This window comes from Cavia porcellus, unplaced genomic scaffold (assembly GCF_034190915.1).
Source record: "Cavia porcellus strain 051 isolate PalLab524CR breed Dunkin Hartley unplaced genomic scaffold, mCavPor4.1 scaffold_18, whole genome shotgun sequence".
Lineage (NCBI taxonomy): Eukaryota > Metazoa > Chordata > Mammalia > Rodentia > Caviidae > Cavia > Cavia porcellus.
This window is the reverse complement of record NW_026947501.1, coordinates 46,812,026-46,878,723: the sequence shown is the minus strand read 5'-3', so window position 1 is coordinate 46,878,723 and position 66,698 is coordinate 46,812,026. Positions and strand designations below refer to the sequence as shown.

Here is a 66,698-nt window from a genome sequence, read left to right as displayed (position 1 = left end):
CACAGGCCAGTCTTTCAACTAAATAATCAATTAATGTGATGTCTAAAGAAGGAGGACCCATTGCCAGACTTCAGTGTTTCATTAGCCCCGGCAGAGGCTTAAACACTAACTTTCATGCAGCTAAGTCCTATACGGACCGTGGTTCTGCTGCTCTGCTCTGACATACTGACCCTCTCGGGGCTGGCCACACCCACAGCAGGTAAAGGACTCACATGTGGGCATCACCTGCCGCTGGCCTCAGCCAGAGCCCACTCCCCAGCCCCCTGCCTAACAGGAGCCCACTCGGTAACACCCCATTGGTGTCACCCCAGGCTCACTATGAACACAAGGCACATGCCTGCACCCGGGGGCCCTGGGTCATTCAAGGCTGCCAAGCCCAAGCCTGCCTCCTGCTCTACTGACCTCTCCAGACCTGGCCAGTAACAAGATCTCCACCCTCACTTCCTCTTGCCACGGTAGTAGATTAGCCAGCCAGAAAGTGGCCTTTCTGTTAGCGTCTTCTGTTTGATTTTTTATCCCTTGAGCATTTCTTTGCCACAGTTAGTACGGTCTCAGCTAGACAAGCTCATTCTAAGAGTGGCTTTTCAAAGGAAAGGAGAGGCCCCCTTTATTAGCATGGCACTGAACCAGACCTTTTTTGCCTGCTGCACGGGGTGGGGGCAGCAGCTACTGAAGTCACATGCAGCCGTGCCTCGAAGCCCAATGTGGAGGTGGAAGACCAGCGCTCAGATCCGCTCCCCTGAGGATGGAGCAGTACACTGAAGCAGTCAGTGTAAGCTCTGGCTTCCTGGCTTTTCTGGGAACCCCAAATCCAGTGGTGTCTGCATAATTGGAAGGAAGCGGTTTGGGCCCCTGAAGTCACCATTGGATCCAAACAGACCCAGGGGAAGAATTGGTGCTTTTGACAGAGTGGCTTCCACATCCCCAAAGAGACACTTGTACAACTGTCATCATGACTCACGTGCCAGAGGCATCACCCATCGAAGAGCTCATGAAAGGGAGAGGGCTTGTGCCTGGCTATGTGACCCCCTGAGGGTGGGGTCTCCAAGTAGTCAGTGCAAGGCCGCCCCTTATCCCCCCCCCATCCATGTTGGGTACTGTCTTCCCGTGTGTCTCTGAGCCAGGGTGCCTCCTCCTTTGATGGTCACATTCTCAGGAGCGGCCCCTGGCCTTCTGAGACACCTCTCCACCATGAAGGACACAGCCGTGGAGCCAGGTGTCCCACAGGAGAGAGAGGCCCCCCAGCAAGGCTCGGCTATCACACTGCTTCTCATTCTAGTGCTACCTCTTAAGCTGTCACAGAAGCTACGACCACTTTGGATTTTTGTGAAAACTCTGCAGGGGGATTTAAGGTTTGTTCCTTTTTCATTTTCCAGATACTTGATTGTGTTTCCCCTGGGGAAGATTGAACACTCTCCAGGGAGTCGGCCTCCCAGCTTGAGGTCTGCTCTGCAGGTCCGGAGGAGCCGAGATTCCTCCCCTCTCCACCTCACATCTCACCCCTCAAACCTCTGCACTAAGCATGCACCTTTACTCCAGGGGTCAGCAGTTTCCTCGAACACCCCCCCAAGCCCCCCCCCAACCAAATTCCTATCTTGTAATTTCCGAGGTTGCTTCTCTCAGCCAAGGAGGAAAGGATGGAAGGAAGACAGTTTGCCATCACCATGTTTAATAAGAATAAAAGAAGCCAGACAGCAGGACCATCTTGGTGACAGGCTGCAAAAGCCCAACCAGCTCTCTGCTGGGGGAGAGGGAAGCTGGGGCAGCTCCTCAGAGGGGTGAGCAGCCTCCTGCAGGCAGGGCTGCAGAATCCACTCCTCCAGGGAGTGAGAGAGGGGATGATTCCCCCCCAGGGCGCATCCTCATCTTGATGTGTACCCCATGCTTGCCTGTCATTCTAGGGCTGTCTGGCAATAGAAGCCCTCATTTCAGGCCTGCAGGGTGTGGCCTGGAATCCTGTCTGAGCCATAATTGATGGGGATCTTCTGCCTCCCTGCCATCTCCCCAGGCCCTCCCAGCAGCCACCCAGGGCTGAACCCCAACATGGCCCACTGCACACTGGGCCGTGCTGCACACCGGGCCGTAGCCCACATTCCACACCCCCCCCCCCCCCCACACACACACCTCTCTTCTGTGTGCCTGGAAGGCCTCCTGGGGACAGTCAAGTCCAGTTCCTCCTGCTGGCCTAGACCCCAGCCACAGCAGGAGACTTGCTCCCTTTGTGTCCTGCCTCAGCAGGGTACCAGTGAGGCCTGGAAACAGGCAGCCAGCCCATACTTAGGGAACAGGTTGAAGGTGTGGCCCTTGAGGAGTCACTTTCTGTTGGGGAAACAAAAATCAGATGTTAGATGTTACTTGGTGCAGTAAACTAAATTCACACACAACTCGGGAAGTGCTGACTCCAGGAAGCCGAAAGAGGCTAGCTGGGGAGGAACCTTGGCTTAACTTAAATGGGGGCCAGGGGAGAGAGCCCCCTTTGGGGCAAGGCTGCAGGCAGCCAGCCACGTGCATCGCTGGGACCAGAGGGCCCACTGGGACCAGAGGGCTGGTGCGAAGGCCTGCAGCGGGCGAAGAAGAGGAGGCATGAAAGCATAGTGTGCAGGGACATCCCTGGGGCGTTGGGGTTTCTTGGCACTCTGGTTCCTCCTGTGAGTGACCCCCACTGTGGATCACAGCAGGGCGTGACCCTTGCCTGGGTGGGGATGCCACCACCACAGGGCTCCTGTGGAGGTAGGGGACAAGTCAGGTGGCAGCAGATGGCACCGTGGACCAGGGTGCTGGCTTTTGGAAGGCGGATTTGTTTGAAAGCCACTTGGCAAACCCAGGGCCAGACCCTTGATGGGGCTGAAGTATAGATCACCCCTCCTGGGTACTCTATTCATTCGGGGCGCCCAGGACCACCCATGTAGCTCGCATCACAGCTCATCTGTTGCCTAACTGGAGAGGAGGGAACTCCGTGCCTCACAAGGAGAGGCAGAAGCAAAGAGCAGCCTTCCCACCAGGGTCTGTCAGGTGTCCACTGTGTGACATGGAGGCTGCCCTCCCTTGGTGCTTGGGATCCCGGGGAGCAGGCCTGAGAATGCACATTTGCAGCCAGTCCCCACCTCAGCGGACTCTGCTGTGCCAAGACCTGGGTGGGCAGCCACATCTAAGGATCTGGGGTGCAACACCATCGTTACCTGTCTCGAATGCCTGGGAATCCCGAGGTCATTTCATCCAGCCATTGTGAGCGAGATCCACTCTCAGGCAGGCAACAGAAACACTGGGCCAGCATGAGGGCGATTTTAGCTCAGAAAGCCTGCACTTTAATGAAAATTTTGAACTTGAATTTCTGGGTCTCACTGTGTGCAACCTCTAGGATGAGCCTCATACCCCTTTCACAGATTGGGAAGGCTGGGGTTACTCTAACGGCTCTAAATATGCTCAACCTTCAGCTTGCTGGGGAGATCCAGTACCGAACAGTGGGGGTGTGGGCCTGACCCATGTGGGGATGGAGATGTCTTTGAAGGAGAAAACAGCAAGTGGGGACTCTTCCTCCTATCTAAAGAGTGGGCCCTTCCAGACTGCACTCAGCCCCTGAAAGGCATTGCATTAGGAGATTGTGGATAATTCTTTCTTCTTCCCCTGTGTGTGTTTAGATTTATGTATTGTTTCTTTTTCTCTTTTCTTTTTAGCACTGAGGGTTGACTCTAGGACCCTGAGCAACATCTTAGCCCTTTTTCATTTTAACTGCCAGTCTCATTAACTTGCTGTATTGCCCAGCCTGGGTTTGAATGCACCATCCTCCTACCCCATCTAGCCAAGTGCCAGGGGTCCGCCATGACATGTCACTGTGGTTAGAAACTCAAAAGCTTGTCTTGATTTTTACATGGCTTGCATTTTAGACACTCTATAACTTTTGAGACAAGAGACTGTAGCAGTCCCCCCTTCCCTGAGGTTCCAGTGACCTGAGGTCAGCTGTGGTCCAAAAATAGTAAATGCAAGTTCCTACAGTAAACAGTTATCGGGTTTTAGGTTGCATGCCTTCTGAGAAGCAGGAGGACATCTCGCAGGACCCCGCCAGGCCTGGTCTACACCGTGTCCCTGTGTCCCATGAAGGCACTGTGCATGCCTGTCCACGAGCTACAGTGACACCATCTCAGCCAGCAGCGTGGCAGTGGGGTGGGAGGGCGCAGTGTTCACAGAACCCTTCCTTTACCCTATAATGGCCCTGTGTGGAGGGCAGTGCTGCAGGCCATTTGGATTTGCCCACAGGGGCCGCACACACTTGTTTGAAGCAAAGACGAAACCCGGGTTTTTTGAGAAGTCACAGGCATATAGCGCAGTGCAGCCTACCGCCACAGTTGTGCTGTGTGTCGCTGCTAATCTCTTCCTGGGCCTGCTTTACAGATGAAACCGAGGTGGGTGCGAGGGATTGAACGTCTGCGGGAGACCGGATATCCCGCGGTTTCAGCTTCTCTTGGCGCAGCACAGCCCTATGGGCCAGGGCTGCTGCCCGCTGCTTTCCCTGTGAGGCGAGACCTCCAACCTCAGTTCCCTCGTTCAGCCACAAGATGGAGCAGTGTACAACTGAATAAGCAACCAGCCTGGGGAAGCCTCCCATCCTTCCAGCCTTGCTCGGTGGGCTCCTGCACACTAACCTCTGCAGAGCACCAAGCATGTCAGTGATCTTTCCAGACCCATCTATTGCAGATGAGGCTCTCAGTTCTGATCATTTGTGTTTTTCCCATGCTTACATTTGAGCCTATAATTATCTCACTGGTTAAATGGATTCCTTTCAGTGAAAGAGGTAAATTGTCAGAGAATACAGACCATAGGCAGAAACCTTAGTCCCTGCCTGTGAGGGGACCTCTCGGTGGTGGGCATGTGGTGCCCACCATTTCCATCTGGAGCCACCCCACGCCTAGTACTGACAGATGATGACAACCGGACCTGGGAGACTGCTTCACAGCATACCTCTGCAGCAGTGTTTCACACCATGAATAAGCTCTGTGTGTTGGTGCTCCAGGAGAGAGAAAATAGAGGGAATGGCTCAAAACGGGTGAAGACAAGTATTAAGGCCAAGACTGAAGAACAGAATCTAGACTGCAGTGCCCTGGGCCTCAGGGTGAGAGGAATGGAGTCACAGCCTGCGGGCCCGAGTGGCCGCTGATCTCCACACAGGAACCAGAGACCCCCGCAGGAGCCACTCCTGCCACACGCTCCCCTGGCGCTGGGTCAGTCCGAAACGCGTAAAAGTTTAGCCAGACCCTTTTTTCTTTGGTTCCCTCTCTCTCTCATCTGACTTTTGTTTTTTTCTTTCATTCCTTTTTCTGTCTTCCCAAACCACTCAAATAACTTTTTCATCTCTGGAGTTTGCCTATTAAACACCTGTCTCTGATTTTTTTAAGCTTCTATCATTTCTTTGTGGTGATTCAAGTGCTGTCACCTGGCTGTTTGAAACAGCTGCTGCACGACTGGGAACCATAAACCCCTGCCGCAGCAGCACGGGGAGCTACCTCCTGGAGCCAGACCACAGCTTTGCCTGCTATAGCCTCTGCTCTCCTCTACCTGTTTCCCGGCCTCCTGTAGCAGCCAGTCACTCTTATGGTCAGAGAGCAGCTCATCTCATGGGTAGGATCATTTGTCCTGTGCCTTTTTACCACAGCTGTCTTCTCCCACCCAGGGGTCTCCAGGTTCACCTAGTGCAGGTCCTCCTTTTAAGAGCAAATATGCCATGAACTGTGATTCTAGCAGAATTGCTGCACCACAGGAAATCTACCTTATGTGACCTCAGTATTCCCAGAGCACAGAGGGGACACATTCAGTATTGTCCTGTTTGAGGTTGGGGAACAGCTAGTAAGATAGAACACCACTTTGTCATTGCCCTAGCCTGAACTGTAGCATTGAAATTCAAAAGGAGCTTAGCAGGTGGAGGGAGAGATGGCCCTGATCTTAGCCTTAGCCACGCCAATAGGTCAGGGATTCCCTCGAGGAAACTTGGTGTGAAGGCAGATCTCAGAGTTCCCATCAGAGTCTGCAGTGTTCCACTTACAATCCTAGCCACGTTCCTGTGTGACTGTAAGCTTTGTAATTACAGTTTTAATGACCTCATAATATCCTGTCCATGGAGCATGTGTTCCATATTTTACCAAGCTGGTTTCCATACCGTCATCGATTACATTACATTACTTGTAAAAGTAATACTGTAAATAATGTGCCCTAAGCATGTGTGTACCTATGCATCTTCTTTGATTTGTCCTCAGACTGTGTCAATGATGTTCACTAGAAAATAATTCTAGAAAAGTGTAGGCTTTATTGGAAAAGAAAGAAGCAAAGGAAGAAAAGCTTACAAGGCCTCAAGATAAAAGCCTTCCTTCCCTCTGAAGTGTGACCCATGGTATCCAAAGTGGGGGGGGGGGAGCGATCGGGCTCACAGGAAGTCCCGCCCACAGGAGGGGAGAGCCGGTGTGCACAACCCTGATTGGTCATTGTATAAATGAGGGGGCTCCTGATTGGATGACATTTACATGTGCCTGTGGGCGGATGTCCATTGGTCAGGACCTGGCCTGAATATCTTGGTGGGTGAAGCAGGAGAGAGCCCTGCGGTGCCTGAGCTCAGAATCCCCATGTGACCCGCAATCGGCCACTGGCCACTAGGGACTTTCTTGGACACCAGCCACACTTCACTGATACGTGACTTTCCAGATCTCTGCCATTGCCAGTCTACCCATGTCAAGAGCAGCACCGAGCATGAGCTCCACACACGTGTTCCTGCCCTACAGGGTGCACCCTGGGCTCACTTGGGACACCGTCGGCTCTAGGAGGCTGCCCACTGGCCGGCACGTCCCCTTTTCTCCCTGGGCACAGGCCCTGGATGTCCACCCCTGAAACCATCCGAGTCACAATGCAGTCACTGTGACAAACCTGACAACAGAAAGGAAGGCAAGGATGGCCCTGAGCCACGGCTGTGCCACAGGAACTACCACAAAGACTTCCAGACCCTCAGCCTCGCACGGCAGCCACCACCACTCCACTCCACCTTGAGATCCTTCTAACTTGGGATCCTTCTGCATCAGCCTCCCAAATGCTGGGATTACAGGTGTGCACTGCCACACTAGTGTGACTTTAATCCAGACCAGCCTCCTTGGATTAAGAAACACCTAGCAGATAGTAGAGCATGCCGTGGGTATGTCTGAGTGGGTGGAGGAGTGCAGCCTTGGGTCTGCATCTGCTCTCAGCCTCCTCTCAAGCGCAACTCCTACTCTGCTTCTTGGCAGCTGGGAACCAAGCACCTCTGCTCCTCCACTGCTGTCTGTCCTGAGGATCCAGGGAAAGGGAGCCCAATTAAACCTCTCCTGCTCTGGGTCGGGCATGTCTGGTATGGACTCCCGAGGTGAGAAGGCTCCCGGGCTCCCCAGAGACATTCTCCGGCACCCAGAAATGCACTTGCTCTTAGCACGCACCCCATTTACCCCTCTGTCCACCAGGCAGCCCAGGGCCCCTCCTCACACCCACGGCTACAGCTGGAGCTCAGCCACCCCTGAAAACTCTCAGTCTCTCAACTGTGTCCCCTCAGGCCCCTGCTGACCTCTTCCTACTGTCTCCAGCTCTTGCTGGATTACTCCTGGCCTTCCCTGTCCCTTGTGGTCCCCAAGGACAGGCAGTGAGGCCTGGCAAGTGTGGAGGCCCGCAGGACCCTGCTTCTCCAGCTGCTTCCTGTCTCTGCCGAAAGGCTCACATGAAAGGAGAAGGCTGAGGATGTTCCCAGTTATCCCTCTTGGTGGCAGAGTAGTACTCCATGGTGCATAAATACCACTTTGTGTGTCACCTTCTCTGTTGATGGGTTCATAGCCCAAGAAGCAAAACTATACTGTAGTGGCTACAGTAGAGATCGCAACATCAGATAGGGTGAGTTTCAGCCAAAACTCACTTGTGGTTGGAAGGCTTTGGGTGAGTGAGGTGATTCCCAGAAACCTGTTTGCAGTCACTGGCACCACAAGGGGTGAGGAAGACTACACAGGGACTGGGTTTTACAGAATGGCAGAGCCATCTCAATGTAAATTACTCTTTTTATGAACAGCCTCTGTTCCCTGGGCTTTGCCAGACTTTTGGCGGCATCTTTATGCCTCTTCTAATCCCTCCTTCACACTGGGCCGAGCCAGGGGCCTCACTGAGCATTCGCCTTTCCCTTCCACTGACCAGGCTGTGACTTGAGGACACAAAGGCAGGGTTCGGGGCACTCTGAGATGCCGGGTGTTGGGCTTCTCCTGGACGGGCTGAGGACAGCCATCGGCTCCATGGCCCAGCCTGGAGCTGTGTCCCAGGCTGTGCTGGTGGAGAAGGACATGCACCGCGGGTGTTGGGAATGTGCACTCCTTGCTCCCAGATGGGGAACGGCCCTGTGTCTGCCCCAGGATGCACTGCGAGCTGGCTTCCTGCCTCCAACCCGGGTTGCCGGCACTGCATGTAGATGGGGCTTCATGGCCAACATGTGCCTGCCAGCAAAGGCACTGTGTGCGGCCACAGGCCTAGAGCCAGCCGACCTCAGGCCCCATAAACAAGCTTGCTGCTCTGCTCAGTGGCCCACATACCTCCTGTCTCCATCATCCACACTCATTCAGCTGCAGTCAGCGTGGCCTGAGCCAAGGTCCCAGCAGCTTAGTTGGAGGTTTAACTCTGTCTCCTATTTGTCTGACCTTGGGCAGATCATTTGCTTTCCTGGGCCTCACTTTCTTTCCCTGTAAAATGGGCTGAATGCTAAATTAATCAGTGCATGAAAATGCTTAGACCACTGCATGCCACAGGCGAAATGGTAGTCTTTCATGTGGCATTAAACGGAGGGAGAAGCAACCCCACATCCTGGACAGAGGCCCAGGCCAGGCTGTGCACGAAACTTCCCCCTCATCCTCAGCGTGGCCCAGAGACAGTGATGATAACAACATCCCGTGACAGTCCCAGTGGCCCCAGCAGCACGGTGTGGAGGAGCTGGGGCCTCCTCATCTCGGGGCTCACACCAGCTCCGCACTTACAGTTACCCAAGAAGCGCAACTTCCTGGTTTCCGACTGTGGACGTGGTGGGCACAGGGGGAGCAAGGGTCTCCTGAAGACGTGAGTACGCACGGGGTGTGCAGCTCTGGGGTTTCTTTTTTTTTTTTTTTTTTTTACTTTTTTTTTTAATGGATTACATATTGCCATCTTAGAAATAATTGTTCAAGTCACAAGATTAAAGCTTGTAGAGTGGACATTCCAACAATGATACTGCAAACAGTTCTGTTCAATGATCCAATATCACAGAGTTTTATTGGATCATTGAGCAGCTCTGGGGTTTCTACCGAGAGAGGCACAGACACAGCCAAGAGGTGATTTCTGGGAATGCGCCCAATGGTCAGTGGCCACAGGGTCTTGTCGGAGGGAAAGTGGGTCACTTTCGGTGACGCTTCCCTTGACAAAAGTCATTTCAGGCGCCAGGAAGTCCGCATGACATCTTAATAACCGAAATGGAAACATTCTTTTCTTTCTTATGCTGTAAGAACTGTTCTTGATCGCTGCTCATTTGCATTCCCTGCAAAGCAGGAAAAAGTTTCATGAAAGGCGTTTTTAGTTACTGGGTTTATTTTGTGAAGTACAGGGAGATATTCTCGTGAGTACCGATGAATGAGGCTTTTTTTTTTTTTTTTTTTTTTTTTTTTTGTCTCTCTAAGTAAAAATGCCTTTACTCCCATCTGAGAACCAGTAGATCTTCGGCAAGCCCCCTGAGCCTGTCTTTGTGTGAGCCTTATTCACTGGGCCTTATTTCCTGGAGGTGAATGCCTAGAACCTAACCATCCAGCAGCCCACAAGTTTCATGTTTCGTTTACACTCTTTACGGTGTCCGCCTGGATTCCCTGTGAGCCTCACGTCCTCCAGGAGGATTTGGATACTGGTTGGATTACGGGATGTTATACCGAAGGTGCTATGGAAGTGGGCGCCGGAAGGGGGCGTCTCCTCCCTGCCTGCTGCTCCCTCCTGCTTCCTGTGTGCCCTGCGCTTTGCAGCCTTTCCCTGCTGTGTCCCAGTCCCGTGCCATCCTGCTTTGCAGCCAGCCAGCCTCAGATGGAAGCCTCTACAGACTGAGCCCACGTGAACCTCTCCTCTTCTAAGTTGAACCTGTTGGCCACTGGGTCTTAGCAACAAGGAGGATGACTAACACACGTCTCACCAGCATCACTGTCGTCAGGAGCTTTCATTTCAGCCTTTGGAAGGGGACATCCCATTGCAGTTTACATGCAGTTCCCTTAAGGAAAACGGTCTTGAGTATCTCTCCAGATTCTGCGGGGCATCTGCACCTCCTCCTCAGCGAAGACACGCCACGTTTCTTTCCTTGTCTTTCACTCATTCCTAACTGGCTGTTTTTTCCTGCTGTTTGGTGTTGAGAATTCTTTAGATACTGTGAATACTAGCCCTTTGCCACATGTGTAGCATGAAAGTGTCACTATGCAGCTTCTCATATCACCCTCATACCTGGGTCTCTACCAGAATAAAGTTGTTAATTTTGATGAGGTCAGATTGCCATCCTATAGTTTGTCGTTTTGATTCTTACACTTGATAACAACTTGTAGTCAGAGGTCCAGAAAATGTTGGATTGTCTTTCTAGAAGGTTTTGTTTTGTGTTTTTTTTTGAGACAGGGTCTCACCATGCAATTCAGGCTGGCCTTGAGCTCACTTTGCAACCCAGGCCTGTCTCGAACTTGCAATGATCCTCCTGTCTCAGACTCCTGAGTGCTGGGATTAAAGGCATTCCTAAAAGTTTTATAGTTTCACATTTTGTACTCTTTGAAGCCTGCAGTCAATTTTGAATTAGCATTAGTTATAAGGTATTGCATTTTAGTCAGGGTCCATATTTTTGCCTATGTGCCAGTCAGAAACAGCACTGAAAGCCCAACTTTGATTGCTAAGTGCATCATTTATTGAAAAGGATCCAGGCCTCCTGGGAGAACTGGCTGAGCTGCCCAGGCAGGGAACGTGTGAGGTGAACCTCAGCTGTGTCATGCCAGTATCTTCTGAAGATAACCGTATGCCTCACATGTGACCCAGCAATCCTGTGCTGTGTTTTACCCCACACAGATGGGAATCGCGTCCTCCCAAAGACTTGTCCCTATCAGATGTTGCCATAGCTTTGTTCACACCAAGCCTGTACTGTCACAACCCTGATGCCTGAGAGGAGCAGAACCTGGGAATTTAGTGTGTCCTCCAATACGATGCTACTCGCAAATAATGAGTCAATGTGACACACCCAGAAATGTGGGCCAAGCTCAGAAACACATGGAGTGAAGATGAAGAGACACAGAAGAGTACGTGTGATTCCACAGATGCTGGGAAAAGCAGACCAGGGACAGGACAGCCAAGTCACCAAAAGACTTTGCAGGGACCTGAGGAATAGTGGAAGCCATGCGTCTGGATAGTAGTTGTCACGTGGGTGTATCTTTGTCAAAACTCTCTGAACTCCACTGTCAGAATGGGTACATCTTATTTTCTCTAAGTAATATTCCACCCAAATTCACTTTTTAAGAGAAGATTAAAAGGACAGGTCCAATGGACAGCAGCCACCTTGCAGCATGCTAGAGTTTATGTCTGGAGTTAAAAGTCTGGTGCCCAGCTTGGTGCCATTGGGAGATGCTGGACATGTTACAAGGTGGGACTTGTAGGAGATCTTTGGGTCACCGGGGCATGTCACTGACGGGGTCTGTGGGCCGTGCCTTGCTCTTTCTCTCTTGTTTCATGGTTATGGAGTAAGCAGCTTGGGTTTGCTTATGCTCCCTCTATAATTCTAACCCTAGGCCCAGAGCTTCAGTGACTACAGACTATGGACTGAAATCTCCTACACCATGAACCAAAATAGGACTTTTCTCTGTATAAACTCCTTACTTCAGCTGCTTGTTATAGTAACAGAAAACTGACTAACACAAAGGAATTCCTTTGGTCAGACTGGGACATGAGCATCAGAAAGAATAAAGACTATAAAATATTGAGTGAATAATAATAATAGCCTAGTGGACCAGGAGAGAGACAGAAACAGAGCAAGAGAAGCTTGTGCCTACTTAGGAGTCCTTCCGTGGGAAGTAAACATGTAAAGAGAAACAGGAGGTGACTATCTGAGGAGCAGGGTCCCGGAGGGTGAGCACAGGGCCACTGGGGTGTGGGCAGGGTTCTTTCTCTCTATAACCCAGGGGGTGATTCTACCTGTGGCTCACCTCTGCAGTCCTTTGTTAGGCTGCCCGTGTCTGCAGGATGTTGTATTTTGTAATAAAAAGAGCAGCCTCTGTGTTCAGAGAAGACCAGCAGCTTACTTTAAAATCCTATTCCAACCCACTGATGCCACTTGCTCAATCCAAAAACCTATTACACTTGACAAGGGGAGATGTATAAGTCATTAAGAAATAGAACTAATTCTTGCAAAAATGTTATCAAGAAACCCACTTTTCTAAATGCATTTTTAGGGCTTCTTAGAGAAGCCAGACAAGAAATATCAAGTTGTCAGAAGAGAATTAGCTTTATAAGAAATTCTCTCTCCTTATTTTACTAGGTTTTGCTACAAAATGTCTTTTCTAAAAGTGGAAAGCAGAAATGCAATGGAGAATCTTCTTAATATGAATTGACACCCAGCTAACTTGGGATCTTGAATGGGGTGACTTTCTCTGGCTACCTATGAAAATATTAAGTTATCAAAAGCAGCTTGATTTCCATGGGAAAGGGCTGTGATCAGGGCTCCAGAGGCTGCCAGGGTCCACGGTGTGCAGAGGCCGCAGGAGTCGGGATTCACAGTGCGGCCTGGGCGAAGTGAACACTGTGGGCTCGTTTTGCTCCCCACTTCGCTTCTGCAGCATCTGCAACCCCTGTCCTCACCGTGCTAGTAACAGGCCACGTGATACAAATGAAAATCACAGGCAGATTCTGTCTCTCCTGGCTCAGTCTCAGGTGAAAACCTTTTCATCTTCAAAGGGATTTCTTCTTCTTCACATTAACACATTATTCTTCTTTGTCCAGAATATTATGTTGGTCTCTGACAACTCTTATTCATTCTTATGGATGAAAGCAGAAGCTTGGATAATGCAAAATGATACAAATCCAGAAACCTTTCATATTTGGCTTTCAAATGTCGGCTTGTACTTACATTTAATTATGCATGTGTTTAATATTCTGGGGATTCAATTTAGACAAAATAACCAACTCACAGGAAAAATACCTACCTGGAGAAAGCCTGAGGTGCTGTCCTGGGTCCTGAACCCCTCTTCCTCCACAGTCAGCCCCAGGAAACAGGGCAAGCATGTCCGAGGGACAGACTGGCTATCCACACCAAATCCCCACCCCCTCACATCCATCTCCCCGAGGCAGAGAGGATGTGGCTCTCCTGCCCACCCCAACACTGCATTCAAAGTATTAGGTGCAAATATGACATTTGCTGCTGGCAGAATCTTAGCCACCTCCCCATCACTGGTACAAAATAGCCAACACTCGCAGCTTAGAGGAGGAGAGGTTTGTTTGGCATGGTTTTTGGTGGGCTTGTCCCAGGGTCAGCCAGCTTCCTGGTAGAAACCATGTGGCAGAAGAAGAGACACGTGGAGGACAGATGCTCTTCCCAGGGTCAGCCAGGAAGTGGGGGGGCGGGTTGCTGGGGATAGGAGCATACCCTCGGTCACTCACTAGGACCTGCCTCTGCTTCTAGGCTCTGTTTTTGAACCACACAGCTGGCTAAGAACTCATTAACCGGCTCATCTACTGGCCACCTGGTCGCATCCTCAGCAGACTTGGGAGAAATTTAGCCCTACACCATGCCAGGGAGCTTTCCCCTGGAGAAGAAGAATATCCACAGACAGCCTTGCCTGGCTTCCCTCCAGCCACTCCTGAGAGTCAATGGCTGCTGTCCACCTCACCCAGAGGAGTCAGCTGTTTACTAGGAAGCCAGGGTCCTGGAGACCACTTTCGGAAATGTATTCCTGACCCACCATGCACCCTCCAGGCAGGCAACCTGCCCAAAGTGGTCATTAGTGGCTCCTTTCTGAACTCCAGGCACCTCAAGCCCCTTCTTGTGACTGGTCAGCAGTGCACAGCAGGAGCCACCCACCACCCATGCGCCAGACACCAGTGCAGCCCTCTTGCTTCCTCCACCTGTCTTGCTATGGAAAAGGCAGAGTCCATGGTTTTAACCATGGAAAAGAACTGCAGGATGCTGGCATAGCCAGATCTGAAGGTGGAGGGGCAGATTTTCCACAGTGCTCACTGAACCTCGAAGAGGAGGGAGGGGAGAGGAAAAGGAAGGGAGGGCAAGGAAGGGAAGGCTGAGGGGCCTCTTCCAGGCTGTGGATGTGTAAAAGAAAGCTTTTGAAACACAAAAGGAAATAAGACCCTGTCATGGTTTATGTCAGTGACCCCCAAGCCTCATGCAATTATGGACTCAGCCAAATCCAGCATTTTGATTGGTTCATTGTCTTGCACTTGGATTGGTGGTGTGAGTGCTACACCTGCGTAGAGGTGGAGTCAGGCTATGATGTAATGGCGGGAAGGAGGTGTGTGTGTCTTTCTCTTGCCAGTTTCCACCTTGCTGTTTGCAGCTGCCTTGAACTGTGCCCACCCCCCAACCTGCTACCCTGCTTGAAGCCAGCTGAATATGGGCTGAAACCTCCAACCTGTAAGAAGTAAAGCTTTCCTTCCCTAAATTTGGGCATCAGGTATTTTGTTTCAGTGACAAGTAAAAAGTAACTAAGACAGACCATAAGCCTTTTCTTTCTCACTGCAGCCAGCTTTGAAAGGATACTTTTCTGCTGGGGACTTAAAACATCTCATTTGCCATCCAAACCTGAGCAGGTGCCACCTTTTGGAGGCATTTGTGGCCCTCATCTCTGGTGTGATTTCCCCTGATTTGATGCAGGGAGAGCCTGCGTCCTCCACAGGGAAAGAAGCACACAGCTTCATAAGGGGCAAACGTGGCCTGCAGGGTTCTGAAAGATCACTCAGGCTGTGGACAGGACAGCAAGCAGGAAGCCACACAGCAGCCCGTCACAAAGCTCCAGGTGCAGGATGGCAGTGGATGGGACTAAGGAAGCAGCGGTGGGACCAGTGAGGGCACAAATGAAACGTCTGGAGTCACTCTGAAGGTGTTACGGCTTCCTGCCTGTCCTCTCCAGGACTGAGCCAGCGCACCAAGGGAAAGGGCATGAAGGGCAGAGAAGACCAAAGCCTGGATCTGGCTAAGTCTTCTAACATGGGGAATCCCAACTCAGCATGTGGGCTGCATCTCCCAGGCTGGGTGGTCCAGAAGCTGATTCTGAGAGGGACCTCGGCACCTGAGATGCTCACGGGAGACTGTAAGGGCTTCATGTGCTTCGATGGCACTCCAGAGGGGCCCTGAGGTGGTCGTTAGGTCAGAATGAGGCTGACAGGGTGGGAATATGATCATGGCATCCAGTCGATAGGAAATAAATGTGCTGCCAAACATCCTCTAGCACACGGGACAGTCCCCCAAAAGCACTGTATGCCCCAGGTATCACCAGTGCAGACCCTCAATGCCTCCTCCATGCTGTGTGCACTCATTGACAGTTTTCCGACCCGTCCACCCACTCATCAGCAGGACTTTGCCCCAGACCTTTTTGCTCCTGGTACGATGTCTGTCTGAGCTCTTCACCAGTCAATGAGCCATTCCCCACTGCCCGAGTCAGCATAAATTCTAACCTTTTCCGGCATCCCTTGCCATACAGAGGCGGAGAGCAGGCACACCGCCCACAGCATCCACCCGTGGCGAGGTCTTTGTCCACTAGACACTGCTACCTGAGACTCACTAATTTTTAAAAGACATTTTTTTTTTGTTTTGCACAGTTTCAGAGCTGCAAAGCCCAGCATCAAGTTCCAGCATCTGGGGGCGTCATTTTGGTGTGTCACAACATGGCAGAGGGCAGTGACGCTGACACAGTGTCACGGTGGCCCAGGCCTTGCTCCTTCCTGTAAAGTCACCAATCCGGTTGGGCCTCTTCTAGGCCCAGGTACCTCCTAAATACCATTCCAAATCCGTCAGCACCCAGGTGTAAAGGTTTGGTTTCCAGTACATGAGTGTTCTGGGGATATGTTCAAGCCTTAGCCGACATCATGGTCTTGCTACAGGACCGCAGGGTCAGTCACATGGTTCTTCCAAGTGTGGAACTTGTCACAGACCTCACACCCTCTCTTCCTCTCGCTGAGACTTGCAATAGCTGGTGTCCACAAGGTGTCAGCGCCTGCCCTGAGCCCTCACCCATGCAGAGCCTTTTCTTGTTCTGGATGCCACTCTTTGGCAGGAGACAGTCACCTCGCCCAGTGAATAGACGGGAGTGGAGTGGAACGAGCTGCGATGCAGGCTACTTTTAAAAAGGAAAGAGGTCCATCATGTTTTCTGCTCCTGTCCTCAGGAGGGCAGAGCCCTCTCGGCCTGACCACCTCTTGAAGGTCCTGCCTCCTACCCCATTGCACTGGGGGTTAAATTCCAGACATATAAACTTTGGAGACATCTTCAGACCCTAGCACCTGCCTACACAGGATGTGGAAAGGACAAGCTTGGAGGCCAGAAGCCCTCGGAGAGAGGAATGGGAGTGAAAATCCTGGAATGCTCATAGAGTGTAAAATATGTACCTACCACAAGAGACTGTCCACTAACAATTAGAGGTAGAGGGGACAGTGTGAACGACCCAGCAGTGGTCCTGGGGGAGGGGACAGGAGTAGTACAGGCTGAGGAACAGGGCCTGCCCATCTCTGTGAGTGGCTGGGTATTTCCCAAAGCAACTCTAATGTTGGGCCATCGTCTGGGGAGAGCGGGTTGGCGCTGGGCAGCCTGCTGCTTAGCTCTGGTCTCCTTTTCCACAGAGGAGGCAGCGGTTTGTCTTTGAGGGGCTGAACTCATACCCGGGTGTTAGATCTGCCTCCTTTGTCCTCAGTGCCGTGCTGGACTCACAGGTGTTGGGCTTCAGTGATGCCTCTGTGTGGCCGTGATGGCTCTTCCAACACTGAGTCCAAGCACGCTTCCTGGTAATGGTTCATGGAGTATTCTGGTCTCACCCACAGCCCACCATCACTCGCAGCAGTATTAACAGGACAGCATAATAGACTGCTGGAGGCTCCATTCTGACAGCAGATGGGCAACGACACCCTCAAAGTTGTTGGCTGGGCTCAACATATGCCCCAAGCTTATGTCCAGCATCTGGTGCCCTCCCTCCAGAAGCTAGATACTGTGGTTGGTTGACAACTGGCGGTCAACTTGTAACAACAGTTGAACTGAATCAGAGTGGAGCTAGGCTTGGAGAGTCTGCCTGATGGCAGCTGCCAACAGCATAGAAAGGAGACCCAGACAGGAAGAAGCGGGTGCCATTGGCTCTCCTGTTGCCATGGGTTCCCCTGGAGGAGTTTGTCAAGGTCCTTTCCTGATATGAACTTGACTGTTCTCATCAGAGAAGCTCGGGCCCTTATCTCACTGAGAGTGGCTGTGGTTGACTTCGAGGGAGCTCTGGTCCTTACATTGAGCCTCCCTTTCTGGCTCTGGAGGGAAAGATGTGCGCTGTTCAGTCTCCAGGAGAAGCTTTTCATGCTGGCTGCCTGATATGATCTTGGCTATTCTCATGATAGGAGGGGCTCGGGACCTCTTTGTCACTGAGGATGGCTGTGGTACTTTTTGGGAGAGCACTGGTCCTCACTTTAAGCATTGCTTCACAGCTCCTTCGGCCTGCTGGAGCAGATCCTTTAATCCCCTGGGTGACTTTCTAGCTTCCACCAGTAGCCTTTGGGCTGTCCCAGTGAAGATCTTTGTACCGACCTGAGTGAGTCATTGTCATGGGCTCTGGCCTCCAGCTGAACTCATGGGAGGCATGGTCATGGGCTCCAGGTCTTCAGCTGCCCTCATGCAGGACACTGCTGTGGGATCCAGACCCTCAGATGGATTCTTTCGGTCTTCAATGTGTGGGCAGATTTCCTGCATTTTTTGTGTGTTTGAATCTTTGGGTGGCTATTAGAGAATAATTCTATAAACTATGTGTCCTATGTGTAATTGTCCTTGCAAACCCTGCCTACAACAGACACCCAGAGCTGGGACTCAGGGTGGAGGCAGCAGTTTCCTTAAGCTCACTGCACCTAACGAGGCACGGTGGGGAGTTCTGGTTTCTCCTCTGTGACCTTGCAGTCCTAGATCCCCAAAGGCTGTGCTGCCCGGGAATGCAAACTACTGCTAAACTAGGAGTGGGGCTGCCCCTGCTGTGGGTGCATCTCAGGATTCCGAGTCAGAAGACCTAGATCACAAGTCACCAGACTGAGCAGGGAGACCCATGTTCATGCCGAGGAAATGGGTCCTGGCTGCACTGTGGTTACGGGAGTATCCGGGCAGCCTGAGGAACTCTTGGGGAGCATGAACCTTCTCATCCAGTAGCTTCTTACCCAACAGTCCCACCAGGGAAAGCTGCCATCCAACCAAGGACACCTGGGACCGAAACCTGGCTAGAAGATCTGTTTGGGTGAGCACTGCACAAAAAGAAAGTGCTTCTCATGGAGTGTGCCAAGCAGGAGGCCCTGGTTCTGCCTGGCTGCAGAAGAGTGGTAGCGGACAGGTTTCTTTCCTGGTTTCTTTCTCTCCAGCCCTGCTCCATGACACAAAAAGCATGCTTCGGGGTAAAAGGGGAAGATCCATAAGGATGTCTCAGCTGACACCCCGAAGATGATTCAACAGGGGGTGACATTTTGTGTGCCACTTTGGGAAGACCACAGCCCCAGAGTTGTCAGGCAGCCCTCAGGGCCCACCTTGCAGCTCTGTCCTCCCTGCTGTGTCGCCGGGAAGGAAGACCCTTGTGCTCTGCTTTCTGGGTGGGATCGGCCAGTGGGGCACCAGCCTCTGTCCATCTGTCCTCCACAGGATGAGGCAGCCGTCCCCTCCCTTTGCCCCTTTAGCTGTGCTGTGGTTTGAAAGTTACCCTAAAGTCCATGTGCTGGAAACTTAAGCCCCAAATTCACATGTAAGGCGTACAGCAATGAGGTGTTAGGAGGTGACCAGGTCACAAGGGCCCTGTCCTCTTGAATAGGCCAAGCTTGTCACCAATGAATGGGTCACTGCAGGAACACTTTTGATGTGAAAGCGAGCACCCCTGGTCCCCCAGGCACACCTCACCATGATGCCCTCCACCATGTTATGATGAGGCAGCAAGCAGGTCTCCCCAGATGCTAGCCGGACGCTGGCACCATGCTTTTAAGGATGTAATTATTGTCCCCATTTCAATAATGAAGAAGTGGAGGCGCAAGGATCCACAGTCACTTGCTTTTTATAATTCAGCAAGTAAATGGCAGGCCTGAGACTCTTTCTACTCCATTCCCCTACGACCTTTGCAGAGGTGAATGCCACCCGTGGCACCGCTGCATCACCAGGGGACACCCACTGTGAATGCTCAGTCCCTTGATACAGCGTCCCCAAGAGGGGACCAAAGCGGTTTGGAACAGTGAGCTGGTGGAGGTGTCCCGAAGGGTCAGGGCAGCTCCAATCTGCATTTTCCCAAAATTATGCTTTCTGTAGGGAAAGAGGATGGGATGCCACGCTGTCCATCGCATCCTCAGCAGATGCTCAACTTGTTCTCGGGAGCAGATGTGTGTGTTTGTTGCTATCATTACAAAATGTGGCCCCGTGTCCTTATCTATAATGGGCAGCCAGCAGCAGCAGCAGAGCTGGCCGCAGCAGCAACAGCGTAACATTTTAATTGGGAGGCATTTTCTGCGTCTCGATTTTAAATGTCCTGTCTCGGCAAAGGGAAAAGGCTTTCAAGTAAGATGGGCACCATGGCAAAGGAGAGGAGTAGGGAGTGTGTGCATGTCCACCCAAGATGCCAGAGGGGGTGCTCCCAGATTGCCTTCCTCTGCCATTTAAACTGTGTCATCATCTGTAACAGCACACTAGGTACCCATGACCAGAGCACACCTATAACGTGAGTAGAAAAACACAGGTATGGTTTCTGCTCCAAGATAACCCAGCAGGACCTGTGTGGCACCTGATGTGTCTTGAGCCTGGCACTAAGGCCTGTGACAGTGGGGACACAGCGGAGCCCACAGCCATGATCACACAGGACTTTAACATGCGGGACAGACCATTGCTCTGCTGGATCTGACGATATTATCATGCTGGGGAACCCGATGCTGGGGCCCCACGGCGGGACACAAGGAAAGTGGAGAGCAGCCAGGTAAACAAAGACAAAAGCAGCGACAGGGAATCTGCTTCAGTCAGGTTCTTCAGAGAAGCGGAAGAGAGAAGGCTCTGAGGGACGCACGGAGAAGCCGATGCTAGGCTTCGGCTCCATGACCATGGAGGCAGAGAGGCCCAAGTTCTGCTGCCTATGAGCCAGAGACCCAGAGGGCTGAGGTTTCAGCTCTGGTCCAGACTGGAAGGCCCGAAGACCAGGGGAGCCAGCGGTATGTGCCAGAGTCTGCAGAGCCACTGGAAGGCACGAGAAGATGAGGCTGCTGCCCACAAGGACAGAGTGGCCTCAGCCTGCTCCCAGTCTTGGGCTAGTGTGGGCCCTGAGGGAGTGGATGAGGCCTACTGACCCTAGGGACACCTTCTTTGCTCACTTTACTGAGATGGACGCTTACTTTTCCCAGATGTGCACACCCAGGAACAACGGACCACCCCGAGCCTGGTCAAGTTGGCCCTTAAAAGTGACCATCACAGAACTGTCATCAGGTTTCGAGATCTACCGTTTGGAAAAACGCACATGATGGAAACATGAAGGGTACACTGCCCACCCTCAGGGAGCTTCGGATATGGTTTTACTCAGGTATGACGCTTAGCTCTCCCATGAAGTGGATTTCTTATGCCAAGTGACAGAATCTGGACAAGACCAAGAAGCTCTGTTTTAAAGGAAACTGTGGGGAAACCTCAGGGCCTGTTCATCCAACTCCCCACACGAATCCACTTCTCCTGGCACAGAAGTCGCCATGATGTGGCAGGGGCCAGGCCCCTTTCTCCCGCACCCTGAGCCCTCCAAGTGTGCCCAGTGCGTGATGCCATCACGGCTGTCATGTGCGCCTTCGCGTGCACCCTCACCACAAGTCCCCATCAGGGCGGAACTGTGGCCGTCCTTACTTTATAGATGGGGACATGAGGCACAGGACTCTCCCGTTCCCAGAGCTACTGAGCCAGGAAGTGTAGAGGCTGGAAGACAGCATGGGCCGACCTGGTTTGGCTGTCCGCATGAATTTCTCCTGTGACCAGAACCTGCTTGATGGGGAATTCTGTCTCCACCATGTAGCTCAGCTGGGATCCCCGTGATCAGTCACTGCATGGAAACTGCCGACCCTAAACGGCACAAGCAGCCACTGCATGACACTTGCAGAGTTCTTAGGGCAGGAGTTTAGAGTACCAAGGGGTGACCTGTTCCCTCTCCACAGTGCTTGGGGCCTCAGCTTGAAAGATGCCATCAGATGAGCCGAGCAGGCGTGTCCAGTGACACACCTGACACCGCCCTGGCTGAAACACCACCAGCCTGAGACATGACCCCAGCATGCTCCACCTGACTTCCCTGGGCAAAGTTCCGAGGTGTCACCCAAGAGGGGATATTTCCAAAGTAAGAGTCCAAGTAAGCCAGATGGAAGCCTTGCACAGTCCAGCCTGGACCATCAAGGACCCGTGCTTCCCCAGGCTCTGTTGGGAATCTGCAAGGTGCAGTGGGAGGGGCCTCAGGCCAAGCCCTCGGTATCCTCCATGGCCTGGTTTCCACATGTGTGCACACGTTCTTGTTGCTAGGAGTGTGGCGGCTCAAGTTGCAATGCACAGGGCGCCGTGGTTAATAAACCCATGTCCATTATGATGATCTGCAGGTTCTGTAACCGCAAATGTATTTACTGCCTTAATTTAGGTGCCAGCATTAGGCGTCTTTTAAAGTGTTTTCTCTCCATTTGGACGGAAGTTTTAAAATCTCAGCTTATCTGCAGTGTCAATTAGCTTAGAGTTCCTCAGCAGTGGAAGCCCAGACTCTCTCTGTCTCCCCGTTAATCTTCTGTAAGTTGATCTTTGTGGCCATTGACAGCAATCATCACGGCAAGCTGTCGTTTTATATTAGTGTGACCGTCCATTTAGCTGAACCAAACTCTGTATCCGTACGGAGATTAAAGTTCTTTGTCAGTTTAATAGTTTATAGGGTTCTCTCCCCGAGCACTGGCCTGGAGTTCAGATGGTCCACGAAGAACAAAGGGAAGCTAGTAATGCGCTTCTTAGATTTCCTCTTGACGCAATCCTGGGGCTCCTTGGCAAAATCACTCCCAAGGAGAATCACAGGGCCAGGGGATTCCTAAGAGACACCACACTCTCTAAGATGAGCTGTAATGTGCAGTTCCCCATGGGTGGATCTAAAGACTATTTGATCATGTTCTACAAAAACCAGAGCCTTGTTTCCCCCATGCCAGTCCCCCAAGGTCTGATGTGTTCCGAGGCGGGGATTTGGAACCTGAGTGGATTGTGAGGTGCAGTACCCATCGCTGGGTTTCCCCACTGAGAGTTCGTGGCTAACTGCTATGAGGCGGTGGGGCTGCTGTAGGGGCCACTGGGGGCTGTGACACCGAAGGGTCTGCTCTTGTCCCCAGATTTCTCTTCCTCCTTCCTGGCTGCCATGGGCTGAGCAGCAGCTTTCCTCTCCAGGGCCTTCCGCCACAATGCTTCTGCCTTGGAGTCAGCCAACTATGAGTTCAAACCCCCCAAAACCATGAACCATACTAAACCTCCTCTCTTCTAAGCTGTAGGTATCAGGTACTCAGTGATGGGAAAGCTAATGCATATGCCAAAAGACTGCAAATCAACAATACAGGCCATCTTATGAGGAAGGAAAAGAGCAGGTTGAAAGGGTGAGGAAAGTAGAACGGTGCAGCTAAATGGAAAGGGGAAGAAGAGACAGGCTGGCTCTCAGCCAGCCAAGGTCCCAGAAGTCCGGGACCACACTAGCCTCAGGAGCACACGCACACCTCCACCCCTCAGGCCCTGCCCGCCCACCCCAGGCAGGGGCTGCAGGTGAGCAGGTCTGCATCTGGCTACCAGACGGAAACAGTGCCTGGCCGGCCCCCTGGGGGACAGTCTACCCCTGCACATCTGTCCCCAGGGTGCTGGCTGCCTCAGCCCATTTGGGGAAGGTGGGGCCTCTTGGTGGATGCTCAAACTGCTAGTGATGATTCCAGCTGTGTCATCAGTGTGGACAGACTGATGCAGCGTGCATGGCAAGTGACAGCCTGGACATGAGCCGGGTCCAAGGTCTTGGAGGAGAGATGGCCAGAGAAGGCCAGAGGGCAAGTCTTGTTCTGCCCACTGAGGCAAAGCTGGCTGGGCAGGGTGGGCAGAGAATAAAAGCCTCTCCTCAACTCTCAGAGGCCATTTCCTGGAGCCACACTGGCAAGGAGACACACAGGATGGAGAGACCCCACTGATACCTGCCAATGGCACCTGAGACCCCTGCCCTTGCAGCCTTTCCAGAGGAGAAACAGCCAGTTGTCCTGTGTGCATTCTCCTGTCTGCTTATTGAACTCCCTGGCAGCAGAGGCCAGGCCTAAATCCCTGAGGACCGCCCTCTGAGCAGATGTGGGCAGTTATGCCCTGAATAGCTTGCCAGCCTTTCTAGGCCACGCCCTGTCCAGACCATGCTTCCTGCCACCCCCAATAGACAGGCTTGAGCTACAACCCCATTTCTCCACCTTGAGGAAACAGAAGCACAGAGGTGCCACCTAACTGGCTTCTGCCATTGTGGGAGCTCAGGAACACGGTGTCCATGTCCCATGGCACAGTCTGGGCATCTCGTCTTACAAAGCTGTTCTTGTGAGCCAATGCTGAACACCCACTTTCCTCCCTCACCCACAGGAACCCATGCACAGGACAAGGCCCAGCACAGCAATATCCACCCCCCTGCAGCACTGGGCTGCCAAGACACCAGCCCACCATTGCAGAGCCTGACGCTGCTGGGGGTGCGAGCCTAGCTCCTGCTGTGGGCCCCCCCAGGTAACTCCAGCCTGCACCTGGGTTCAGACAGCAGGTGAGAACTGGATAGGAGCCTGGGGACCTGAAGTCAACATTCTGGGACTCCGGTGCTACAAGAGATTCCCCTTCCTGGCCATCGGAGTCCCCACCACCTGACCCCAGTCCTCACATGCCCACCCACAGCTGGTCAGTGAGGGTCCCCTCCAACCAAGCAGCACAGGTGACACTCTGAGCACAGCGCAGGAGTGAGCCACTGTCTGTGAGCGAGTTATCGAGCATCCCAGGGAGTAATCACTGTGAAGTTTTAAAACACCCTCGGGGGCCGGGGAGGTTGCTCAGTGGCACATGCACCTGCCTGGCATGAGTGAGGTCGTGATCAATCCCTGGTATCAAAATAAATAAGTAAATAAATAAAAATGCCTTCAGCCTCTGAAGGTAGGAGAAGGAATAAGAAGGCGAAATGCTGACCATTTTGAAGCTGACCAGCAGAATTTGTGTCAGTATTCTGTTCCTGCTCCTGATTTTTTAAAATCCCATAATAAAAAGGTTTTACAATGAAAATAAACCCAATATACTCATTACCAGTGCAAATGACTGAGCTACAGGGAGGCATATATGCTCCTTGCAGGAAGAGCAGCTGTCACCTCTCACCTGGCCTGTCCCAGCCCAGGGTGCAGGCGAGGGCCAGGGACAGGAGCAGGGAACAGCTGTCCTGCTCCCTGCTGAGGCGACCCCCAGCCTCGCCTCCCAGGCCTGCGCCTTCGCCAGGGCTCAGCTCTGCTCTCCAGGAAGCAGTCTTGCAGTCCAGAGGAGAGGCATCTGGACGCCCGCATTGCCACCAGCAGCTCAGGGACGCGCGCGGGTGGAGGAGCGATCACGAGGAGGAGAGGGGGGCGCAGGCAGCGAGTCGCCCTTGGTCCTTCCGTCCTCGTCCTCTTCCTCTTCCTCTTCCTTTGGGGGGAGCACCCAGGCGGGGGGCGCTGGGTGGGGGCGGGAAGGATGATTGCTAGGCTGCCGCAGCCCAGGCCTCGGCCCGTTGGCCTCCCGTCACCCTCCTCCTTCTCCCCTCGCCCTCCGCCCTAGCTGCCGTCCTCCGGTCCCCGCGTCCCCTCCGCCCTCGCGGTCGCCTCCTCGCGTCCCGCCTCCGCCCAGCCGCCTCCTGCTCATCCCCGCAGCCGGGGAGCCGGGCGCCGGGCGCAGCCGTGGTTCCAAAGCCAAGCGCGGCCCAGCGCAGCGTAAGTGACCGAGCGGGTGTGGGCACGGGGGTCGCGCTGGCGGGGGGCGGATGGGTCTGGTGGGGGTCTGGTGCGGCCGGGCAGGGCGCGGATGTGCGGTTCGGCTCATTTGGGCTCCTCTCGCCGAGTGCAAACCCTGGCTCTCCGGGCAGAGGCCACGCGGGGACGGCGAGGCGGCGGACTGGCAGCGCAGAGACCCCGAGCAGTGCGCACCGCCGCCGCCGCCTCCATCGCGGCTGCCGCCCGGCAGGCCTGCTGCATCCCGCCCGCGCCGCCCAGCCACAGCCCCACGTGGGGCCCAGCGGGCTGGTCAGGAGGTGGGTCGGTCATAGCGGAGACCAGCAAGCTGCGTCTCCGTCACAGCAGAGCCTTAGGGGTTTTCAAACTTCCTGCCCGGACCTTGGCGTGTGGAATCCCAGCCGCAAATTAGAACACAAGAGAAGGGAAGCTCTGAGCGCGCCAGCCCCCAACAGGAGCGAAGCAGGTGTCCTGGGAGGAAATCGCGCCCTGGAGGCGCCCAGGGCTGTGCGGGCAGGGCCAGGCGTGCAGGTCGCGTCACACACGAAGTTCGCCCACACTTGTCCCCTGCCTGGCTTTGCGCAGCCTGAGGTGTGAGCCGGCTGGAGAACCCTGTGGGTCCGGGAGGAAAATTTACAGAAAGTGAGGCGGCCGCCTCTGCCCTTCCCCTACTGATCAGAAAACGCACCTCTGTGTTCACGGGGAGGAACCCAGCTGGACCATCCGAATCCTTTTTAGCACTCTTGGAGTTTTCCACCCTGAAAAGCACTAGAGCAGGCTCCTCGTTGTGCAATCTCAGCACTCTGGGTGGCTGAGGCAGGAGGGTCTAGCAGCACCCTGTCTAAACAAATGAAGCGGGAGAGGGGGATGTAGCTCAGTCTGGAGGCTCTGGGTTCAGTCCTCGGTACTGAGCAAATCAAAACAAAGGAAAAAACAAACGCAGGGCAGTGAGGCAACTCGGTGTGCAGCTTCCCCAGTGTCTTGTCTTGGGGGTGCCAGGAGAAGGGGCTGGGTATACTGAAGAGTGTGAGCCGCAGGCCAGCTACTGTCCCACTGTAAACTCAGACCTGCCCACCCTGTGACATGGGGCCTTCGTGTGTACGTAGTTTTGTAGGGAACAACTTCAAAATAATTTCTGTCCCTAAAAATATTTCAGGGCCTCAAATTTAAGGAAGGCATATTCCATCCACAGCTATTGCGCTTTTAGAGTGAAGACTTAAAGAATCACCGAGCTATGTCTTCAGTCTGGATCTTTGAAGGGTCATTTGTGTGCCAAGGAAGTTTTAAGCCTCGGGCTGTGTTAGTCCATTCTGTGACAGACACCTAAGGCAGGGCAGTTTGTAAACAGTATACATGGGTGTGTTTATCTTTTGGTACTGTGAATTGGCCTCAGGGCCTCTCCAGTGCTGCGAGGCTGAGCTGAGTCCACCCTTGTAAAAAGGCGTCTTGCAGAGCTGGGCCCCTGCCTCAACTCCCAGGTGCCCAGCAGCCAGGACTCCAGGCCACACTACAATGCAGGCTCTGGACCTTGGCTGTGAGGGGTGAATCCGTTCCTGCAGGTGAGCATTTCAAGCTGATGCCCTCTAACACCCACCTCTGAATACCCTGGTGCTGGGGAACAAGTGTGCCCAGGAGTTGGGGGCACAGGAGCACACAGAATGCAGCAGGTGGGCATCAAGCTGGTGGTTTCGTGAGTGGTTTCAGCACTAAGGCTGTTCCTGCATCCTCACCAGAGGCACACTGCGGCTGGAAAATAGCTCACTGGCTTACGTTTGTTTTTGGTGGTGCTGGGAATTGAACCCAGGTCTTGAGCGTGCACTCTATACCCCGGGCTATATCCACACACCTCTGCTTCTTTTCCCCTTGGTTTTTTGGGGGAATTTTTCTCTTGGTTTGTTTTGTTTTTTAGACAGGCTCTTGCTATGCAATTCAGGCTGAACTTGCTACATTGCCCAAAATGGCCTCAATCTCTAGGCAGTCCTCCTGCCTCAGCCTCCTGAGTGCTGAGATTATAGGCACATGCCGCCATACCCAGCTTGTTCTTTCGAGCTATGATTTCTGTATATTAAATGCACAATTCTTTGAGTACAGCTTGATGAAGTTTTCCCTTGGTAAATCCTGGAGCCTTTACTCTCAAGAAGACGGAATAAATTTGTCATTCTAAAACATTTCCTCATGCCCTACCCAATCGGTATGCCACGGGACGTAACCATGTTTGACTTTTGTCAACCCAGTCCTTTAGCATGTGTGGCCGCACCGAAGCTGAGACTGGCATGGTGTGTTCTGGAGCCCGGGAGGCAGGTGCAGAGGGCAGCTCTGCGGTGCTAGGAGCTGGGAGGCCACACAGATGCAGTTTGCTTGGTTGCTGGGGCTAGGGCTTCCTAGAGGATGAGGAGTTTGGAGCCGGCAACTGGGAAACGAGCTCCCATTGGGGTGGGAGGGAAGGAGAGCCTGTTCCCATGCAGAGGGCCGGGAGGGACGGAGAAGATCTGAGGGCCATCTGTGCTGGGGGTGCTGGGGCGACACCGGCCCCTTGATGGAGCCCCCACCTACCCCAAGGCAGAGAGGCCTTCTGGGTGAGCAGCCCCATGGGGCTCAACAAGCCACCCACTGCTGCATGATGCACACGCTGGAGGGGACAGTTGCAGGGACATGGGCACCAGGGGGGAGGCCAGGTAAGGATTGGAGATTTAGATGAGTGCAAGCTGGTGTCAAGTGGACTCGAGGGTGATCCCTGGGTGTCTGAGGGAGACCCTGAAAGAGGCCAGGTGGAGGGTTCCCTGGGAGCTCAGAGCCTACCCCTTGGTGTCTAAAAGCTGCTACGACCCTGACAGTGCAGATGCAGCGTGAGGTACAGCAGGTGAATGCAGTGTGGTGATCAAGTCAGGTGATCCGTGTTTCCGACTCCAGGGCGTTTCTTTGTTGGAGCCTTTGAGCACCTCTGTTCCAGTTCCCACCCACTCTTACAGGGGACAGCAAAGCGTGGTCATGGGCTGTGCTGTAGGACTCAGAGCACAGTCCTGTCTCTCCCTCCCCGCTGCACCCCTCGGGAAGGCGTTTGGTTACAGGGCGAGCATTGCTGTAGAATCCTCTTCACCAGGTGGGGATGGGAACACTGCATGGGCAGGTACATGCTGTCACTTGGGGTGCTGATGAGCTGGACTGCGACCCCAAGGTGAAGCCCAGGTGGAAGCGAAGCTGGAGGCTCAGCGCCGACTCGCCACTCCATAAGATTTGGGTGGAAGAATCACAGCCCAGGCAGAGGCCCGACGGGCTCAGGGACCAAGGAGGAATGGCAGGGGGGACAGGACAGGGTGGCAGGGCTTAGAGATCCAGGGCACAGTCCCCAAGGTCCCGGGCAACAGGGAAGCTGAGGAAGAGGGCTGGGGGTCGACAAGGTGATGCTTCTCAGGAAGGGACGGGACAGCATCGGAGCATCACGCTGGAACTTGTTAAGAACACACATTTGGGTGTCCCACCCACCCCCCTTGCAGGAGGACACCCATGTCTGAGTGGCAGGAGGACTGCTGAGGCGCCTTGGAGTTTGAGAGCGCTCACTGACCAAGCAGTGGCCAGCAACTGGGAAACTTGGGGAGGTATTTTCATAGGAGTGATGGCTCCTTTGAGAAAAACTTTCGAAGTTATCAGGATGTTAAGGTGCTGCTTTATTTCTCATTTAGAAACATCAGATGTTTCATTTGACTGCCGTCAGTGCTTTTCCTTCTCCTCTGTATGCTGGGTGATGGCTAAGTCCTGAAGTTTTGCTCCTACTCACCTTGCAGCCCATCACTCTGCAGACTCTCAGTGTCCTCGGGCGCCTGGTCACTGATGCTGGTCCACTGCCCTCCACTCTGAAACTGAGGAACAGAAATACCTGAGAGCAGGGGTGCTCAGAAGTGAGTCTCACACCGAATGGCAGCCTAGGGAGACCCCAAGATGGCTCCATGAGCTCTTGCACAAAGCTGCAGGACTCTGTTGGGAGTGAATTTCTAATTATTTGAACTTGTTATTCGTGGGAAGGAATTAGAATTGTGCCCTTTGCATCTCAAGTGATCCAGCAACACAAGCACAGTGATTGTGCTTACCATACTTAGGATAGAAAGGTCTCTAACTAACTAGGGCTTTTCCTAATCCTTTTGCTGTCAGCCCTGCAAGTATCTTACTTCAGTCCACAGGAAGAATTAGAGCGTATAGTTTTATTTTGCTATCATCAGGGAAAATCAATGGCAAATGAGGAGAACTTGATAGATTCTACTTTTACTGCTATCTCTGTTTAAAATCAGAGCTCCATTGTTTATAAGAATCAAATCTAGTAGGTGTTTTCTGCATCATTCAGTAACAAGGACAAAGAAAGTTCTCAAATGTTAAGTGGATGGGTAGACAGGTAGGAGGATGGGTGTGTGGATGGATGGCTGGATGAGTAGATGAATAGATGAATGGATTAGTAGGTGAATGGGTGGATATATGGATGATGAATGGGTGGATGAGTGGATGGATGAATGGATTAGTGGGTGGATAGATGGGATAGATAGGTGGATGGATGGATGGATTGGTGGGTGGGTGGATGGATGGGTGAATAGATGAGTGGATACATGGATGGGAGAGTGGGTGGATGGATGGATGGATGACTGAGTGGATGGATGGATGGATGGATGGATGGATGGACTGGAGGTGGGTGGGTGGATGGGTGAATGGATGAGTAAGTGGATAGATGGATGAGAGTGGGTGGATGGATTGATGGATGGATGACTGAGTGGATGGATGGATGGCTGAATGGGTAGACTAGTAGGTGGGTGGATGAGTGGATGGATGGGTGGATAGATAGATGAGCGAGTGGGTGGATGGATTGATGGATGGATGACTGAGTGGATGGATGGATGGCTGAATGGGTAGACCAGTAGGTGGGTGGATGAGTGGATGGATGAGTGGATAGATAGATGAGCGAATGGGTGGATGGATGAATGGATGGATGGATGGATTGGTAGATGGGTAGGTGGATGGGTGGGTGGATAAATGGATTGGTGGGTGAGTGGATGAGTGGATGGATGAGTGAGTGTGTGGATAGATAGGTGTATAGATGGATAGGTGGATGGGTGAATGGATAGGCCATGGGTGGATGAATGGGTGGATAAGTGATTGAATGGATGGTGGGTGATGGATGCACGCATGCATGGGCAAATGTAATGGCTTTAAGTATGACATGAGTCTGTCTCTTTCAAGATAGAAAATCAGTTTTTAAAAACATTGTTTGCTCTAAGGAGCAATGAAATAAGCTGAACTGAGCTGAAGATTTTAAGGTTTGATGATGCTGCCCTTATTTTAGCGAGATTTTGTGTAAATTCTCCACCATCTCTGACCTCCTTATGTTCAAGTGCGGTTACCACCTGCCCCACCTGCTGCCAGGGGTGATGAGGACCCAGCTGTGTAAGGCCTGGAATGAGCTGCTGAAAGAGTGGACTGCAGTAGGGATTTCCAGGCATCTCGTCGTGTGGCTACTGAGGAACCACAGTTTGCGGTTCTTCTGCATCCGCCATTGCACTCCTGGTCTGTTCTGGGGCCACCCTGCTCCTCCGTGGGCTCACAGGACCTCAGCAGGTGTCTGCTTTGGGAGAAAACTGCTGACCACAGTGGGCAGTGCAGTGACCCATGGCTTCACACAGCATCCCCACCTGTAGAATGTGGGAACCAACGTGTCGGACCTGTGGCTTTGATGAAAAACAAGAAACACAAAGCTAAGTTTGCACAAGGGGAAATGTTAGATTGCAGCGCGACTGAGATTCAGCAGTCTATGGGAAGATTATACAAGGGAGCCAGATGACCAGCTCGTGCCACTGCAGCTCGGGCTCACTGTCTGTGACTGTGTAGTCCCAAGTCCCTGGCTGTGGAGAGCGGACCATGGGTGACTGATTCCCCAGCCAAGGGCAAGCCAGGGCTCATAGCTGCTTCTGCTGCCCTGCTGTGGCTGCCAAACCCCTGAGACAGGCCAGCTGATCGCTCCACAGACTCTCCTGTGAACTAGGCATTGCGGTGGCCTCTTTTACTGGTGAGCAGAAAAGAGCTCCCTGTCAACCCCCACTGTGGACTGGTGTGACCTTCAAAGCTAGTGTGTTGCAAGCATGGTCCCCATGTGTGATTAGGATGTAGTGGGACCTTCAAGGAGTGTGGCCTGGTGGGAGGTTGCAAAACTGGCCCCGTCGGCTCACTGGCTTCCTTTCTCCTGGTGTGGTACCCTCTGCTGATGGTACCCACAGGGCCAACCTGATGCCAGCACACAGCCTAGAGCCTTGGCGCCATGAGCCGTATAAAGTGCTTTTCTTTATAATGTTCCTGGCTCAGGGTGGCTGTTCCAGTAACACGGAAGGGGCTAATACAGGAGTCCGGTAGGAGCTTTCAGCAAAACCCAGGTCCCATGTCAGAGGCATTGGCCAGGGGTCCTGCACACATGCGGATTCTTGAGTAGACATGTCACACGTGCTCAAATGGGACCCAAACAGGCAAGTCCCCAACAAACAGCTGCAAACACACAGTCCCCAAAGGGAAGTGTACCCCACCATGTGCGGCTGCTACTGATGTGCACCAGGCCCATATTGTGGGTTTGCCTTGCAGATGTGACCCTGGCCGAGCCCACTCTCTGTGCTGCATTTGTAGGGTACAGCCTTGCATCTGGGACTTACAGGGGTATGGCTTTGCATCCGGGATTTATGGGGATACAGTCTTGTATCTGAGACTTTCAAGGGGTACCACCTTACATCCAGGCCTTTTAGCACAGCATTGAGGGACATTATTTTTAGTCCCTGAAAACTTACCCTAAGCCAATTGTACAAAGAAAATAGATTTATTCAGCCGTCTAACAGGAATGTGTGCAGTGCCCACTAAGTGCAGGGAGTGTCAGGTAAGGAAACTTGCTTCCAAGTATCTCCTTTCTTTGCATCTACTTAATCTTTTACCAAAAAAAGATGAAAATTAAGGTCGGCATATTGATGAGAGCGTATTTTCACTTTCATGCTAATTATTGGCCTCAAATACTCAACTCTGTTTGAAAATCACTTCTTGGCTCTGAGGCCTTTTGTGAGAATGGCTTTCTGATAGCTTACCAGTCTCCAGCAAGTGCTGTGCTTGGGATTCTGTTTGTGAGGTGACGAATTGTGTTTCTGAGGCAGAAGCCTGGGTGGCTGCTTCTTGAATCATGTCACAACACTCCCTGGAGAGGCCAGAAGGCCAGGGATAGGTCTGAGCCTGAGGCCCAAGTGGCCATGGAACTTGCTGGTGGACTGAGCCTGAGTCCCTCTGCCCTGTCCCTCACTCTCCCATCTGTAAATTGAAGGTGAGAATGGACACCTGTCAGGATACTTCAGGGGCCAGCTGGCACTTAAATCAAAGATGCCCAGGCACTGGACACTACTCGAAGTGCCTGTCCTGCATTGTTTCGTGAAATTGGCAGAGCACCCCGTGAGGAAGCGGGTGTCGCCATGAGCCCGCACATCAGATGAGGATGCTCAGCAGGTTTGGCCCCATTGTATGTCCAGCGTAGAGCGGACTCTCCATTTGTTTAGCATCCTCTGGTCTCCTGTTTCTACCCGTGTCTCTGTACCAAACTTCCTCTGGCTTCAATGTCTGTCTCAATCACTTTCCCCATTGCTGGGACAACTTGCTCAACACCCACAACGTAAGGAGAAGGAGGCACAAAAACAAACTCCTGGACTCCTCCCTTCTGTAGCAACCTCTTCCCAGTCTTCCATATTGTCTTGGAAATGCACTAGGCAGAATGTTCTAGAAGGTTCTCTGTAGAACACACACCTCCTTTGCCTTCCTCTGCTGCTAGCACGCAGTGGCAGAAGACCCTGAAGACATCACTGCTCACTATGGCTGAGCGCATGGCCGTTCTGAGCATTTTCACGAGGCCCCGCAGACAGCATCATCGTCTCTGTCTCAGGCGAGGTGGCTGAGCCTCATGACCCCGCCATTCACACAGCTGTAAGTGGCCCTCACACTGCCCCTCACCCCAGCAGCTGACTCACTGCAGCCCCAAAGTGTGCACAGATTATAGACACAGCAGCTCGTGGGGGAAAGTTGCCAAACACTGCTTCAGAAGCACACGGTGGGTGTGGCTCTATCCTTCCCCAAGTCTGAGAAGCCAGAATCTCCTACACCTGGCCGCCGTCAGGGCTCTGTACTCCCTCATGGGCCACAGCCAAGGCACTTGGATTCTCTGTGACAGGAGACACCACAAGGACCTCACGGTGTGTTCTACAGCCAAGATGGACTGAAAATCATTCAGAAAGCTGTGTCACAAATGGCTTTGGTGATCAATTGCATCGTTCTGACCTGAGTAACCAAGGATGGTTTCCTGGGGACTCCAGTGGGGTTGAGGGACATTCTAAGCACAGGAACGCCAAAGGGACCAGGATCAGCTGCACTGTGTTGTGTCAGACAGAGGTGGAAAGTGGACCTTCCCACTGCAGCATCCAATTGCGGTGTGCTCTGGGTGTCTGTGTCTGTGATGCTGCCAATCTCAGACATTCCCATCTAGGACACTGAGCCATTGTCACAATGGTTTGACCCCACTCCGGGAGCTTGGGTTCTACCAAGAAGCCAGCAATGAGCTGTTTAAAGCAGTGGAGGAAGGGAAGGGAGAGTCAGATTTGTGCTCACACACATAAACCAGTGGTGGAACAGAAGAGACTGGAAGAGAAAGGATTTGAGGGCAGAAACCCACTGAAATGAAAGCCAGAGATGATGCATTTCCAAACACAGCAACAGCGGAGGAGGAACTCAGGGAGGGTGGCGGAGGTGGGGTTGTCAGGCATCGTCCCCAGGCTGGAAAGGGAGGCTGCTGTGTCACCCAAAGCAGGGAGAAACATGGTTCAGTGTAAAGAAATTGAGGGCTCTGTTTCCAGGGATCTGGTGGACATGTGACTGCCCTTACCCTTCGGTAAGCTGAGCCTGGAGCCCGAAGCGTCTCTGTAAGACAGCATGAGCAGCTGCTGAGTGGAGAGACAGCAGACCCACGGGCCCTCAGGCTGCTGCGCAGTGGCAGCGGGGTGCGGAGGGCGACTTCCCTGGGTCTCACTTTGTCTGTTGAACGCCCAAGTGTCAGTCTGTTGTTCTTTACTACTCGGAAATATCTGAGGTAAGTGACAGAGGTGATGGCGGCCCAGGGCTTGTGCCTGGCGGCATCCTGCTTGCTGGCCAAGTCCCATGATGGCTCCAGGTGTCACATGGTCAGAGAGAAGGAAGAGTGCGGTTGGATCCTCTGTCTCCCCTCTCTTCTAAGGTCACCAGGGGTCCCTCCAGGGCTCTGCCTTGGTGACCTCATCTAACCCTAACCTCCCTCAGCCCCACCTCTGAGCACCACAGCAGGGTATAAGTCGTAACCTTCTTCACAGCTCAAGATGGACCCAATCTCTGCATATCCCACTGTGGGGGACACACTGGGACCACACCTGCTCAAGATACCCAAAGCCCCACAGCAGGAGGATCCTACCACTGTCCCAGCTGCGACTTCCTCTGCTTGGAGGACTGTGTAGGGAGCTGCAGCACTAACCCTGGAGAGGCTGGCAGAGGGGCTTGCCGTCTGGACATCGGGCAGAGTCACCAGGAGGCACAGCAGAGAAAGCAGACTGGGAAGGGAAAAGGAAGGGCGGCGGGGCGGGGCACGGCTCCACCAACAACTGCAGAATGCACGGGTACCAAGGTGGGTCACACCTGGCCTTAAGATAAGCCTCAGCAAAGTTTAACAGGTCAAAGAGAAAGTCCTAAGGGCATTTAATTAGGGTATGCAGTTGATATAAAATTAATGTATTTAATTGAAAATATGTTACACAAACACGAAAACGTATCATAAGGTGTGGGACACAGCTAAATTAATGCTGGGAGGGAAACGGACAGCATTGAATGCTTGCATCAGGAAGTGTGGAGGCCTCCCTAAAGGCAGAATTAAAGCCCTGCCTCAGGAAACTAAACAAACATGAGCAAAATACGGCCAAAATAAACAAGAGTATGATGATATATTTTGAAAGCTGTAAGTAAGGAAACTGGAAAATAATTGAGAAAATCAATGAAACAAATAGATGATTCTTCAAAAGACACAAACTTCCACACCTGCCCAATATGAAATGGGTAATTCGCACAGTTTTATAATTATCGGGACAATTGAATTCTTAATTTAAAGTCTCTTTTAAAAAATCTCTAGCCGGGATGGCTGCAGTGTAAAATACCAAGATATGACATGTTGATTGTGTATGTATTTATTTACCTCCCTGTGATAGTTACACCCCCAAAACTGATGTAATGGTTACACACCGTGAGCACGAACTAATGAGCAAGAGAACTGGCCCCAGCCCCCTCGGTGATTTCCAGAAGTTAGAGAAGCAGCCCCTCAAAACTGTCTTTTTAAAACCATTATTTCCCCGATCTATACACCAGTCAAGAACAGTACAAGAGAGGAAAGCTGAACATCATGAAAATAGGTGCACATTTCTTTATAAAGTGTTATAGAACAGAACCCAACAGTCTAAAAAGTGTTCCACAGACATCATGACCCACAGAGTGCACGGCTGGCTCCATATCTGGATACCAGGTTACGTGATCCAATACAGCCCTCCTCCCTCCACCCATCTAGCCCTGGATCCCTAAGTGCAAACATGCTCACGTCCCTTATGTAAAAACAGCTCATTGGTTCATGTAAGCTGTGCACATCCTGAATACATTAAATCACCTCCAGACAGCTTATAATACCCAGTGAAATGCTAGTGAGATAGCTGTTACACTGTACTGGTTAGGGAATCACAGCCATACAGATATCTGTATAAGTCTGTACAGACACAATTTTTATAGATATTTTCAATCCAAGGGTGGTAAAAGAGGTGTGGAACCCAAGGACACAGAGGGCCAACTGAATGCCCTGCCTTTGGCTTATCCACGTGGACCAACCCACATTGGAGTGATTTCCACCTCAGCTAGGGGGCACAAGGCTTCCACAGACGGGTGTTCAGATGTCATCCTGCTCTCAGTGCTGTCCTGGCCTTTACCCGCTGGGGCGTTGCCGGGTTATGTGAGAATCCTGAATCTAAGTCTTGGAGGTGCAGCATCTTGATTCCCATAGCAGCTGTAACTGTTCCCATTCTCACCAAAATTGTGCGAGGCTTAGGCTCCCCAACATCCTGGCCAACATTTTGTGTTTTCTGCTGCTCCTCACCCTCGTGGATGGGAAGTGGCATCTCCGTGTGGTGTTGCTTTGTGTTGCCCCGATGACTAACGGTGTTGAGAATTTTTCCATGCACTCGTTGGCTATTTGCACATATTCTTTAAAGAACTGTCTATTCAAACCCCTTGGCCTTTTTGTCTGCTTGGGCTGTTGTGTGAGTTGTAGGAGTTTTTCATGTATGTTGGCTGTTAACCCCTTGTCATACGCATGCTTTGCAGATGTTTGCCGTGATTTGCCTTCTCCATGTCCATGGTGCCCTCTGATGATTTTAACTTTGGCAAAGTGCAGTCGTTTTTCCTTTTGTGACCATTTGGGTGATGATAGTGTGAAAGCTAATGGCCTTTCATCTTAGAGGCCATGCCCCTTCCTGGCTGGGGCACCTTTCAGTCCCCAGCAGAACATAAGGGGCGCAGTGTGGGTAAACTCTACCACTCCTGTCCCTGCAGCTGGGAATCCTGATGGAGGCGACCTCACTGCCCTGGCCATCTGGGGTCTCATGGTGCACTGCGCAACATGGAGGGAGCTGTGTAAGTGGTGGATGAGTGAGTCAAGGGACAGTGGAATAAATGGACCCAGGGAGGAAGAAATTGGCCTCTCAGCAGGGCCGCTGGGCTCAGACCCGGCTGTTTGCAAAGCTCCCTCCTTGTGCTTGTCCTGCGTGGCTGGTTCCCCTTGGATTCTGGCTTTTGTAGCATTGTTTGTGAGATCACAGCACTGTTCTGTAGCTCTCAAGGAGCTGCTGGTTTCCCTGCTTTAATGAAAGGGACATGTCTTTGTGGGAAAGTGTGATATGCGGAACAGTTTCTGCCCCTAACAGAAAGTGGGCTAGACAGGCGACTTGCCGAAGGAAGGAAGGAACTTGGGCCACTACTTCTGAGTGGAAAATTAACCTCATCATCCCTGGTGCTGATCTGGAGCTGGGTTCATCCATCCTGATGTCCTCACTCAGAGGGATACCCCTCCTCAAGACATCCACTCCAGACTTCACATGGATAACGCCCTCATGAGACCGTGAGGCTCTCGGAAGGCAAGATCAATGTGAAACCAGAATGGCAGCATTGGTTTGACAATAGAAGAGCAGAGGATGAACAGTTGTTAGTTATTCTTCCCTAGTTTTTCATTCCCTTTTGGGTTGTTAATGTCACTGTCAGATGAGGGGTCGCAGGCACAAAAGCTTGGACAAAATAAGAGAAAAATATGAATTTAAGAAAATTTTCTCCATTCAGTTACACAAACTAGAAAGGTCATTATAAACCATTATAAACCCTTTAGCAGCAGAAGAGCCCCATGGAACAAGTTTGAAAAGTCAAGACATTCAGGAACAGCAAACCCAGCAAGTCTGGGTGAGAATCTGATGCTTCCTGTTTGGGCTCGCACCAGTCGTGTGACCAGCCAAGAGTCTCCTGGAGTGATGCAGTTGCCTTGCAGATGGAAGCCCACAGCCCTCAGCACTTCCTCCACCCGAGGAGGCACCTGTCCTGGACACAGCAGAGTAGGCCGGAGTTACCTGGCAGCTGGCTAGTGATTTAAACCACAGACCATCGGTAGACCAGGTGACCAGAAAGGTGATCTCTTACTGCCTATTTTTACTTCCTTTTCTCATAAGATGCCATCTCTGTTATGTATTTATCCTCTCCTGCACATTTGTGTGTGCCTTGAGACAGATCAGCTGCATATAATTTGGTTTTGTGATCACAAGAGATCACAGTAACTTGTCGGGCGTAAGGGAATGAACCTGGGCTTGCCCTGGCAGCTCGACCAGCTCACAGTGGGCTTTTCCTTTGTCTTATTTCCAACCCATCCCAGCTTTGGGCCAGTTTTCAGGGCTGTGATGATCCTGTTGGTTAGCATGTGAATTCCTCACATGGCATGAGCTCCAAGGACGGGCTTCCCGGAATCCATCTCCGGCCACATTCTAGAGCCAGAGGAGCGTCACTGATGAGCACCAACTTTTGCCTTGACTAATGCAGTATCATCTCCTCTTTCTTGAGATCCCAGATCAGAAAAAGCATAGAGGAAAGATGTGAGATGCTAGAGGGTCTGACTTCTCCACCCATTCCCACTTTGGAATGAGCAGAGAGGTCATGTGTTGTCTTTGCCCCAGAAGCACAAAAAGAAGCCACAGCCCATGAGGAGCATCAAGCCAGGACAAGAAACCATGAACAGACCACACCAGGGCCCAGTGGTGTGCGGGGACCCAGCATCCTGCTCACTGGAAACACGGGAGGCTCCTCTGTGTTCTCTGTCAGGTCTCTGGTTTGGCTCCCTGAGGAGAACTCTGTCTCCTTGGCTATTTATAGTTTGAGTCCCAAAGAGAAGCCACCTCCTACCCTTGCTGCTTTGAAGTTTACTTCTGCAGAAGGAATGGGCCAGGCCATAGCTCTGTCCATGGGAAGCATGTTGAGGGGGCACCCAGGCCACTTGAGCTTCTGGGAGGAGGTGGTTTGGTCTTCCTCTTGGAAGGGCAGACTCTCAGCAGAGACATAGTCTTCACATTTAAGGGAAGGTAGTAGCCACAACTGGCCTGTGTGGTGGATTGTGTCACTGTAAGGAAACCCTGACATGGGCTACTTATGAAGAGAAGTTTATTTGGAGGTTCAAATCCACAACTGGTGGCCCCGTCTCCTTGGGTCTTTGCTGAGGGTGGCACATTGTGGCAGGAATGTGTCTTCCTGCCTAAGGAGCAGAAGGTACAGAGGTCAGTCCCCACAGCCTCAAGGACACAGCAGTTTCCTGTGCACCATGCTGGGGATGTGCATTGCATGTGAGCCTTTAGGGGACGCTTGTGCAGTGGTGTCTTCTCTTCTTAAATGTCCTCAGCTTGGCAAAGGGGAAAGCAAATGTCAGGATCGCTGGGCATGGACTGTGGAGCCCTAAGCTCTGTGGAGAAGGTGGGGCTTAGAGCTCATGGCCCCAGTGGTACCCCAAGTCATGATTCTACAGTGAGTGGGGGAACATCGGAAGCCAGAAGGTCTCTCCCTCTGTCTGTCTGTCTCTGTCTCTCTCTCTCTCTCTGTCTCTCTCTCTTTCTCTCTCTGTCTCTCTGTCTCTCTCTCTCTCTCTCTCTCTCTCTCTCTCTCTCACACACACACACACACACACACACACAAACATGCACACACACTCTGCCTTTCAAGAGGAATGCTGGGCTTCTGGTCTGTGCTTTTCATTAGGAAGCTGGGAGGGGTTTCAGAGGGGAGGAGGCCAGTAGGGATGTGCGAAGGTGAGCCATGTGTCATTCCTGGGCCTTGCTGGAGAAAGTGGAGGGCATCGTTTCGGAGCTGTGTTGTGGTAGAAACCAGGAACGATCACACAGAAGTAGTGACAGGAAAGATGGAGCAGCAGAAGGAGGGGTCCTGGCTGCTCCATGCGCCCTGCCTTGGGGCGGGCAGAGGCTTGGCTTTAGGATTTCCCACCAGGTTCCGGGAGCAACGGTGGAGAGCCAGGCTCGGAACAGAGTCCAGAGCTCAGATTTGGGCTCCTCACCTCACCATGTGATCTCAGCACCTCTGCATTTCAGGTCCTGGGCATAAAACAGAAAGAATAAAGGACACAGAGGGGATCTGTGGGACCTGTTTGATTTTATTGTCAGGACCACGGGAAGCTGTGTCTTAGGGTCAGAGGTGAGCAGCAGGTGAGCTCTGCATTATGGAGGTCACTTTCCCAGCTGTCCCCAGTCCCGGCTTTGGCTGGCCATTCTGCTGAAAGCCTGTAGGCCTGGGGAGGCGGGAGCAAGCCAGGCCAAGTCCCACCGGGCCCATACACACAGCACCCAGCGGTGCTTAGTGACTCCCCAGGAGTGAAGGAGTCAGAGTTGGAGTTGGAGTCGGGCCAGGAAAGGTAACCTGCTGGGAGGAGGGTGGAGACAGTCTCCTGCCAGAGCTTCTCTGAGGAGGATGAGGACGCAATCCCGAGGCTGAGAGGGGAGGCCTACCACCCAGCCTGCTTCCTGGGTTTGAAGACAGCCACTGTGTGCACTGCAGCATATTCAGGAGCAAAGCCCCAGTGCAAGCAGCCACACAGGCCCTGTCACACAGCAAGTGAAGGATGAACAGCCCATGTCGGGGTGGTTTCTCAGAAGCCCAGAGAAAGTGCTGTGGCTTCTTGCCACCCCTGGGGGTCGCCTTCCAGGTGCTCATGCAGGAGACGACCTAGGACATTGGGAACCCAGCTGGCTCCTTGGCAAAGGGCTGTCAAGGTTTTCATGAATGTAACAAATGACTCTCGGGGTGGGGAAATGATCCTGCCTCTCTCCAAGGAGAAGAAGGCACTGGTGTGTTCAGTGTCCTGCAGGTAATCCATCACTGTCATGGTGCAGGCTCTGTTGATGTGGTGGGCTCCAAAGCCAGGCAGTGCAAAGTCTCAAGTCTCCCCGGGAACTTGGGAAGGAGGCCTGGAGCCCCGAGGGACCCCGGCCGGGCCAAGTCTTCAGCGGCATCAGGAGCACCAGGAGGCAGGGCCTGAGGGAGGTGGCTCAGTCTTGAGCCTGGAGCCTCCCCACGGAAAGGGGTGGAGATCTTTGTCTGCCTCTGGGGACACAAAGAGATCTGGAAGAGGACTTGGTCCTGACTGCAGGCGTCCACCTCCAGAATCATGAAAAATTAACTCCTGCTGTTTAAAAGCTGCCCAATCTGTGTTCTACCCACCCAAACCAGACAGCAGCCATCTGCTCCAGCCACGCAACCTCATCTTAATGCCAGGGAAACTGAGGCTTTGAAGGCTGCCGTAGGTCCAAGAATGAGCTTTTCCCGAGTGCCTTCTGAATGCTGTAGTATGCTAGCTGCTCCCGCAGGTCCCCAGGGAAGCCTGGAGCCTTCTGGAAGCATACATGAGTCCAGCTTCTTTGCCCAACCCACAGGAGCCAGAAAGCACTGAATGCTGTGTCGCACAGGGATGCATGGGAACAACTCTGAGAGTGACAGGAGTCATCAATCACCAGGGACTCACCAGGGCCTTTGGGCAATGATGCGGAGCAGGTGAGGGCTCCAGGTTGGGACAACCACCTGTGTGTGCTGGAGAAGACAGCAAGAACGTGCACCGGCCCTGAATGTCAGCTGGGGACACACAGCCTGCAGCTCACAGACTGGCACATGCTCTCACCTGGCCGGCCCTCCAGAGCAAGGTGGGTGTGGCACCACCCACACCCTGCCTTTGCCCCGCCCGCCCACCCACTGGCAGAGTCTCCAGCCCCTCTTGCTGTCTCCCTGTGGCCCTGCACAGAGAACTGCATGTTGATGTCTCCCTTCTAGGGTGACTGCACTTATGTGTCAGCCAAACTCCAGACCCCAGCCCTGCACGTGATCTACAAAACAGGGAATTTAGAAAGAGTGGAAGTGTTTTTGGCTCCCAGTTGAGGGCCTGGTGAGGTCCTGCACTGGAATGCTGAGTTTGAGGGTGGGCTTTGGGGAGGAACTGCAGGTTGGAAGCAGCCCACAAGGACACTCCTGTCACCCTGAGTGGACGCTGCGGTGAACTCCCATCTCCTACAGGCTTGCATGGCACAGAGACCTTGGACTTGGGCCGGAGGTTGCACTCCTCTGACCGATGGGAAGTCGTTCTCTGTGGTCTACTGCTCCATGCCCCTCACCCTCCCCTTGTGAGCACCAGAGCCTGGACTCCAGGAGGGAGAGGCTCCAGGTGGAGCTGGGCTCTTCTTCAGCATCCAGCCAGTCAATGCAGGAAGTGACGTCTTCTTCACCCTGCACAAGTCCTGTGCCCCGAGATTCCGCCCAGCCTTTCCTGTTTGGCCTGCGTCTCCTTATTGAGAAAATCAACTGGAGGTTGGTTTTATTAACCTTTCCCATTTTGGTTGGCTTAGCTGTTATTGGACCATTTTTATTTCTTCCTAAGTATTCAGATTTAATCACATGTTTTTCTTCTGCGCTGGCTCAAGTGTGCTAATTACATGGTATTTAGTTTTCTCAAGTTTATTATTAGACTTTTCATTGTCCTTCTATTTGCTAGATTGCAGAGAATTTGTATTTTTAGGCTTTTTTTTTTTAACATTCATGGTGTCATTATTTGAGGAAAGCCAAAGAAACATTGACGAGGGAGCTTAACTCAACGTTTCCAACTCCAGGTGTAAAATTCTGTGTGCTGAGAGAGCGGCTTAATTCTGCACCCCTTCACTCAGTGAAGCTGGCTCGGTTTTAGGGCTCCCTCTTTCTGGGAACAGCTTGCAGTCAGCAGTGCTACAGTGCCGAAATACATTGATTGTAGCTCTGACACCTTGGGGGCAGCACTGGCTTCAGACTCTTGCTTTGAATATAAAGTCACTCACGTGGCCAAGGCAGGAGCACAACCTGGGCCCCACTGTGGTCACTTCCCTGCCACCATGGCTCACATCTGTGGGTTCCCCAGCTCAGCAAAAGCCCTGCTGCAGATGGGAAGGGGCACAGCCACCACCATTCCATCTTCCCCGTAGCTCATTTGTCCATGAGCTTAGCCCACAGCTGCCTGTCATCATCCACTCTGGGGACAAAACTGTGGACAGGATGGCTAATGTCTCTACACTTGTGGGGTGTACATGTGGATGGCCACTGTCAGAGAGGCTAGCTCAGAAAGATGGCAGATGCAGGGACTTCCGGTCACTTTTGTTTCCAGTTACCATGTGAAGGGAAGCAGGGATAATGCATGAGTGCTCACTGTAAGAACTGTGATTTTGTTTAACTTTTGATCAGTTTCTCCCTGGTTTTGGTCTGCCCTCTAGGTTGATTTCATTTATGTTAGTTTTTAATTTTATTTGTCCATGTTTGCAAGTGTGATGGTTACTGTCATCCTGGGGAATTGGGACGTGGACTAACATAGGAGTGACTCATTTTCTGTAGGTGGAATATTTCACAATGTTTTTAGAAATAGAGTGGTGCACATCTGTAGAAGACAGTCAAGAAGTTGTCAGACTGGCCAGGCATGGTGGCGCACACCTGTAATCTCAGCACTCAGCAGGCTGAGGCAGGAGGATCGTTGTGAGTTCAAGACCAGCCTGGGCTACAAAGTGAGCTCAAGGCCAGCCTGAACTACACAGCAAGACCCTGTCTCAGAAAGACAAAAAAAGAGAAGAAGAAAAAAGGAAGTTGTCAGAGAGTATCCAGAGAAAACACTGAGCTCTCGGGAGCAGAGGGCTAACGGCCGGCAGAGCCCCGTGGTGTGGGTTCTGAATTCCTCTTCTTGTTGCTCCCAGTGGAAACCTGGCATGCATTTGGAAGTGTGTGGTGGGCGTAGATGCTGATGAATTTTTGATGGTTGGCTGAACATTTGTTTAATCTTTGGTTGAGACTTCTTGCACTTCAAGCAGAATGGAGAAGAGCAGGAAGCTGTGTTCCTGGTGTTCTCCCTGCTATACGCAGACAGTGGATTGACAGGACACATTAGGCACGGAAGCGCCAACCTGGTTTCCTTGGGAACCATCAGGCTGAGGGGAGATGTCGGTCACATTTAGCAGCCTGCTATGTGTCAGGCAATTAGCTCCAGGGTTTGCTGGATGACAGTTCTATTTTGAGCGTTTTTTATCAATTAGAAAGAAGGTGTCTGGCATACAGAGTTGTCTCAGCAGTTTAGGCTGTGACATGGGGTATAAACAACAGGAAGGTGCATTCAAGGGGCCACATAAAGATCACCCCAACTGGGTCCTCTCCCCGGAGCTCACAACGGGCAGACTTGGGGTTGGGCTGCAGCCAGGAGTGAGGCTGGCACTCAGTTGTGTCTGTGGATGTTAGCAGTGTTGGGGAGCAGGACACAGTGCCTTTATGTTCATTGTGCAGGTCTGGGAGAGTCTAGAGCCAGAGCAAGGGCAGGCATTACTGCTGCTGGGTGCCTACCCAGCCAGGGCCGAGCCCACAGTAGCCCCATTGAGGCCTCTGTGTGAGTGCAGCCTGGGGAGGCTGTGTGCATAGTAAAAGCTCCTAACTGAAGCTCTGTGGATGTGGGTGGCCCATGGTCTTGGGAATTCTTGTGCCCTTTTCAAGTTAGGAAAACCGAGATATAAAGATCTGGGCTGGGAAGGACAGGAAATCCACCCTAAGGAGCCGAGCTGGAGAAGGACCAGGATCTTTGTATGTAGCCCAGGATGGCTACTTAGAACTCATGGCAACCCTCCTGCCTCGGCCTCCCACGTGCTGGGATTACAGGTATGCACCACCACACCACTTTGTATCTATGCTAACATGGTCAGGGTTGGCAGTGAGTTTGATGTGGGTGAGAGAGAAAGAGCAGCAAAGGAGCCCAGCGAGGTTCTGGATGAGTTCCTGGAGAGCAAGAGCTGAGACCAAGGAGCCAGGAGCTGTGGGTGGCTGGGTGGGGAGAGACCTCCAGCACAGGTGGGTGTGTGTGGGGGGGACTCACTGGCCATGAACAGCCATGTGCTGCTTACCTGTGGCCCAAGTCAGGGAAACGCGTAAGGGCTCCTTTGGGTGGGAGGCACCGAGCGCCTTGCAGCCCGAGAGGGTCGTGGTTTCTCAGTGCCATCGAGAGATGCAAGGAGCATCAGACGTCCAGCTGGGGTCATAATAACAAGCAGCTACCCAGCAAACCCTGCAGGTGATGGGCACTGCCCACACTGGCAACCAGTAGTGTAGTCAGTGCACACACCTGCATCAGGTGTCTGGGATCACTATTGAGCGCCACAGACCTGCACGGCCTTAGTGGGCACGCGCACACACACATACACCGGCTGCACGGTTGTTGTGTTTACACCAGCACTGCCCCACACATGTGAAGTTACCATGGCCACGATGTCACTATGGGAGAAGGAACACTCCACTCTGTTGTAACTTCACAGGGCCACCCACGCTCCCTGAGACACGGCGATGTGGCACATCAGTGTCAGAGCCCCGGGACACAGCCCACGCTGGTGTCCTTCAGGCTATGGAGAGCACCTGGCACTGACATTGTGGACTTATAGAGGGCCCTGCTAGGCCGAGGCTGGAAACAGGGCCTGAGCACGGAGTCTCTGGCTGAGGTGATGCAGCAGATCAGACTCAGAGACCAAGTGGCAGCAGCCCGAGCAGTGGAAGAGAACCCAGAGCCCTGGGTGAGCACAGGCCAATGAAGAGTGGTGACTGAGTGCTGTGTGGGTCACTTGGGATGAGGAGTGGGCAGGACAGAAGGGTCTGGCCATGCAGGGTAGGGCAGGACAAGATCTCTCCCTGGAGCAGGTAATCAGGGTGCATTGTCTGACGAGACCTTGAAAACTATGATGAACTGACTGAAGGCAAGTCTGCTTCCAATTATCGCCTGTGGTGGCATTTCTGAATGAGCTGGGTGCAAGACCTCCTTAGCTGGTCTGAGACCTCAGCTTTGGCTTGGTTGGTACTGAGATTAAACTGTGTCTCTAAAGGCTTGGAATGTGCACGCGTCTATTTCCTCTAATAAACACAGCATTTTGCTGAGAACTACCAGCTGGTCAGGCCAACAAGCACTGTGCACCCGGCTTCAGAGTCACAAGGATGCTCCCAAGTGCCCCAGCTCGAGTCTCAGTGTCTCCTCCATGGGACTGCATGTTCCCGCACTTGAGCATGAGGAGACTATCAGGAGAGACATAGGGCAGAAGTCTCTTCAGCTTTGACTCTGTGGACAGCGGAAGTCAGCATCTGAATGTCAAGTTTACGGTGCAGGGCAGGCGAGCAGCAGGCTAGGCTCTTCCAGTGGATGTAGGGCTGTCCTAGCTGGGAGATCTGCTGTGGAATGGCTCTGCTGGGAAAGGGAGATTTCTTTTTTGCCAGGGTAAATTTCTTTTGTTATTAACAATCAATTTTTATGAACATTGCATCTAAATATGCACAGATAGCTGCACCACTTGAATGATTACTTCCAAAACAAAGACAGATGCTTTTGTGCACCTGCAGTTAGGTCTTCCTCTGGGCTGTTTATTCCTCTTTTAAATGGGTCATTTTTTTTAAACCTGGGGATGAGGCAAGAAGACAAAGGTAACTCCTGGATATAGCATTGCAGCACGGGGCAGAGGCTGGTGGAGACCTGGAGGGCCCCAGTGGAGGCTTCCTCAGACCTCCGGAAGAGCTGCTGGCTGAGCAGTGGTCTGGGAACAGACTGGCATGGAGAAGTGGAAGATGGAAGGGAAGGAGGAGAGGCAGGGGCGCCTCTCGCCACCAGCCTAGCTGTGCCATGGGCAGCAGCACTGGGAGGCCCAGGGAGAACGTCTGAGACTGTGATGTTGTCTGTCCCCGCTTCCTCCGTGTGGTGAGGGGTCCACTACAGAGATGGAAAAAGTGCTGGACAGTGTCCCCGCCAGGAGCGCGGCTTCAGCACCACGGACAGCTCCCCGCGGCACCGCAGGGAGACCAGGTCAGGGCCACCGGGCCCTTCCAGCGCGCCCAGCCCAGTGTGGAAGCAGTGGCGGGGCTGGAGGGCTGTGCCAGTGACCCGCAGAGTGCGCAGAAGCGCAGCAGCCTGGTGGCCAGGTGATCCAGGTGGCCAGGTGGCCCACCCCAGGAAGAGGGCGGGCATCTTCCCGTGTTTGAGTCCCCGCACACCACATGGCGACTGGAACCCTGGCTTCTCACTGCCGGGGATCACGAGGCCCCCCGAAGTGTCCCACTCCCATGAATGATGACCTCTCCCTCTCTTCATCGTGACTCAAAATAGGAAGTTCTAGGACACTGGACTGCAGGAAATGGACCTCTGAGTTGTCACTGCTGAGGTGCTGCAGGTGCCCTGGGTCTCCAACGTGCCCCCCACTGTCTGGATTAGAAAGGAGTAAGGAGTGATCGGAATACACAGTAGATGCTTAAATTTCAAAACGAATACAGGAAAAGGCATATTTCAATGAAATACCTTTCAAGTACTTACCCTGCTTCAAACATACTCATCCTGTCTTTCTTGTCACTTTCTGAAGCAGCTATGGAAGTTCCTTTCCTTTTGGTTTTGTTTTTGAAATGGGATCTGACTACATATTTCAGGCTGGCCTTGAACTCACTGTGTAGCCCAGGCTGACCTTAAACTCACAGGAACCCTCCTGCCTCAGCCTCCTGAGTATAGGATTATGGGTGTGCACCACCCTGCATGGATGTAGAACCCCTGTCTCATGAGTGTTCTTACAAGATGTGATAAAAAATACGATGAGTACTGCTAGAAGTGCCATCCAACAGTTAGGGAAAAGTGTGACAGTGTGTCCTAATCCACCTTCTGCACCAGATCTCCCAATGTCACAACGACCGTGACAACTCAACATTTTGAATCAATTCAGGACACGGAAGCAGCCAGGACAGCACAACAGAAGACGCCCGGATGGTGGGCAGAGGGTGTCACAGTGAGCGGATTAATTGCAAGGTCTTTTACTACAATATACTTCTAAAATTTAAATATCTGTCACATTTGTCCATGGTACCACCTTCCTCTAACTGGGCCACAGGAACCACCACCCGCCACCATCTCTGGTTCCAGGTCAGCTGACCCACCTCCGACCCCACGTGCCTCCTTGGAGGAAAAGACACTGTGGTCCCACGTGTGGGTCTGGAAATGTCACCTCAGCAGGCTCCTCCAGTGCCATACAGGTGTGGGGCATGGGGTGAGGCTTGACCCCAGATTGGCCGGATGCACTGTGATACAGGACACGTGCCCCCACGCCTACACTTTGCTGCACTGCCCGTATGGGTGACTCTGGGCGCCCTTGAAGCTTCCCTTACTTTTGCAAAGCAGGCTGATGTGTCACCGACCTCAGGAGGACCCCTGGTGGCCACTGTGATGATCTCAAAGCCACACTCCCAGCCCAGGAGCCTGTTGGGGGCCCGGGCAGAGACGGCACCACTGCTAGTGGTTACTTCTTTCTAAATTTGAATTTAAAAATTTGAATTATGTTAAAAATACATATACTATAAAATTTACCATTTACCATATCATTTTTAAGTGTTCCATTCAGCCGAACAAAGTGCATTTTCATGGCTGTGCAGATCTCTAGAATTCTTCCATTTGTGAAACTGCAGGTCCACGCCTTTCCCTGCCTCGGGGAGCTGCCTTTCTGTTCCTCAGTCTGACCAGCGTAGGTCCCAAGCGCTTCTGGGGCCACACTCCAAGTTTATCCATATTGGAAGACACATCAAAATGTTCTTCCTTTGGGCTGGGGATTTAGCTCAGCAGCATAAGTGCTTGCCTTGCAAGCGCATGGTTGTGAGTTCGATTCCCCAGTACAAAAAACTTTTAAAATCTAAAAAAAAAAAAGTTCTTCCTTTAAAAACTAAAGGTTTGATTTATGTGTATAGTGCAGTTTTGATATCCATTTATCCATCACTAGACACTCAGGTTGCTTCCACCTTTTATCAGTCGAGGATACAGCTGCTATGAACATAGATATGCAAGCATCTCTTCAAGCTCTTGCTTTCAGTTCTTTGGGGTATGTATCCAGTTGTAGGGTTGCTGGATAGTACTCTGTGTTAGTCATGTGCCCATCACTGGACCAAACACCTGATACCTACAATTTAGAGGAGGAGAGTTTCATTGGGCTCATGGTTTCCGGAGACTCAGCCCATGGTTAGCTGGCTCCAAGGCAGGAACATCATGGCGGAAGGGTGTGGTGGTGCAAAGCCTCTTAGCTCATGGTGGCCAGGACACAGAGCAGGGAGCAGCACAGGATAGGAGCAGGTATGGACCCCAAGGCTGCACCTCCATGACCTGCCCAGACATGCCAGACGCATGTCTTCCTAATGCCCTGGCCAGTTTACGAGCCAATCAAGTTGACAGTCTAGCTTCACTGGCACATTATGGCAATCTTATTTTTAATTTGCTTCTATTTGTGACTTACTTCTATTTTTGTGTTTTTAACTTTTGGAGAAACCTCCACACGGTTCTCCATCATGACCGCATCATGTCACATTCCCACCGCTGGGCACTGAGATCCCACTGTCCCTGCACCCTCACCAGCATGTATCATTTTCAGGGGGGTGCTGGTTGCCATGGTGGCATCCTCTTGGGCAATGAGGGGACCCCCATAGCTGGGGCCAGCAATAAGGTGGTCAGGGATGGGAGGCACCTTCCCTGCACTCTGTGCCCACTCACCCCTCCTTAGGGAAATGTCTGCTAGGTCCTTTGCCCATCTTTGAATCAGGTTATTTGCTTTCTTCTTGTGTTTTAAGTCCTTTATATTCTCTGATATCGGCCACTGTTCAGGTGCCAGTCTCGAACCGTCCCTCTTGCCCAGTGGGTCGCCTTTCATTTCTTTGACTGTTTCCTTTGCTGTGCGCAAGTCCTAGAGAGCGTGCGGTCCCATTACCTGCGCCTGCTTCCACCTCACTGCCAGGATTCAAGATGGTTGCAGAATCTGCATCCAGCGGCTCCCCACACTGCTCCTGGGGGTTTTCAGCTTCCACTTGTGCTGCAGCCTGGACCCCGCTGCTGCTGACCCTTGCTTGGCCAGGGCTTTCCTAGATCAGATGGGATGCTAGGGAGAGAGGAGTGCACCAAGGCGCGTCTTCCAGCAGCTACCCGGAGCCATCCTGTGCCGGCTGCCTCCTTCCTCTGGGGAGGCCTGGGAGGGCCTGGGGTGCTTGCTCCAGGACGGCGCCTCCATGCCAAGCTCTTAGTAGCCTTCAAGGGTTCTGCAGGGCTGGCGTCCTACCTGCCCATTCAACAGTCCTCTGAGCCACAGCGATGGCTTCCCTGTGGTCCCAGTGCAGGTTTGTCTCGAGTGCTATCTCTGCCTCGGCTTCCCTCCACATCGGGAGTCCAGATGCCCTGAGAAGGCAGGCCGGCTGCCCACTGCCCGGGGCTGGCGGGGCTGCAGTGACCCGATTTGACCATGAGTGAATGGACTTGCCCAGTCGCCTGGTGTCCCCTTGCTTGCGGGGGACAGGAGAACTGTTTTGCCACCCACTACCCCGCTGTCAGGGTGGCTATGCCCACCCGTACCACAAATACCCTGGGGAACTGATATGATCAGTTGCTTCTCACTATGACACCAGGCCTGAGGGCCATCACCCCATGTCTGCATGTCCTCAGGGTCCCCCAAGGCAGAACCAATGGTGTGTGTGTGTGTGTGTGTGTGTGTGTGTGTGTGTGTGTGTGTGTTGGAATATTTTAAGGAACTGACTCCCTAACAGGTGGGATCAATAAGGGCCAGGTTGAAACAGCAGCCACCAGGCCAGGGACCAGGGCAGCTCAGCAGTGCAGCTTCCTGTCCAGCTCAGTCCTCTCCTTCAAAGAGGGCCTCTGACTGCCGGAAGCTGCCTCAACCTCCCCCTGCCCCAGCCCTGCTCTGCGGCCACCTCAACCTCCCCCTGCCCCAGCCCTGCTCTGCGGCCACCGTTCCACTCCTGCCCCCAGGCTGGCATCACGCGAATCGGGAAAGCTTCCTAAAGGAGCCACCAGGACCAGAGTGGCCAACGCGCATCACACGTGACCCAAGTGGTCAGGGTGCAGAGCCCTGTGTGTGACTCAGGGCTGAGGGGTGACAACTCCTCCTTGTACTAAAGCAACGAGGTTCTCAGGCCACATGTGTGGTGACATCGTGGCTGGCACCAAAGTACTCCAGGCACCAAAGTGCCACACCTGAGGGCACCCCACCTGTCACCATGAGCCCTCACAGTGTGGCGCATCCCTGGCCCAAGAAACATTCAGAGCCATTTGGTCCTTCCATACACAGTGACCCAGTGTCTCTGACTTGGTGAGCTCTCTGCTGTGGGCCAGGGACACAGAGGACAGGCACACCTTCTGCCCCCAAGAGAAAGCAGCAGACACTAGTTATGGGACAGCAGCACAGTGTGCATGTGACAGCATCAGTTGACCCATTCCTCCTTGGGATCCAGGATGCTGGGGTGGCGCTTGGTAAGTTTGAGCCACACAGAGAACATCAGAGAGTGAGAGCAGCCTGTGCCAAGGCCCTGTGGCAGCAGGGAGCAAAGTTTGAGCCTAGGCATGGCTAGAGGGACTGAAGATGAGGAGAAACAGGGAAGTACCTGGATGTGAGGGCCAGACACCAAGGTTCAGGGGGGCCTAGGTCCTCTGTAACTGCCTGCATCCCTCTTCCAGGAAGTGTGGAGCCCCCTCAAACTGGAAGCCAGGGTGACCTGAGCTGCCCTGGTCACTGTGCCCAGCAGGGGTCCAGGAGGGCCCAGACAGGAGCAGGAAGGAAGCCAAGGCACACCACGCAGTCAGACTGCAAGGTTTCCACCTATCCTCAGCAGCTGTGCCGAGAGAGGTCCGTGTGCTGGGGAGAAAGGGGCTGTCACACCTGCAGGGTCCCTGGCCTGGGGTGGGGTGGGAGGAGGACAGGACAGCAGGACAGGACAGCAGTGCCAAGGAGGCCTCCCCAGTCCCCGTCAGCCCCCAGACAGCCAGTTGTGCATCTGTCCTGAAGGAGAAATGGCCACTATTCCCAAGTCTGAGAGTCCTGGTCATGCACCCACCATGCCTTGGGAGCTGTGGCCAGCCTCAGAGTCTGGGCCTCAGGATCTGGGCCCTGGCCTCAGCTCCATGTCTGAGCTCTCTTCTAGGCTTCCAACCCCTCCCAGCCCTCTGCGTCCAGAAGGGGCTGCATCATTAGGTGAGAACAGAGGGTCCCCATGTGCAGTAGGCACGGTACAAGCAGCCAGGGTCCCCAGATCTCCCCTGTGCAGCTGGCTTGGCACTGGTGACGGGGTGACCCAGGCACAGTGAGAGCATCTGAACTCTCTGCACAGGAATGAGCTTGTGAGCATGATGCACCCAGCTACTCTGGAGGCTCTTCCTCCGCCTCCAGTAATGATGTAACTGTCGCCTGCCGCTGCCGCTGCCGCTCTGCTTTATAAGCTTTTTAATTTTTAAACTGTTTCACTCTGCTTTACTAATAGCTTAAACTGCAAGCATGTCTTACAGCTGTTCAAAAGGTACTCCTTTATAACCTTACTTTACAAGCTATTTCCTAAGTGCATTGTTTTGTTTTGTTTTGTTTTTTTAACTTTTTGTTAAAAACCAAGACACGCCCCACCTCGGCATCTCGTCCAGAGGGAAAGGCTTCAGGCCTTCAGGACGGTAACCCCTCGGCACTGTCCCCTCCTGCAAGTCCCACCCTTCTTCCATGACCCCTAGGCCTGCCTGAGGCTCTGTACAGGTGACCCCTCAGCAGTGAGAGGAGGACACTAAGGAGACTAGCGAGGCAGGGCGCAGCAAACATGTAAACCGTCACCGTGTGGCTGTCACCACCAGCACTGCGTGGTGTCCACCCTGGGCAGTGATGAGTGGGTGCATGTCATGTGAGTGGGTGCTCCACTCCCACGCACCAGGCTGCGACAGGAAGGTGTGGGTACCAGCACAACCTTCAGGGTCACCACATATAAACCTGCTCCGAGGGCTCCATGGACTCGTGTCCGCGCCTGGAGCAGTCACAGCCATGGAGGCCACAGGGATGGTGCTCAGTGGGGGTGGGGCTGGGCAGGAGGAGACAGTGGCGGCTCAGTGGGTGCAGAGCTCTGGCTGGGAAGGGGGAGGAGCTCAAGGCTGCTCCCGCGGGCATCATGAGTGGGGCTCCCGGGACTACACCGTGCAGAAGGGCGAGGTGGTAGATGTGACAGCTCTTTGCTGCAGCTCTCCATAAAGTAGGGGGGCGGGGCTCTTTGGTGTGCCTGGTCAGTCTGAGGGTCCCATCTCTGAAATGCATGGGACCAAGGGAACCAAGAAGTTGGGAGGATTTGCAGGTTCAAGAGGAGATACCCTGAAGATGAGGCTTGAGCCCATGAATTCCATCATGGTCCACCCAGATACAGTATTTTTAATGATCTTGGGCACTAATCTGAGTCTCATGGTTCACTTGGTGCCTCTGGAGGCTTCAGGATCTGGGTTTCTGGATGTGGGGGCCATGCTGTCACCCACCACAGGTGTGTGCACAGCTAGGGTGCAGGCGTGTCTTCTCCTTACCATTTCCCAAGTACCTCACAGGCCACCACTCCACCCCACCCTGGGCTCTCGGCTCTCTCTGGGGCGGAGTCTTCCCCTTACTCTGCGCTGGAAGCTTTGTCTTTGCAGAGAGGGGTTTGCCCCTCACTGGGAAGTTTTCAGGCTCTAACCTATGTCCCCGGACTCTCCTGTGGCAGCCTTCCTGCCCCACAGCTCCGGGAAGCTGTATGTATTACAGATTCACGTTTAATTCCAAGTCTTCGCCATCCCTGCGAGTCAGCCTTACAGTGATTTAAGAAAACACTGTTCTTACCAGCACTCGGGAAGCTGAGGCAGGAGGATGGTTGCAAGTTCAAGCACAGCCTGGGCTACAAAGTGAGCTCGAGGCTGCCTGTGCTGCATAGTGAGACCCCATCTCAAAAAGATGAAAAGAAATCACCATTCCCTGCCAACTACCCACTGCTCTCACCCACCTTGAGGGAGTGCCCTCCGACTCCTCCCCTTCCAGCACCTGGGCTCAGCTCCCCAGGTCTGTTTATCACTGTGGCGTTGGGGGGGGCCACCCAGGGGGTAGTGACTGTCATCGTTCCACAGGTTCACCACCCCAGCTCCCAGAGGCCGAGTGGCAGCAGAGGGGACAGGGCTCTGTGCTGTGGGCTCTGCGGGAAGGTGAGGCAGCCAGGCTCAGGGTGGTGAGGATGGTAATCCCGACAGGCTCAGCAGCACAGGGGTAGCATGGTGACAGCGCCTGTGGACATGGCCAGGAGTGGGAGTGGGAGCCGGAAGAAGACATGGCCGGCTATGGGCTCTGGTTGGCCGGCCTGCCTGAGAGACATGTGTCAGCAGTATCCCTCCTGCGCTATCCTCAGGTCATCTGCTGTCTCTAGAACTCCATGACCCTGAAGGACACTCTCCCCCAGCTCCTGCCACCCCGCCCAGCATCGAGAGGACAGAAAACAGTTAATGAAGATTCCACCTTCCCCAGCTCACCATCCAGGGCCACCTTTGGCACACAGGCTTTGGGACCACTCCAGGGAGGGAGATACCATCACCTACAGCAAAAATGCCCTTGCTGCACTGGCAGCGAGGCCTGGGAGCAGCCCAGGGCCCCAGGCTGCCAGCTCATCCCACGTGACCCCTGCCAGCCGCATGCTACCTGCTTCATTCACAACTGCATCAAGCTGCTGCCTGCCTGCTGGGCACCACAGGCTCTGTGAGAACCTTAATGAAATGAGACGTAAACACTGCTCAGCCGCTGAGGGGAGCACAGGAACTCCGGGTCTCAGACAGCAGCGTCCTGAGGGTGCCATGCGTGGGTGCGGCATGTGGTGTGTGCAGATGTGTGTGGTGTGTGCTCTGGTATGTGTGCATGTGTGTGTGACACTGGGCTCTGCCCGGGCCTCTGCCCACTAGGTGAGCGCCGTTCCCTGGAGCCAGTCCCTGGCCCGAGACTTCTCTATTCTTGTTTGCTTTTCTCTTCTCTCTTTTATGAAATGTCTTTCGTTTTATCTTTCTACTGTGGCTGCAGAAATCAGAATTCTACACAGCGTTCACAAGCTTGGCCCCGGGGTCTACTACAAACCATACTCTTTGACCCGAGGCCTGTACTGCACTATAATAAACCTTCTGGTAAAAGTCATAGAAAAACAATATTGTTTTACTTTATATTTTGGCAGTTTATTTTTGAGACAGGGTCTTACTACATAGTTCAGGTTGGCCTTGGGGTGACTCTGTACCCAGGCTCGTCTTGAACTCATGGCAGTCCTCTTGCCTCAGTGTCCCGAGCGCTGGAATTACACCCAACCAACTATATTTTGAGAATTTTTATCTCCCAGAAAATGATCTCCCTGCTGTTAACTCCCTAGGTTATTATAGAATAGAGAAGGAGGGGTGGTGGTGGGGGCACAGAGACAGAGGGACAGAGGGACCTAGGGACAGAGAGACAGAGTTAGAAGGACAGAGGGGCAGAGAGAGAGGTACAGAGAGACAGAGGGACAGAGGAGAGGAGCAGAAGTGAGGAAAAGAAGTTTTCTTAGGAAATAAAAACTAAAATACTGTTTTGTTGAGTAGTATCTTCTCCAAACAGTAACGTTCTAAACCAGGGAGCTTTTGGGTTTGTGCTTCTGTGTTACTATGAATCCCCTGGTGCCCAGACCAGGGTTTTTAGCACTAATTCATCTGGGGGAAGACAGGGTGCCTCCATGTCTAGGCGGAGGTGAGCTGGGCAGCTGTGTCCTCCTCCCTGACTTCCTGCCCACTGGGAGCCCTGAGCGTGGCCTCCCTCAGAAGCAGGGTCCTCACAGGTGTGGTGACGGTAAGACAACGACGTGCTGAGCCGGGCAGAACCTGGATCTAAGGCTGTCATCCTGGGACAGGGGCAGGCAGGAGGCCATGGGAAGACAGAGCTGGAGCAGGGAATGAAGCGCTCAGGGGCCAGGAAATGCCCAGATGCTCCAGGGCCTCCAGGAGCTGGGGCCGGGAGGAAGGCCCTTCTCTGTAGCCCAGAGCCGTGCCAGAGCGCCGCCCTGCTGACTGCCGATGGTGCTGGGGCTCTGGCTGCTAGAACTTCGAGGGAGTGCATTCTGTTCTTCACAGCTGGCCAAGTGCGTGTTGGTTTCTTATCGCTTTCAAACAGCTGAATAGTCCAGCATCAGGTGGGCCCTGGTCTGGGTCCTGGTGGCCAAAGGTGATCAATACCAAGTCTGTAAGGGGCACAGAAGCGGAGATGGGGAGGTGGAGGAGGAGGAGGAGGAGGAGGAGGAGGAGGAGGAGGAGGAGGAGGAGGTGCCTCTCAGGCACCACAGAAAGCACATCATTTCATTCCCGTACGGCGTCCTCCAGTGGTGTCTCTTACTGTCTCTGCTTCACACATTGGGACAATGAGCTGCAGGCCTCCCTGTAGTCACACAGCCTGGAAGGACTAAATCCCTCCAACACCTCTCAGAGTGCAGAGCTTCCCAGAGTCCCAAAGCAGCCTCCCAATTTGAACAATATAAAAAGCACCATGATTCTGGGTGTCCACATGATGAGCTCAGTCTGGGTCCCCTGCCCACCTCTTGTTGGGAGGTGTGTTCAGATAGTCAAGAAGGACACAGGAGTCCAGGGCTCCAAGCTTCCTTTCAAGGAGCAAACACTCTTCATCACCATCTTTCCAGCCAAACACAGCAACTCACATTTGAGATGTGAGGGTTGAGTCAACTCTCTGGCCAAAAAGCAAAGGCAATACAGTGGCACCAAGGTAGAGAAAGGCTTTTCTATAAATGGAAACAAAAATCCAGACACAAACCTTTTATCCTTCGCAAAAAATTAACTCAAAATGGTCCACAGACCTAAATTTAAGATACAAAACCATAAACCTCCTAGAAGACAGCGTGGAAAATTTAGGTGACCTTAGGTTTGGTGATGACAGTTCTGCTACAACACCAAACCATGACCCACCAAACAAAGAACTGATTCCTGGAATTGCATTAAAATCAGAAGATCTGCTCTGTGAAGCATACTTTTGAAAAAAGCCACAGATAGAGAAGAAATATTTGCAAAAGACACCTCTGCTAAAGGGCTGTTAGGCAAATACACAACTCTTAAAACTCAACACATAAGAAAACGAATGACCCAATCAAAAGTTGAGCCAACACATGAGAGGAGACACACAGGAAAGCATTTGCAGGATGAGATGACCTTGTACGTAATTACAGAGCTTCAGGTTAAACTGCAGTGAGAGAACAAGACCCATGTGGCAGAGCAGCCAAGGTCCAGAACGCAAAGCCTCTTGGTGCCTCGCTCACCATGGCTGGCCTCCAAATGGTGCAGCCTCTCCAGAGGCAGCTTGGGGCTCCCTTGAAGCTCACTACACTCTTGGTGTGCGGTGCAGCACCGCACTCCTACCCCTGGCAGCTAATGCGTACACTCACACAAAGCCTGCACACAGATCTTGGCAGCTGCTTTACCCCAGTCGCTAGAATTTGGAAGAAACCAAGATGTTTACCTTGGTCTGTTTAGACCACTATAACACAAGGCCCCAGCAGGCAGTGTCCGAATACCAGAAATTTATTTCTTGCAGTTCAGGCTATCGGAGAGGCCAAAGCAAAGTGTCCCTGTCTTTCAGGTTATGCACCCCATCATGACAGCTCTTCCCTCATCACCTAATCACCCCCACCCTGGAGCTCCATCTCCTGTTACTATTTTCTTGCAGTATGGATTTCACCCTATGCATCCGGGTAGAGCGCCAACCCTCAGGCCCCAGCTACATGCATTGGTAGGCGAATGGAGGACACTCGGGGATTTGACGCCTTTCAGCAACATGGAATTGTCAGGCCACGGAATGAATGTGTGTCAGGATGTAAAGAAGCCTCTCAGGGAGGCTGCCTGGCGCTGGGGAAGAGCATGCCTAGGGGAGCAGAAAGATGGGCAGTGCTGAGGGCCCAGGCAGAGGAGAGTGTGCACCGCAGAACGCAGGGACGTCCACGCTGGGGGGGGGGGTGTTTCGGTGGAGCCCTGGTCCAAGGCCCTGGATGCCGAGGCGACCCAGAGGTCAGGAGTCCATGAAGGGCCCAGGACTGGCGGAGTTACCTGGGAATTGGATGGCTGGGGGGGAGTCACTAAGGGGAGAGGGGCATCGCCACACTTTTCTCCCAGTGCTGTAGACTCAAAAGAGCTTGTGACTTGAGTCTCTGGGAAAGTACAGGGTGACCTCAGAGGGACAGGACAGTCCAGGGCCGCAAGTGACCCCTCGGGCGTGCAGGACTCTGGCAGCTCCCTGCTGTAGACAGTGGATTCTCTACATCACCAGCGCAGCCCAGGCATCTTTGCCTCCCACCACCACTGCTGGGCCCAGGGGCACAGGGCTGTACCTCCCCAGTGAGGGACGCTGGGCTCCCACCCTGGCTCGGCCAGCGAGTCCGCTGTGAGGCCTGGGTTGTCTGCACTGTGTTTATGTGGTGCTGGGGACCAGGACCTTCCCACGGAGCTATACCCCAGCCTTTTTATTTTGAGACTGGATCTTATTAAAATTGTTAACTTGCCCAGGCAGGGCTTGAACTTGTGATCCTCCTGCCTCAGCTTCCTAAAACTGGATATACCACTGACACACAGACCATATTCAAAGAAAAGTAGAGGAGATTACCGATACCTAACAGGCAGAGTTCATCATTTGATCTTTGTTTTCCACAGAAACTACTAGGTAAATATTAAAGGAATAAATTATTGTTCAGGGTCTTAGAAACTTAGTTTTAACCCTAGGCTCTTTATAAAAAGTCTTTTAATACAGCATAAAAAGTACCTGGCAGGGTGTAACAGCTCAGGAAGGGCTGGCCCTCCTCGAAAGTCTGGATACCACATCCCGCCAGCTGGAAAACTCTGACCTGGGTTGGCCAGGGCTCTGCAGAGCCCATCATGGAGGAGCTGGCAGAGCACTCAGGTGGGGCTCCAGCTCTGTGACCACCACAAGTGGTGAGACTCCCTGAAAAACGTGCCATGTTGGCGGGAGCTTCTCTTAGTTCCCTTGATCATGGGAGGAGAGACCGAGGCTGAGCATAGGAGCACGTCCCAGGCCACCAGCTTGGAAGCAGAGCAAGGCCACAGCCTGCGTCTGAGTCTCGGCTGTGGGGCTGCCCGGCTTCCTAAGGGCCTGACCTCCATGTGGCACAAGGCCATCCTGGCTCTGTGGTGCATGCTTGGTGCTATATGTTTCACCTAGGCAGCTTCGTTAAGCTTTGTCTCGTTCCCTGCTTGCTGACACCTATAGCCTGGGGGGTCTGGGGATGGACTGGCCTCCGCAGTGTCCTCTGTCTCAGGAAGGTGAGCCCTGCCCTCTCCTCCACGCACTGCAGATGCCAGGGGGAAGGGGGCCAAGGGCTAGTGGGGGCGGGGCCACCACTGGAGCCTTCATGTTCTTAGTCTGTACCAGGACCTCTTTTTGGAAAGTAAATTAAAGCCACTCTTATGCAGTTCAGCCAGTGACGGCTCAGAGACATTAAGGCTCTTTACTAGGTGCTGGAAATTCTGCCAGGTGGGTCATAGTGACCACTGAATAACATTTTAAATGGATTAAAGATCATTTAATTAAAGCTCATGATAGGAAAATGTTGTGATAACTAAATTATGTCTCAGTAAATGTGTTAAAGCATTAAAATATCTTCGAAAATAATTTACCAGGACACAGGAGCTGCATCTAAAAAAGGGTTTTTTTTAGCAGACTTAGGTACATTTTTGATTTGGTTTTCTTTTTCCCAAATTAGGAAAATGGCATAGATAGCAGTTTAACACCGGTTTTTAAGGAAGCAGGGAAGGGGAAGGGGTCCTGCCACAGGGCTGGCCCCAGGGGCGCCTCTCCAGCTGGGCTGGCAGCAACCGCCGAAGGTCCAGGTGCTGGCACTGAGCTTTAGGCGAGACCTCAGACTCAGACTTCTGAGAAGTACTGGAATTGCTGACAGTTTAGTGGCTCTTAGAGGGGCCCTGAGTACATTTGCATAGTGAGATGAACGCGAACCACTAGGGGCCTGGGGTGGAATGTTACGGCTTTCATCTAGAATGCTCTGACAGTCTCACATGTTCAGAGACTGGACTTGTGGAAGGTGATTTGATTGTGATGGCGCCATAGTCCTCAGGGCCAGCATCTAACAGAAGTTGGCTTATTTCCGGCTTCACTCGGCCACACTGCTTAAAACTTGAGGTATTACATAAACGTTTAGTACGTAAATGCAAATTGAAAGGTACCTTCCTCCTGAGCCATGAACACAGCGCGGATTAGGTTTTCCTGGACTGCTTGACAAGAGGTAAGTGACACACGTGTGATTGTCCTCTCGCTGCTGCAGCGTGGCTAAGTCACCCAGGGACAGGTCCAGTCCCCCTGCTAAGAGACCCAAATCCCTGCAGAACGACACGGCATTTGCGTGGAAGCTGTGGTGCCCTGCTAAGTCTTTCTAGATGACTCACAGCACCCGAAGGGCAGTGGCTGCTGTGTAAGCTGTCGCTGTGTCACTGAGAGAAAGACAGGGAAAAGCTCCATCGGTGTCCACCCTGCACATGATTGGGTTTTCTGAGTACCTCCTATCCCAGCTGGCTGAAGCCAGGAGCATGCTGTTGCCCAGCAGAGTGTCCGTTTGTACTGCCCAGTGCGCTCATGCCCCCACCTCAGCACCCCCTGAGAAAGCCTGACTCCCTCTCCCTTCTCTCCCACCCACTCCAGGCTGCAGAGCATCCATGCAGGAAGCAGGGGACACAGTCTGTGCCCACAGAAGGAGCTGGCTGGCCATGACTGATGCTGCACCTCCCGGCTGTTGAGCCCCGAGGAAAGTATTTTTCCTGAGCACCCAGCCGCAGGAGCCCTGAGGACACCGGAGGGGAGGATGCAGCCAGCAGGCAGAGGGTGGGAGCCCCCAAGGCGCTGAGGGCCAGGCCTTCTGCCCTCCCCATCCCTGCTCCTGCCAGCCCCCACCATGGCCTGCAACAGCACCATCTTCCTGCCCTTCCAGCACCTGCAACTGAACGTGAGCAACACCTCGGGCGTGGCAGCCACGCCGCTGTCCGCTCCCCTCCGGATCTCCCTGGCTGTCCTGATGCTGCTCATGATGGTGGTGGGCTTCCTGGGCAACACAGTGGTCTGCGTCATCGTGTACCAGAGGCCGGCCATGCGCTCTGCCATCAACCTGCTGCTGGCCACCCTGGCCTTCTGCGACATCATGCTGTCCCTGGGCTGCATGCCCTTCACTGCCGTCACCCTCATCACCGTCCACTGGCACTTCGGGGACCACTTCTGCCGGCTCTCAGCCACGCTATACTGGCTCTTTGTGCTGGAGGGTGTGGCCATCCTGGTCATCATCAGCGTGGACCGCTTCCTCATCATTGTCCAGCGCCAGGACAGGCTAACCCCGCGCAGGGCCAAGGGGATCATTGCCGTGTCCTGGGCCCTGTCCTTCTGCATCGCCGTCCCCTCGCTGTGGGGCTGGACAGTGGTGGAGGTGCCTGCTCGTGCCCCGCAGTGCGTACTTGGCTACACTGAGCTCCCGGCCGACCGCGCCTATGTGGTGACGCTGGTGGTGGCCGTGTTTTTTGTGCCCTTCGGTGTCATGCTCTGCTCCTACCTGTGCATCCTCAACACGGTGCGCAAGAACGCAGTGCGAGTGCACAACCAGTCAGACAGCCTGGACCTGCGGCAGCTGCCCCGAGCCGGACTGAGGCGGCTGCAGCACCAGCAGCAGGTCAGCGTGGACCTGAGCTTCAAGACCAAGGCCTTCACCACCATTCTCATCCTGTTTGTGGGCTTCTCGCTCTGCTGGCTGCCGCACTCCGTCTACAGCCTGCTGTCGGTGTTCAGCCGCAGCTTCTACTACGGCTCCTCCTTCTACGCCGCCAGTGCCGGCGTCCTGTGGCTCAGTTACCTCAAGTCTGCCTTCAACCCCATCGTCTACTGCTGGAGGATCAAGAAGTTCCGCGAGGCCTGCGTGGAGCTGCTGCCACAGACCTTCCACCTCCTCCCCAGGGTGCCCGCGCGGATCCAGCGGCGGATCCGGCCCAGCACAGTCTACGTATGCACCGAGAACCAGTCCGCTGTCTAGGCGTGGGGCTCCCTGCAGCTCGAGTCTCGTCCAGGTCTCTCGGTGACTGTTGAAGCACCAAGTGCTCATTGTCCCTCACGGGCTGCGGGACCACCTTTGCAGTTTGGGCAGGTGAATTATTTATGTTTCTCACAGTAGAACAGGTCAGGCAGGAGCTGCAGGGGTGCCACGCACACAGGGAGCAGGCTGCAGGGATGGAAAGAGCGAGGGAGGAGCCAAGAGGAAGTGGGCAATGGGCAGGGCAGGGTGTCACTAAGGTACTCACAGAGCCCTTCACACCCCGGTGCCAGGCTTGAACCGAGACACCCACCAAGGGCCCAGCCATGTCCTGGGCCATCGTCCATTCCACTTGTTACCAGTGTTCTTTGGCATGGCTAGGGGCTGTGGGCTCTGGGTGCCACGTGGGGCTCTTTACATTGGTCAAACGACCGTTCCTGAAGGTGCCAAATCCTCCCTCCTAGAAAAGAACAGAAGTTGTGCTGGGAAGCAGATGGAGTGAGCACCACATGCGAGTCCTTGGGGTGCCACGGAGCCGTGCGTGGCTCACAGCGTGGAAGGTGCAGTGGCAGTGAGGAGGCATCCTGGCTGCTGACACAGGTCCCTGCCCTCTTCTGCCCACACCGCCCATCCTTCCTGGTGTTCTGGACACCATGACAGGGAATTCGCCCATGAGCAAGTATCCATAGTGATTCTCTGTTTACACATTTCCCTACATACCCGGGGCTCCAGGGCCTTGGGGGTGCACTGCATGGGGACCAGCAAGGGAGCAGGGCCAGGGGCAGGACAAGCAGACTCCCATCTGGGCCCCCAGGTCCCTGGAGCCTCTGCTCCTCCTACCTCACTCACACCACTGCTACTACTGCCGCTGCAGGGCCACCTGTGTGGGTCAGGGTCCAGGAGTGCAGATGCCCCAGGTGACCGCCCTTGAGCCCTCCACCCAGCCACTACGCCCAGCCACCCACTGCCACCCTGAGCTCCCAGTGCTGGAAGGCGACCTCCCGAGCTCCCTTCCTCCCAGCGTCAGCTCTGAAGAGTGAGACGTTCACAAGAAGCTCAGAAAAGCTGCACCTAGCTTGGACTCCAGCAGGGATTGGTTGAGTCACCCTACTCATTCCACCTCCTTTTCCTAGGTCTCAGTTTCCCCATTTGTCAGCAGGTCTAGGGGACATCTAGGTGACCTCACCCTCCAACTCTAATGTGGGTTTGTTTTACCATCACTGTCCCTTGCACTCATGTCCCCCAGCCACGCTGAGAGCATGCACGGGGCCTCCTGGGTGGGAGGCAGAGGAGGACAGTGGGGCAGGCCAAGCCAGAGGCAGCACCAGGCTCCTCCCAGGGTCCCAAGGCCACCAGGCATTGCAGTTCCCTGCTCCTTTCTTGGTAGCTCCGGTTCTCACGGCTGGTCGAGGGCTAGTGATGGAGACACGAGGCGGGGGGAAAAGAGAACATAACTCACAGTGCTCTCTGCCCAGGCTGGGCTGTTGAGAAGGAACTGATGCTTTCTTTGCCAGCCAAGATGCAGGACAGCCGCCTGAGATGGCCCATAGTTCCATGTCCTGGCCAGAGCAGGGCTTGCCTACGGCTCTTGGGGACAGGGTGCCTGGTGGGCCCTGAGGTGCAGCCAGGCCCTGGGGACCACCACACTCAGGCACCTCTCCTCCTGTCCTCATAGCAGAGAATTTATTCAGAAATCGGAAAACTGAATGAAGATAACAAAATTTACATCAATCCATGTCATGTGGTGTATGCTGAACAGTATTGTTTCAAAGTAATAATTTTGTATATGTTTTAAATAAAGTACCGTTGCTTTTTCGGTGTATAAGGTCACATCCTTGCCAAAACTCACACCAAGTCCACTAAGAGCTAGCCTAGGATGCAATGCCTAAGGCTCCTTTAGCTTCACTCAGGCTGCTGGAACAAATCGAATGGCTGACTTGAATTTGCTGTCATTCAGGAATCTGGGGAGCCCAAGTCCAGGCACCAGCAGGTGTGGTGCCGCGGGGCACAAGCTGCTCCCTGTGAGCAGAGCAGAACAGGTTCCCCTGCCTTCTTGTGACCAGGTCATCTCCCACAGCCCTCTCCCTTACTACAATGGCTCGGGGATGGGGTTGGACTCATGCATCTCGGGAACCACCAAACCCTGGCCACAGCACCCCTGAGACCAAAGGATTTCAGGAAGCCTGCAGCCTGCAAGTTGCTAGCGAAGCCACAAAGCCCGCAGGGCGTCACAGCACAAGGACAACCAGAGACAGAGCACCAGGTCTCCCTGCGGGGCAGTTTGTTTCATTCCCTTGTATCATGCCTTCTACAGAATTGGGGGCCAGCTGGCCAGTGTTCACACCTGCCCCACCTCTAGGGCTCTGGAGGGAGCAGGGCCCCCCTCACCTGGTGCCAACGATTTGTTTAGTTTTCATCTTCACTTTCCCTGGGGTTTCCCTGAATCCCAGGGTTGGTGCAAAGCCAGAGTCACACCTAGCTTGTCCCTGTGGGGGCCAGGTGGGGGCCAGGTGGAAGACAGCTGCCACCATGGTGATGCCCCATTCCCACACATCAGCTGGCCCTGGGCTCCGGGAAGAGCCTTGGAAACGCGTCACAAACAGGGCTGCATGCTCAGAGGTCTGGAGCTGACCCATGGCAGACAGTGATAGTTGAGGTGCTCAAACCCAGAGACGTGGCATGGTTTCCACACAGGAGCCGGCACTTCCTCTTGAGCCCCTTCCATTGTCCCCAGGTGACTCAGACCTAGAACAGCGTCAGTGTGGTGCACACAGCTGTCATCCCACGTGCAGAGACCACAGGGTTGGGATGCGCACGTGCAGAGGAAGTCGCTCATACAGGAACCTCTCCCTGCTCAGCTGGATCTACAGATGCAAACCAGGTAAGGACCAGCAGGGGGATGGTGAATCTTACAGCTGTTGTGCCAACTGCAACAATACCTGCCACCTTTTGCTCTGGAATCATGGTCTCCATGGTTAGGACAGAACAAAAACAGAGGTTCCGAAATGGCTGTGGGGTTCCATATGGGTCCCTGTCTGCCGTTCTGAGCCCTGGTGACCCTCACTGCTCACAGCTCGCAGTACACGCTGCCAGGGACAGGGGCCTTTAGGGGAGCATCTCTACGGCCTGGAGGAGGCCCCATTCAGTTATTTAATGCCCAGCCCTGTAGCTGGGAGAGCACAGTGGTCAGCCTCAAGGTCCTCCGCAAATGAAGGGGCTCTAGAAGGCTCTGCCAGCCCTGGGCTGCCTCACTGTCTGCCACCGGGCAGTGCCACACCCCCATCCCTGGTCTTTGAAACAGGTGGTCCTAGCCCGAGCGCCAAGGGAAGCATGAACCATGGAGGGGTATGGCTCAGGGGTTGGCACCTGCCCAGCTCTGCAGAGAATTACACAGTGCACAAACTCCTTCTGAAGGCCCGTGTCATCTGCTGGGGAACCGGAGAGCAGCTCAGGGGTACAGCACTCGCCTGATGCATGCAAGGCACTTGGTTCCACCCGTATCAGCACCACACATCCAAAAAATGAAACAGTGCAGGCACAGGACTGTGCCCAGGGCCGGGCTGCAGCAGACACTGCAGTGCCAAGGCACCAGTCACCACAGGTGTGCAGCCTGCCTGCATCCTGCCGGGGTTTGTCCTCTCTGGGTAAGGGTGCAGCCAGGAGGTTAATTTAGTGGACGCACACACAGAACTTGAAGCACTTTGCTGATAGGGACCCATTTATTAGAAAGAACATCACTAGGCCTCTGGGTGAGTGGCAGCTGAGAGGAGCTACCCAGGGCGAGGTGTGAGTGAGGGGTGCCAAACTTTGGGGCCTCTGTGTCCCCCCTCCCCTGACTTCCCCGTTCGTCTGCTGGAACCTCTGAGGCCCATCCCTCGGGCTCTACAGCGGCTTCAGTGAGCAGGCACCATGCGTTGCCTCCTTGGTTTGTGGAGCTCAACCCCATCTCAGCTCAGCTCCCCTCCATGGGGACTGAGTGGGGCTGAAAGGTGCTGTCCTAGAATCAGGCCTTGGTCTTCCTAGGGACCAGCCTCGTCCTGAAGCTCCAAAGAGACCCAACCACCGCTGCCACCCCACGGCACACGAAGGCTGCTCTCACTGTTCCATGTCCCTGCACGTCAGAGGTAACAGGCAGGGGTGGCTGCACATGCTTAGGTCACGGTATCAAGTCCATGTGGCGTCCTTTAGCTCAGGCCTGGCCGATAACGTGCACTGAAGCAAGGAGCATGGCGGGACTCAGTGGGCAGCTGTGCGTGGTAGCTCTGCCCTGCCTGGCTCTGCCCATCGTTTACTGTCAGAGCTGCCCATGGGGTGTGGAGAGGAGCAGGTTCACTCGTGTGCGAACCCCACCTTGGCCGGAAGAAGGAGCAGCACACGCAGACCGTTCACTCCGACTGTCCTGCACCACGGCATCTCTGGGGACCCAGGAGGCAGGAAGCAGCTGGAGCACCTCTGGGGTAAACAAGAACCAACACAAAGGTGACTGGACAGACAGACAGATACCAGAAGCTCAGGGCAATGAGGCGGGTGCCCTGCTCTACGTGGCTTTCAGGATTTAGGCTCCTTTACCCCATGTCCCAGTGTCCCTCGGGGCACTGGCATCTCTTTATGGTCAGTCTGGGCCCAGCCACTTCTGTGTTTCAGGGTTTGACAGGGGACAGGTAAGACAACCCTGCCAGCCCCTGGCCAGCCATGGTCATGTGGCCATGCTTAGCTGCCAGGAAAGGGGTGTCAAGTGTACCCAGCCATCACCAGCTCATGCCAAAGAGAAGGATTCGTATACCAGCACATCCCACAGTTAAACAAACACGCACAGGAGATCCCAGGGCACAGGGGAATTCTGGAGTCCTACACACACGTTTCTTAAATGAGCATTGCTCTCGGTAACAAATGTGTGTCAGCTGCCTGGGGCC

General features: G+C 53.4%; 1 protein-coding gene across 1 annotated transcript; it reads left to right on the top strand.

Moving 5' to 3' along the window:
• The first annotated feature begins 24,620 nt into the window (after positions 1-24,620).
• Gpr45 (G protein-coupled receptor 45) lies at positions 24,621-63,610 on the top strand. Its single transcript, XM_005004472.4, has 2 exons — positions 24,621-25,194; positions 60,420-63,610. Exon 2 carries the CDS (start codon positions 60,670-60,672, stop codon positions 61,786-61,788), a length of 1,119 nt encoding a protein of 372 aa, XP_005004529.1. The 5' UTR covers positions 24,621-25,194; positions 60,420-60,669; the 3' UTR covers positions 61,789-63,610.
• The last annotated feature ends 3,088 nt before the right edge of the window (positions 63,611-66,698 follow it).

Bases quoted from the DNA above. Each gene is read 5' to 3' on its own strand.
- Gpr45 (XM_005004472.4), top strand. From the start codon at position 60,670: ATGGCCTGCAACAGCACCATCTTCCTGCCCTTCCAGCACCTGCAACTG.